We start from the raw sequence: 60,948 nt of genomic DNA, 5'->3' as shown, positions 1-60,948 counted from the left end.
CAAACACTAAAAAAACAGTAAAAAATTTCCTGAGCACATGTACTATAGTTTCCGATGCACAGTTTATGTTAGGTGTCGGCGTTACTTGCCATATTCATTCTTATAAGGAGGGAATTTTAATTGGTAAGATGCCATAAAAGAGAATTTTAATTAAAATATCAAGGATAAAAATAATAAAATATATGTTACTGACTCAAAAAATAACTCAAATAAAATTTTAAGACATTGAGTTTAGTTTTCTTATTGATGAATTTCTCCTATTTTCATTCGTTACTTCCTCTGATAAACACTATTGCTTTAACAAAATTTAAAGATTAGGGGTAAATTTGATGGGCTTGCACTCTACATTTTATTTATTGGTTTATCATAATATTAAAAAAATCTATAATCTATTACATGCTATAAAGTGTTAATCCTTTGTAAATAAATAATGTTATAAAAATGAAGGTAAAGACAAAATTGGACGGTGTAGACCCGCAAATGGATGCATGAGCAATGGCGGTTTGTTTTTACCTGCAAACTCGTGTACCAAGATAAATCACACCGTTTGCTGGTAAAAATAAATAAATAAAACAAAAAAGGTAAGTTATAAGACAGAATTTTTTTATATAATTTATATATATATATAAGAAAAAGAACAGAGGTAGGTCCGTGGGACGCACGGTTTTACATGTAGTGTTAATAAACATATGGTGGAATAGAAAATTTAGAAAATAAGAAAATAGAAAATGTCTCTCCTTACAAAAATACTATCACCCATGAAAAGGAAAATAAGAAAAAACATATAAAAACAAAACTGATAGCAACCGGCTGATACAAAAGTTGCCCATTTTGGTTGTTGGCAATAGAATTAGAAGAGGAGAATGGGGTCTGAATCAAAGAGCGACAAGAGGATCCCAAACAAACAAATCCCCAATGTCTTGGAAATTATCGCACTCTCTTTGCCAACTCGTAGACCCAAAACCAAAACCCAAATCTAAATTCTCTTTTTCACTAACAAAACATCCACTTAAATCAAATTCATCGTCCAAGAATATACCACTGCTCTGTGCAACGTTGTTAGCGCACTCGTCAAACATACCCAAAGTGCTCTCAAAACCGAATGCCACATCATCAGGAATACCAAACACTGTCTCATCTTTAGACTTACTATCCTCCGAAAAGCACGAGTGTTCGCACTCGCTCGCGGGACCAACCGCGTCGTTTGCTGTTACCGATTCAACTTCCTCCGACGCCCAACAGCACCGAAGAACCGAAGTGGGGGAGCGCAACTCCTCCTCGCCGGAGCAGTAACCGCTTTTTATGCCCTCCTCCGCCGGAGGCGTTACGAAATTAGTGAGCGCGTCGGCGCCACGCAGCTGAATGGCCGCGTTGTCGTACACAATGGCGGCTTCCTCGGCAGTGTCGTAGGTGCCCAGCCACAGCCGAACGCGGCGCGACGGGTCCCTAATCTCCGCCGCCCACTTCCCCCACGGCCGCTGCCTCACTCCGCGGAACTTCCTCGCCTCCGTCCGCCGCCGGAGCGCCTGAGCGTTGGCAGACTTCACCTTTCTTTTCCTGGAAACAACTTTAACGCCGGCGGCGCCGTGGATGGTAATCTCGTTGACGAAGCTTTTGACTCGGCGGCGTGTGGAGGACACGGAAGGCTGGTCCTCGTCCTCGCTGGAGGAGTCCGTGGCGTCGGCGTCGGTGACGCGTATTCGCACGAGTTTGGGATGGTGATGGCTCTTCAAAAGGGCGTCTTCTTCGACGAGGAGTTTGGTGCGGTTGAGGTGTTCTGTTTGCTTGATGGTAGATGAAGCCATAACAGCATTGAAGGGTCACGGTAGAGAGGGGCTATTGAAGTGAAAGGAAAAAGAGAAAGAAAGAAAGAGAGAAGAAGAAGAAGAAGAGAGAGAATGTGAGTGAGATTCCTTGGAGAATGGAGAGAGTGGACACGGGAAGGGGTGGGAGAATATAAATAAAGAAGGGGGAAGGAAAGAGATAACACGTCAGAGAGAAGCTTAAAAGGGAGAGAAATCAGAAACGTAGTGTCAATATGGGTTAAATAGTGTTTCTAAAGTTATTAAAGAACGAGAAGGTTCAACGAAAGTTACGTTTAAAAGGAGAGAATAACAGCGTGCATCACTGCTCGCACCAGCGTGGAACAAAAGAGATGTAAGAAGAAATGTTGTAGCTTAGAACCCAGCACCCACCACATGCACCCTCTGGGACGAAGAAAAAGTGTACATTTTTCCACTAAAGATGTTTAATTTTAACACTGTATATGTATGACAGGAAAAGGAAAAGTGAAAAATATAACTGCTGCAAACACAATAAGATTAATTGTGCTCTCTAGCAAACCATTGCTTATGTTAATGGGAAAGGGTAAAAGAGGTGAAATGGAAGAAATCTAAGAAAAGTACTGGTTTTTTGTTACCAGAAACCTAAAATTTACAGTAGGTTCCAACAGACCTATCTGTTACACTTGTACAGGGTTTAAATGGCATTTATTTTAATTGTATGAATCAATGCAATTTATGTTAATGTTTTTTGGCTTTAACCTTTGGTGAGGTGATGGTAGATATACATAGGAAATGTGGCAGAAATAAGGCAAATAATAAAAGAACACGTGGGAGGACAGAAGGCACACCGATCACGTGAGGTGAGACACTTTGGCTCAGGTCAGCCATTCTTTGACTGAAAAGAAGTCTCCTTCACCTCTGTAACGGTTAATTCAATTTGATTTTAAGGGCTTTTGTGTGTTTAGGTTCTGTTTGGTGATGTAAGTGAAGTTGGGTGGTGGATTAGCAGAAGCAATTCATAGCTATTTTTGACGTGAAATTAAAGAGGTAGGTGGATGACAGACATGGGAAAAATGGGGGGAATTAGTTGCTTACTACTGTGTGCATGCCTTGAGCCACAAAACAAAAAGAACCTTCTTTCAAATTAACCGCACCCATATGCACACAAACACACTACACTGTCATATTCATAAAAGTCAAATGGGCCCTGTCACCAATTCACCACCTTTCTTTTCACTCTTATTGCTATTATTAAATTATTACATCACATAACCATTTTTCTATCTTCTTTAAATTTTTCATAAAGGAAGGTATTTTCCTGCTTTATTACATATCTACAATTCTATTTTTAAATTAGTTAAAGCAGTTTAAAAAAACACGGAACAAATACCTAATTTTCTGTGAGAATTTATTTATAAACTGTGATACAATACAACTTCTTATATTCCTGTTACAGTACATATAATATAATGATTTGCGTTAATTTAAAAATATTAATGGATATGATATTTTATAATTTTGATACTTTATTTCTCAATAAAGTGAAGAAGTTAGGTGAAGTATGTGTGTGTATATATAGTATTGAACCGTTAGGTATTAAGGTGCACTTTACGGAAGAAAGCAACCACGAACAGTTTGACTGCAGTCAACACATGAAGAAGAAAAAAGAGGATGCAAATGATGTGGGAATGATTGAAAATTACACAACAGAATGCTATGAACAAAGATTACAAAACAACAAGTTAATAATAAATTACAGGTCCTCTTAATTAATCACTAATACACTATTACCAACCAGTTTCATTACTAGTCTCTGTCAAAGCAGTTTTCAATTTGTGATTCTCATTTCCCAATGTAATTCAAATGCATAAATAATATATAACCAAACTGCATTATTCAACAAGTAATAACCAAGTCAAAAACAATTTCATAATATCTATGCATTAGTAGTGTAATTTTTTGTTCACATGTCCCAAAGTCCATTAATCAATGGTGCTGTGCATAGTAAATATGAATTAATATTAACAAGTGGCGCTGAATGCCGAGTGAGTATAAACAAAATGTTCTATCCAATATTTTTGAATTTCTCGAAATATGTGAAAGATAATGTATATTCGGACTGGAAGGTTAAAAAAAAGTATGAGTATGCTATATTTATATAATTTTGTTTTTTTAAAAAAGTTGAGTTAATTATATTTATATGTAAATAAAAAAAAACTGTTTTATAATCTCCATTATATTTTTTTTTTCAAATTAATTTAATATTTGAACATTGGTTACACTTTATTATAGTGTCAAGCAAATATTTTTATCAAATAATGATTATTAAATTAATATACAAACTAAGATTATATAACTAAATAAAATATTAGGAAATAGAATGAAAATATTAACATAACAAAATAAGCAGAAAATAACAATAGTCAGACACAGGACATGATTAATATCAGGACAAAAGTGCTTAGTTTGTTTTTAAAGTTTAATTTAAGGATTAGCCTGTTAATTAAGAGACTATCAACTAATATCTGAATAGTAAGAGGATTGAAGTTCTATAAAGATGGAATCAGACTTCTTACATATGTGATAATAAAGGTGCATTAATACACACTTGCATTTTCTTTGTTAATATTATTTTTTACAGACAAGAAAAAGTCATTTGGAAACATTTATCTGTACAAAAAAAAAGAATTCTTGTATATTTAAAAAGTGTAATTTACTTTAGTTTTTTTACAACTTTTTTAAAATATTGATAAAAAATTCTTTATAGTTATTTATTAAATACAAACTCTTCTAAGTATCACTTTTCGTACTTCTAAGTGTAGTTGTCGGAAGAATGGAGGAATTGCTTTGAAGGTGAAATTTCGTGGAAGTTAAGGGATGGTAAAGATATAAGGTTTTGGGAAGACAAGTAGTTGGACAATGAGATCTTAAGAGTAAAATTTTCGAGGCTATTTTCCATTGTCAATGAAAGATCTGCTAGCCTTTCACAAGTAGGTTTTTGGAATAATGACACATGGTGTTGGAAAGTAGCATGGAGACGTAATCTTTTGAGTGGGAAATCGGTGAGAAAAATCAACTCACATCGTTGTTAGATAACAAAACCTTATTAAAAGGGTTCAGGATCAGTGGATATGGAAGGCGGCTGAAAAACTATGTTATACGGTTAACTCGACTTATAATTGTTTAAGAACAAGGGACGAAGGAGCTAATAGTACATTGTATGAGGCTCTTTGGAGCATCAAGGCATTACCTTCAGCATTAACAACTGTCTAGAGAGTTTTGAATGACAAGCTTCCGACGCGTGCTAATTTGGAGAGAAGAGGGTTAATCCTGGAAACCAATAGGTGTGCTATGTGTGGGGAAGATGAGGAAAGTGGAAGTCATGTATTCTTCGAATGTAGAGTAGCCTGGAGAGTATCGTGCCTTTGTAGTGAATGGGTGGGGGAACAAACAGTGGTTCATAGGGAAGGCAAATCCCATTTCCTATAGTTTAATATGAATTGAGCTACAGAAAAGATAAACAGATCTTGGAGGTGTGTCTGGATTGCAGTGGTCGGAGAAATTTGGAAACAAAGAAACCAAATCATTTTTAAGGATGGTCGAGCAGACAGCTCTGAAATCTTCACTTTAGCTCAACTAAAGGCGTGGACGTGGCTTACCAGTAAAGAGAATCTAGTTGAATTTACATACGCACACTGGTGCATAAATCCTACAGAATGTCTGAAATCTATCCGGAAGAGATGATGAAGAAGGAGGAGTTTGTTTTAATAGGAAAAAGTCTCGTAAATTACAGTTGTAAACTATTTTTAATTTTGTTGTCGTGATGTTTCTGAGATTAGTGTTACTAATGCTCTTAGAGAGCTAGTTGTTAGTTGTTTGCAGGTCCAATTGAAGTCACGGAAAAGGCGATTCAAAGCTTGGTTATGGTTGAAAGATTTGATGAATGTTTTTCATGTTGGGTTCCCTGATTGAATTCTTTATCATGTTATATGTTTGAAATTAAAAGGATATTATTAGGGTGGGGTTAGGTGCTAGATGGGATCCTTTGTTTTTTCGTTATCTTCATATGTATCTGGATTACCTGTTCTGTGCATTAGCTATTGGTTAGAATTGTATATCTATGTCTATTGGTTGAAAAAGTATTATGGTAGGATGCAGGGACAATGATTCTCTTTGTGGTGGAGTCATATATACGTTACAAGAAGGGCGCTAAGGAAGGGACAAGGAAGATGATGGTATATAAGTGATTTATTAAGCAGAAAAGGGTTCTGAGTTATTTATTGCAGCAGCAAGCAGGACAAAGGTTTGTTGAGTGGTCTGCTAGGCAAAAATCTGACCTGTAAGCCCATGTACAAATGTTGGTCAACATTTTGCAGTTTTGGTAGATGCATGTTTTGTGTGGTTTGTTGACCAACTCTTGGAGCTTAAAAGATGAGGATGTGTGGAGATTTTTGTAGCTTTTGGAAGTAGACAGGCAGCAGAGGTCGTGCCTCACTTTATAAAATGTAGTGCACAAGGTTGTAGGTAGGGAGCTAGCTAGACTTCAAGTTTTTAGATTGTTAAAATTCTAGTGGCTAGATAGCCATCAAATTTTTGGTTTGCTGGTTTTTATAAAACTAGTTCTGTGACACTCTTAAAAGTGTTTCATTTTATTCTATTGATTATAAATAAAATAAAATAATAAATGGTCATGTACAATGTCCTATATAATTGTTAAACCTTCTATATTTCTTTTTATGTAATTTAGTGATATAACATAAAAAAAAATTATTATCAAAGATATGAATAGAAGATTTTTAAGAAATAAATTAATATAATTTTTAGTTGTTTTACTCTAGGTATATGTTTAGTCTTTATTTATTTTTTTAATTATAATTAATAAATCTTTATTTTACATTATCTTTTTTAATTAAACTTATTTAAAATAAATATACTATTTATATATATATTCTCTGACTCTCTGTTACAGAAAATAATTTTTTTTTATTTTTTTTATTTATATTTGTTCGATTTTGTTCATCTATATTCTTTTTTCTACAATATTTATCTACCATTGATTTGATATGGAGGTTTATACATTTTCAATAAGAACACATTAGGATCCAAAAATTCCCCATACATATTTATATTTGTGTAGCAGAAAAATTTACTAGAGCATAATAGTATAAGCTCTCCTTTAATTTGAACTCTACCATAAGCTGCACAATTTGTCACCTGGTACACCAACCTTTCAAGCACATCAATTTGTAACATAGGTCTCCTAATTACAACTACCTCTTGAAATTAATTAAAAATAAAAACATTTTATAATATATATAATTAAATATAAATCTCATCTTATTGAATCAAATTTAAAGTTAATTTAATAAAAAATACACATATTTTCTTTCTATAATAAAATTCAAATGTTACTTTCCGAGTTATTCTATACTTAGTTACGTAATTCAACATGGATTTGTTGATTTAAAGTCTTCCAAAAAGATCTGAACCAATGCTGTTTTCTTTTCCTTCATCACTGTAAGCTTTAATTTAGTGTGCCTATCATTTTAAGAACAATGTATAATGTAAAGTTAATCTGATGGTAAAAAGCTCATTTTGGGACTGGTTAATTTTTAGCTTGAATTGCACATTTACTATGAAGTAGTATATGCATATTTCCAATAATGGATAATCTCATTTATTAGAGTCTGCATCAAACATTCAATAAGCAACCATAGGTTGTAGAATCATTTTAAGCCTCAGAGTGTAGCTGACAGTTACAAATGGCCTTAAAGTATTACTATCATTTCCTCTTTTATCTACTCCAAAAATCTCACATTCAAAGAGATGGCATCAACATCTCTTATGGGGTAATTTATAAAAGTTGTTGGAATCGTTTAAATACCTTTCCAATGACTGTTCAGTAAGTTAGGAAAAAAAATTTAAAATGGACCCTTGATGTTAGATATACTTTTGACCAGAGTAATAAATGGAAAATCCAAAATGTGATCTAGCTGACTGGATCTGCTTATCCAAACTTAGCTGCACCTGTAATTAATACCATTTTTACCTTCCACCCTTTCTATTCTTCTCATCACACTTCCACAGTACAAACTTTCTAAACTTTTTATGCAACCTTCCAAAATTGTGTATTCAATTTCAGTGCATGTTTGATTGAACATTCACATACTTGTTTTAGAATCATTTCTATGTTGCAATGTTAATGATGATTTCAAAGTTTATAGTCACAAATTTTAGTTAGATAAAAAGTGTGCTTTGCTTGAAAGAATTAGGCAACTGATTCATGGTAACTTTTAAGGTGATTGGAATTTGAAGTAAAATTTTGTTTTTAACCTAACTTTATTAAAAAAATGTTAAATAAATTAACAAAAAATGAAAGTTTCAACCAATGTAAACAATTTTAGTTAGTGTCATAGATTTGTTGAAATATGTGCGAAACTTTACTACTAGAGGAATGAACTTTGTGGGTAGTTATAGTTGAATGAACATGTATGGCCACCCATCATGAAATGGGCCATTTACTGCAATTCAAATTCTGTATTCTGTGTTTTTCTCTTCTTAGATTTTCCTATTCAATAGTGTTCATTGTCACTGTGAGGCACTGCTTGAAGGGAAGGGGGGTAAAATAGAGACATAACTATTTTTTCTCTTTTTTGAGCTACATTTTTTTTTTCTTGGGGTGTCAAACTGTAAGAAAGTCAAGTAACACAGCTTCGGTAGTGTTTTTTCTTTTACTGTTTTTATTTTAATTTCTAAAATTATTTATTTTTTCTTATTTTGATTCCTTTTTAAATACTGTTTTAATTGATTATTTTTTTTATTTTCTTACATATTTATGTATAAAAATTTTAACACAAAAAATATTGAAAATTAAATATCACTTTCATAAATAAAACTAAAATGCCCTAAAACATTTATTTTCACCAAAATATTAATATTTTTCCTTTTGAAAAAAGCGACCACCAACATAACATAATATGACCAACATTGGTGGGTTTTATAAGGCTTTTGCTATTTATACTCTCCCTAATTGCTAAATTCAACTATCTTTTCTTTGTTTTGTATTTTTAAAGTACTTCATTAACCTTAATTTTCTTTCCTTCTTCAATAATCTTGGTTTTCACCATCTTTTTCCATTAATTATTACTATCCAATTAATAATCAATCTATCCCATAACTTCTCTAAAGATATTTTGTTAAATGACAACAATAACTAACTATATAATCATTTTTGGCACAAAATATAGAATTTAATAAAAACTATATTGTAAGAACATCTAAATTTAATGAAATTGTAATGGGATAAAATTTAAGGCAACTTTACATATATTTAATAGAAAATTAAGAGAAAGGATTGGAAGGGTAATGAAAATAGAGTCTAAAGACAATATTGAATTATAGACTAATGGATTTTTTTTTACCTCATAGAAAAAAGTAAATTATTTAGGATTTAGAGTTTAAAAATTACATAATGTATTATAAAATCTAAACCCTAATACACTTTTAAATTACATAATTTAAAAATTCAGAAATTTGAAAAATGTATTTTGTATTGTACAAGAATTTATAATCTGAAGATTTGCAAATATATATTGGATTACACCATCTCTAAATTATATAATCTGAAAAGTAAAAAATATATTATGAATTACATAATTTAAATAAAATTTTGGATTAGAGAGTTTAGAGTGTATTTTTAAATCTAAAAATATATTTTAGAATGTGTAATTTAGAATATGTTTTGGCATTTCATAATCTAAGGCATATGAACAGTTTAGACATTCTCACATCCTATAAAGGTGCAGGAAGAAATCATGGAAGTACAAAAAAGTGATTTCCTTGACTAAATCAGAACAACCGAAGTCCAAAGTTACGTTGATATGAGAATCCAACTTTCTTTGAAATGTTTTCCATCATCAAGATGTTGAACCCAAAATTCATCATTAAACTTGTGAAGTTTGTATGGCATGACAAAGGTACCCATGATAAATCTTTCTTACAGTTTTGTAATTTTTTCTATCTCAACTGATAAAAAGCCCAATAAGGACAAAGGCAGGTAAAAATCTGCATTATGCAAGAATAAGACACATATTACAAGACTATCTTTACTGTAAGAATTAATGTAAAATTTGTAATATTTAATTTAGGATCTATCATATATTTTTTAACATTTAAAACACTTAAATATGAAAACATTTCAAAATTTAAAATTCGGACAAATCTTGTTATGTACTGTCAACGTCATAGTTTTTTCTGATATTAGGTTTTGTTAGTTCTTTTCTCATATAACTCGTATATATGAACATGTAATTCATCCTTTTTTAATGTAATTATATTTTCCGTGTAACAAAAGTCTTAATTCTTTGTCTTTGATTTTGTTTTTTTTTGGATTTGGCATTCGTTGTAATAAAATAATTTACCTATTAGTTTTGTTCATGTGTTTTTATGATCATTTTGACTTTTAATTTTTCTTACATCATTAGAATTTTTTATATGGGTATTTTGATTATGTGAACTCTTTTTTACCCTGACCAAATGGGTTGGAGTACTATAGACTGAGTCATTTTTACAGATACAAACATAAAATTTTAGAAAAATATTTTTACATTGTGTAATTTAATTTCTTTTTATTTCAAATTGTAAAACACATAATAATTTTTTGGATTAAATAATTTAAAATAAATTTCTGAATTATACAATCCTCACTATTTTGAATTTTATCGTACCTAAAAAGTGTGCAACAAGAAAATATGGGTTCCTAATAAATTGTAAGACATTTTACAACAAACATCTGTTTTGACTTCATATTATGTTATACAATCTTAGAAAACTAGGGCCTGGTCACTGCTTCATATTTTCTTTACCAAACTTCTGTGAACGGAATAATACTATTTTTTCGATATATAACTTTTAATTAATTCAAAAAGAATTTAAGAAAAGTAAGTACTTTAAGTAATGATATTAGATTTACTACTACTTAAGAAAGATTTTTTTTCTAAAATTATTATGAAGCCTCATCAACTCAACCCTTTTTATCAAATTAATGTCTTCGTGTATTATATGGATTTACAAATTTAATTTATATATAGACATTTTTCTATAATAATCACACATAAAAAGAGAAGGATTTTTTAAAAAAAAATTAAAGCCATTACATTTTTTATTTTTTTTATTAATCATCTACTTCTACTCCGATTCTCAGAACGAAAAAGTATCTTATTAATTTATAATATTCATTAAGTATTAATCATAAAAACATTATAACATGGTTAAAGATATTTTGGCAAAAGAAAAATAACACAGTAGAGAGAATTCAGAGAATCTTATAAAAAGGATGAAGTAAATTTCTCAAAAAAATTCCTATATAGAAGAAGAGAGGTAATAGTTGTTAGAGACCTCTTGCAAGGGAAAAACAACAGCTTACAGGTGCAGTTTCTTAGTAAAGACTGTCTCATTTCACACACACAAACGGAATGCTTCACATTATGACCACTTCGTTGCTATACCAGGTCATGGTACTTCCTTCTACCAGGGTCAAATCAAATACTAGCCACCACTAGTTAATATTTTAACCAACTCAGGCAACTTACATATCAGAAAAAAATAATAATGATGATAATAACCACGCTCTTGTTTAGAACTTGGAGATAAAAATGGACAAGATACACCTCAAATCAAACAAAGGGTGACACCTTTCTTTCATTCACTTCCTCTTGGGAAGTAGGAGGGAGTGGAAGGAGAGTTACCACTGTCATGTTGAGACAATTTAAGTTGTTCAGCTTGATTCCCAGATGATGAATAAGGCTCTCCATCAATCTGTCTCACATTTTCTATCATCTTCACAACTTCAGACATCTTAGGCCTTTGATCAGGCATCCTCACCACACATGACATGGCTATCTGTAACATTTCCACCATCTCTTCTTCTATGTTTGGATATCTCATCAGCTCAAGGTCAAACACTTCAGCCGTCCACTCCTCACGCACAACTGAATGAACCCACCTCACAAGGTGGATAATCTCATCACCACCAGTCGTGTGGATAGGGGATTTCCCAGTCAGAAGCTCCAGCAACACCACCCCAAAACTGTAAACATCTGAGGGCTGTGCTGCTTTTCTGGTGTCTGTCACTTCGGGTGCCCGGTAACCGGCTGCTCGTGATATTGGCAAGGCAAGTGAGCTTGATATGGTTGCCAGGCCAAGGTCAGACACTGATCCATACTGTTTGCTGTTGAGAAAGATGTTTGAGGATTTGATGTTGCCGTGTACAAGCTTGCCACCGTTCTCAACATGGATACGAGCAATGCCTCTTGCAGCACCTAAGGCTATTTTCAGCCTTGTATCCCAATCTAAAGGCACCCTCTCCTCTCCTCTCTTGGCTGAAAATTTCAGAAAGAATAATGGATTTTACATGTAAGGACAGTGTATAGTTGTAGTTGGTTGTGTAATGTGTAGAATGTACTAAACTAGCATTTTCAAGACAAGTAATTTATTTGCTTAGTTTGAATCTTGACTTCTTTTGGAAAAAGAGCATGTTCAATATTTGAGTGTTTGAATAACTTTACCTACCATTTGTAAATAATATGAAGTTCAAAATATTAATATTCAGATTAATAACAATAAGGATTTGATTGGTATGATACAAGTTAGAATGAGAGAAATCAAACAGAATAAAATATGATAAATGTATCAGCACGATATGGAAGTATATGCTCAAAGTTTAATGAATAGAAAGAGAATTTAGTTCCTTTAAAGTAAAATGATGTGTAATGTATTAAAAGAAGACGAAAAAAGAAGTAAAGTTGTATTCACTTACGATTTCAAATGAGTTAACTTTACAACATATACTTTAATTTAAAACAATGAAAATTCCTTACTTTCTCACTTTACAATCTTTATTTTAAATTAGTCATATCTATAAGAGGAAGGTAAATGAAACTTTGTCAAAAAATAAGTATAATAAGGTCTTGGACTTTATACATACAGACATGCTTGTCAATGACAATAACTAAGCCATAGAAATGAAGTGTACATGAAGCTATTTGATAATTTGAATAATCAAAAGACTCGTTTCTACCAAAAACTTTAATTTAAACCATGGAAATACTTTACTTTCTCACTTGACAGTCTTCATTTTAAATGAGTCAAATTCATTGGAGGAAGGCCAATGAAATTTTGGGAAATTAAATGTAAGAAGACTTCATATCTAAACACTTGGGCATGCTTGTCATTGACTACAACTAAGCCAGAAATGTGAACATGCATAGAAACAATAGTCAACACATCCAGTTTTAAGACGAATTTTGTTCATCTAAATTTGTGAATTTGACTATACATATCTTTATTTATATTTGATTTAAGTGCATTATTGCAATTAGAACATAAGCCAACTGCAAGACAAATTGGCATGAGCTAAAACAGTAGTACGTACCATGCAAAATGGAAGCTATGCTCCCCTGACTGTGATAATCATATACCATGAGTTTCTCATCTTTAGAATAATAATATGCCTTGAGCTCAACAACATTCTCATGCTTAAGGCTTCCTACAATCTCCATGTGCTGCTCAAAATCCTTCTTTCCAACAGCTACCTCCTTTAACCTCTTCACAACAACCGTGGTTGCATCTTCTAGTATTGCCTTGTAGGCAGTTCCAAAAGTTCCCTTTCCCAGAACCTCAGCAGAAGCCCTCAACAAATCTTCCAAATCAAAGGCATAATTACATCCCTGAAAGAAAACTAGCTTATTATTTGCATCCTGGTTTCTTGAGATTGCTTTCTCAGGAGACATTTCTCCCTTGTGCAACTTCCCACTGAAGGTTTCCTCATCCTCATCACCTCTTCTTGAGCAGCACACAAAAGTCAAAGAAATAAAAGCCACGAGGCCTAAAACACCAGCAGCAACAACCACTCCCAACAGCGCCGCTTCACTGAGCCTTCTACGCCTCCTAGACTTCAAAGACGGCTCAAAAGCGGGTTGAGGTGCCGGAGAAACTGTGGAAAAAGTTCTAAAGGAAATATTATTCCCAGAGAATGCAGAATGAGGAAACCTCAGCAGAGATTTGGGAACAGTTCCCTGCAAATTGTTGTTGGACAGATTCAGCACTTGCAATCTTGACAAATTGAGGTCAGGAATTTCCCCAGAGAGAGAGTTGTTTGCAAGGTTCAAACCGGAAAGCAGAGGCAAGATGTTAAGGGAGACAGGAATGCTGCCATTGAAATGGTTATTGGACAAATTGACGACAGTGAGGTTCTTCCAGGCCGAGAAATCAGGCAAAGGCCCAGACAAGTTGTTGAACTGAAGGTAGAGGAAAGACAAGTTCTTTAGATTGGAAAAATCAGAAGGGAAATGCCCAGATATCACATTGGATCTGAGGCTCAAAGTTTGCAGTGCTGAGAGGCGGCTAATAGTGTCAGCTGGAATAGTGCCATGAAATCCAACCCCTGGCAACCTAATTGCAATTACTCTGGACTTGTCTTCATTGCAAGTCACACCAGTCCAAGAAGCACACATGGGGGAACTCTCATTCCAATTCAGAGGCCTGGAAGGAGGGAACTTGTTCACAAAGTCAAGCAACGCCTCCTTATCTTCAACAGGCTCACCACTTCCTTGCCACAGAACCAAACACAAAAGGGAAATGGAAGAGAAAATGGGTAGAAAGTCCATTTCAAATTTCCCTTCCACTCCTAACAGCAGTAGGAACGAGGAGTTTCTCCTGCTACCTTATTCACACAGCAACACAAGACTATCTCTCCATAGACTGAAATGAATCACCACAAGTTTGTTAGTTTAAACAAAAAAAGGCACTATTTCCCCCTTAAGACAAAGGGGAAACCCGAAAAAGAGAATGAAAATAAATAAAAAAAAGTGTGGAAACTGGAAAAGGAAATCAGATTCCTAGAAGATTGTCTAAGAAAGTAGAAGCGGACACTGAGAAACTTGTGCATAAAAGAATGAGCTTGCAGGTTGTGTTTTTAAGTTAACAAAAGGGGAACATAATTTATTTAATATGTTTAAAAAAAAGAAAAAAAGAAAGAAAGTAATAACATGTGTTCTACTTCTAACAGATATGGTGCATCTTTTGGCTCTTTATTCCGTAGCAACTTTTCAGAGGAGATGGCGAACAGAGAAAATTCAAATTTTATTGGAAGATAAAGGAAGTTGAATTAAAACTCACTTGGCTCTAAGCCATTCTATCTTCTTTGCAGATCTGATCAAAGAATGTCCTCTTTGTCCCGCAAAAGAAACAAAACAAAACAGCCTTTTAAGTGTAACCTTCCGCACCTGCGCTATTACAAACTCAAATAAATAAGATAATTAAATAACGTATAGAACGTGCAAAAGAGTAGAGAAAAAAAAAAGCCTACGATATGTGAATTTTGAAGGAACAATGCTCACAGTGCTCTGAAGTTAGCAAACTAAAAGTGGCACCTTCCAATGCAAAAAATGAAGAAGACGTTAGCAAAATGCGATTTTGTGAGGAGGGTAGGAGAATGTGCGTGGAAGAGAGAAAGGAGATTTTATGGAGCATTCAGCAACGGCTCTATTTGGTGCGGTGAGTGTAACTGTGAGGAAAAGAAATGGAACGTCTGAAACAGTAACAGAGACACGCATGGAGCTTAATGGCGACGCCACTCACGAAGAAGTGGAGAGTGAATGCGGAGAGAGATTGGAGAAAATAAGGATTAACGTTGGAACAGAACACCGCTGTTCCTTTGTTGATGGGGGGATGGGTTTATAGGGATCACTGACGTGGGCGAATTACAGATAGACACGTGGGTCCCTTCTTATTTCCTTAATTTTTTTTTGGCTTCCAAAGATAAACAAACAAACACTCTGTCTCTCATTTTGGATTTATTTTTAGACTTTAATTAATTAGAAAATTAAACTTTGGTGTTGGTATCTAATCTCTAATCAGAATGTGGAGAAAATTATGCAAAATGGCATTATGGATAGTTTTTCTTAGAAGAAGAAAAACATTTTTAATTGTACAATCGGTTTGATATTTCTAAAAATTATTAATTTTTGGATAATTTTTTTACATCAGTTTCTTTTAGATCACCCGTATTAAATACTATAATATTAGATATTCTTCTAACTGACTTAAGTTGAGTCAAAATAATCAAATTTAAATAAAATAAGTATATATTTAAAAAAACAGTTAATAATTCATTTGACTTCTTTTATTTTAATCTACAATGATTTATTGTTTAAAATATAACTAAACCTTAATATTAAGTTTATATTTTTACAAAAAATGTGAACTATATATAACTATTATAAAACATGTTAAAACATCATTTTAATTTTTAAATTTTGAAAACTTCTATTGCTATTCTGTGATTGCAAAATGCCTTGGTCAAATCATTAAAACTGAGAGTACAACTTTATCCCTTTAGTAGTTTTAATTATATATATACCTTTTTTTAAAACTACCAGTAAATGTTATTTACATTGATTTTGTAGAACTTTTGACATTGAACTTTAATACAAATTGTTACATAATCAATACATTAACTTTTCTAATAATTATTTTTAAATGTTTTGTTTTTTTTATATAACTACTACATGTTTTACAAATTATATATAAAATGGTTTCTAATTAATTAATAATATACAAATATGTACATTTACCATACATGAAAAATAAACTCAATTACTATAACTATTAACCATTGGAGGGTACACTATTAATCATTACCACGGCTATTAACATATCGAGTATATAATCATGCAAAAGGATGAAGAAGGTGAAGTAGGAAATATTCATTATTTGCAGTGTTACTTTGAAGAACAGATTTACATGTGTGATAACTTTATATTATAAAAATGTAGGTTATGATTCGTAAATCTAGTGTATAATCATAGAATTAGTCCATAAAAGACCTTAAACTAGATGTAGTGATGAATTTACATTTTTTTAGGGGAAGGTGGGAGCAATGAGTAGCAGGTTTAAGTGGCTGGTGAGTGGTGAAATGATCATTAGTCCTTTCACAATAACGACAAACAGTCGATGTTGTCAATGGTCCAACGCGAAAAACGACTTTTACAACTGCCCCAAAAATCCACTAATCATTTTGTACAATTGCATAAACAATTTTGTTTGTGTTTACTGCTTTTTTTTTAATCTATTTATTAATTGGTGAAAAAACTTACGAGCATATCTTATCCATATCTATTACTTCTACTGTATTAATCTTTTTATATTATCAATCTTTAAACATTCTCGTATTCTACCATAATGTACTGTCTCGTCATCAATAATGCATCTTATGCAAATTCTTTGCAAACTTTTATCAGAATGGCGATCTCGTTTTAAAGGAGTATTGTAATATAATTGGCTGTTAATTTCGTCAATTATAGTTAATCACGTGTTCTAAAAGATGACCCACTGGGCCATTCTTAGTCTTAATTTGCAACTCTGCAAGAGACTATTCATAACACAATGATGGATTATGGTTGAATTTATAAAAAAGAAAAACATAGTTTAAGGGGAAAATTGTAACTGCTGTGACAAATCAGATAACTAATGTGTGTGTTTTTTATATAATGTAAATGTTCTGCATGGAACACAGCAAGATTTATAATAAATTTATTAGTCAACTTTGAACTAATCTTGCTTTTGATTCTCAAGTGAACTCACTTGATCACGGATAATGGGTAAAAATAAAGCAAACAGTTGATAGTAAGATTGTTCATTTTTATAATAAATATTTTAATAGTTATATGATTTAGAATTAGTCGACAGTAATAAATTTCATACACTGAACCAAAGGCTTGAAAATTAAAATGTAATATTTTATGGAACCGAGTACATAAATATTTTTAATTTATATATTTTTAAAAATAATAAAATACTTAGAATTATAAAATTTATAGTTAGAATAAATAAATAAAATATAAGTACTACATTAAGAAGAATAAATATTAAAATAAAATATTTAAAAGTAAAAATTATTCAAATTTGTGATGGAAAGTAATTGAAAAAGTCAAGTAATTATTTTGAAAAGTTTGAGATTTTAGAAAAAGAAACTTTGTCACAACTTTTTAAAAATAACCTATAGTTTACATAAAAAAATATTATTAAGTTAGATATAGTTTATAAGTATAAACTAAAACTAAAATATTTGAAATTGTATAAGGATAGAAAGTATATTATTAGCTAAAATGTTCAAGATTTATTATGAAAAGAAAATTAAACGTAAAATTAAAAAAAAATGTGAAAAACATTTTACCATAAAAGTATATAATATTTTTTAAAATAATTAAAAATATTAAATTAAATAATGGTAAAGGGACACGAGAAATAAAAAAAAAATAGAATGCAAATTCTTTAAATTCGAGATTAGGAAATTGGGAGTTGATTTCTTTTAGTTGTTTTTTTCAAGAAATATCAAGTTTCTTAAAAAGTAACATTTCTTAAAATTTTAATATACTTTTTAAAGTTTTTTAACAATCATAATCAATTTACTCTTCTTTTCTCAAGTGTTGGGAAAATAAAAAATATTAGATAATTAAAGTTTATTACATTTACAAGAAAAATAAAATTTCAATTTTTTTTAAATGATTATCATTAAACATTTTCAATGAATTAATTATTAAGATTTATTGAGTATAGTTCCATTAATTTAATGGAGAGATTCCCAACCCGAAGTATAATTTGAATAATTTGAAAGTTCACCTTAAATTTAAAAGAGAAACTTAAACCGTGTTATCTTGAGTTGAAACTGGCATCACAATAATTTATAAAAGAAGATTAAAACAAATTTGCAAAAAAGGGTTATGTAAATTTTGAAAATTGACAGGTATACCAATTCCAGTAAAAAGCAGCATTATGCAGAATGGAATGAATAGAACTATTAGCTTTCCACGCTCTGAAGGCGTTGCTCGTGAATGATCCAGTACGGCAATTGTGTTGTGAATGGTGGTTTAAGAAAATAAAACAAGAAACAAGATAAGGAGAAAGATCACTCCAAATTATGGTTGTCTTTTTCCTCCAACAGCCAACGTTAAAGTCTAAACTACCTCTGTCCTCTTCGATGGCTATAGCAACAAAGCCTTAATACACAGGTCATTATCCACAAAAACGGTTGGTCGGTAAGGAATGTGGATCAATTCAATTCCTCATTTTGTGTTATGCAAAAACATCAACATGTATTAAAGTTTGTTTTCTCAGACGGTGCATCTCTTCTATATAAACTAGTTAATTTACACCATAAAAAATTATTCAATGCACAAAGATTAAAATCTTAAGGGTAACAATTTTTTGGTTAAAAGGGTTCTCTAGGGTTATTAAGGGTAACAATTTTTTTTAGTTAAAAGGGTTTTCTAAGGTTATGATTCAAGCCAATTGAAAAATTATGTATAATCTTATTTTAAAAAGTTTTTATTCTTATCAAAAAGGAATTTTGAAAATTTGGAAAAGACAACGGGTAAATAAAGGAGAACATGTATTATAGAAGAGAGTTGAAAATAAGACTAGTTAAAAAAAACAAAGAAAAAAATGATATATATACTAGAGAAATCATAAAACAAATGATAGACACTCGGTTAAGAATCTACTTTCTTAATTACTTTAAATGTATTAGGTTTAAGATAGTCAATAATCTTTTTTATATAGTTTCTTTCCAATAAAATTTGGGAAAGAGAATATTTTTAATTATTGAAAAAGTTGGCTAATAGTGCAGAGTGACCCAACTTCTCTAATCGGCTTTAATAATTAGGGTGGTTTTTGGCGTTGAATTGGGTTTGCAGTGGCTGAGACTGTACCGTTTGTAAGTTAGTTTGGTTAAAGGAGGGCCAGAAGTTATCCTGTGGTGTGGTGTGGTGTGGGGAAGAGACACACACCAATGACTTGTGCATAGGCAAGTGTTTGATTACTAAGTTCAGTGTTTTCACAGTGTGATGCATCAATTGGATGGTGGTCTATTCAGGGATGATGGGAAATTGTCCTACTTTATGGGCACTGGGATTTTGGTAGGACATCCACATTTTACCTTTCATCTTATACTATTTTCCCCCAAAAAAAACTATACCTACCTACCCTTGGTAAAAAATTGTCACACAACTCTTATCAAGATTCCATGCACCTTTTACCTTTGTTACATCTCCCATCTCCTATATCTTTATAAACCTTTTCTCTTTCTTTTTATTATAGATATTGGAAAATTTCTTTATCAATCAATTAACTGCTTATGAAAACTATCGTCTTTAACAGGTGAGAATTTTTGTCATTAATTCATTGAACCATCCAAAACAGAATGAAAAAGAAAAAAAAATTGCCTTTTCAAACTGATTGCCAAGATTGAAAAAAAAACTGAGATATAAAACTATGAAAGACCCACCAGAGAAACAAAAAGAACTGATGTTTATAGCAACAAAATGAAAACGAAGAACAATACGAAAATAATAATAGAAATAATTAATTTGAGTCAAACATGGATTTTCAAACAATAATCAACATTGAGTCGATTGAAATTACAAAGAGTAGTGAAAATATATAAAAACTTGCATAGAACAGTTATGATATTTATGTATGCTTAAATAATGTTATGTTATATTTTTAATATTAAAAATCTGTATATAAATATTACCCTCACTACTTAAAATTTCTGGATGACACTAGATATTTGTTAAGTCAAATCATGTTAAATATTTATTTTTTTTATGATAAACTAAAAAAATTGTAAGTATTCTTAACCTTATGATACTATTGTTTTGCTTTGAGAATGACAATTTTTGTTTTACAAGTCACACTTTAGAAAAAATAAAGTTTATTAAAAATTGAAATATGCTCTTTTCAAAATAAAATAATATTAGTAACAAACTTGATTTTATATGGACTCAACATAACTCCTGGATCAAAAAAAAAAATCCTAGCTGATTTAAGAGTCTGAGATGAGTTCAATTCGACCCGACTTATGTGGATGCAACTAGACTTAATTTGAAGTGGGCTCGACACGACTCATATTGACATGGGTCTGACTTGACTTGACCCGACTCAACTCGACTTGATGTGTGACCAATGTGGACCCAACATGACATGGTCCAATGTGGGGCCAACTTGACTTAGTCGAATGTGAACCCTAATCAACTCGGTTTGAGGTGCGCTCAACTTGACTCGGCTTAAGGTGCGCCCTGCTCAATTGAGTCTGACATTGGCTCAATTAGACTTAACCTAATGTGAGTCTAAATCGACTTGACCCAATATGAGCTTACTCAACTCGAGACATGGGCTCGATTCAACTTAGCATAACGTGAACCTTGTTAACCTTGACATGACTTGGACCCAGCTTAACCTAGTCCAACTTGACCGACCTACTTGACTTAGGCCCGACCTAGCCTTGTTCATCTTAACCTCGGACTAACTCAGGTGGACTTGGTCTTTACTCGAGTTAACTTAGCATAGACACGACCCAACTTGACTAGCATGGGTCAAACCTATGTTGGTTAGACATGAAGTCATCCTAGTCTGATCTGACTTGTCCGAAATTGGACTCAACTTCATCTGAACTCAATAACCTAAATTGTCATAACCTCTACTCGCTTCAACTCAGCATGACTTAGGTTAGGCTTAACTTGACTTGATTAGCATGGGTCAAACCTATGTTGGTTCAACATTAAATCATCTTAGTCTGATATGACTTGTCCGAAATTAGACTTGGTTTGTCCTAAGCTCTACTCGGTTCGACTAAACACAATTTAAGTTAGACTTAACTCAACTTAACATAGTTCTAATCCGTCTCAACTTGAATTGGATTTGACCTACATGTCAACCAACTTAAAATTATGCGAATTTGACTTAATTTGACATAAATTCAACTTATCTTTATTCATACGGAGTTTAAATTTGGATTAAGAAAATAATTTTAATGCATATAAAGATTTTTTTAAATACTTTTTTCATTTTCATTTTAAATAATTTTTTACTTTAAAAATTGGGCCATAGGTTGACTCTGACTCATGTGGCTTTTGATTATATTTTGACCCTGTATACCTTTTGTTACGTGAACCCTTTGACCCTATACACTTTTTTTTTATCTCGACCCATGTGGGTGAGGGCCAAACTTTGTGGGGCTGAACTAAGTTAACATGTGAATATCAATTTTCAATACAAACCTTCAAAGTATCATACATTTCCAGTATCATAATTTACATATGATTAAAAGTAGTATAAAATGTATCATAATTTACATATGATTAAAAGTTGTATAAAAACAAGAGTATTAGAAGATCAAATTTTAGCAACATAAAAGAAGGCATATAATAAGAATATAAAATGATGAAATTTTGGTAAAAGTTATAGAAGCATTCCGAAAAATATGTTTTAAGATTTTTATAGACAATTAAAGGCTGTATATACCATTATCAAGGGCACTAGACAGAACATATCCCTGCAAACAGATTAGCAGAATTATTTGATACTTTATTTTTATTGGCAAGTGAATTTTGTGCCCACTTTACTTAATAATTAACCTGTATCATATTTGCGAAATCAACATGAACCTATGAAATAAAGTGCTGAAGGATGTGATTTCTCGTCAGCTAAATCCATAAGATAACCATACTGTGTTCTTTTAGTTTTATACAAGTACTTGTCTCTCTCATTACTAATTACATTTAAAACCTTTTGTCTTTATCTCTCTTCTTCTCCCTCGAAAATGGGGTGGGGACTTTTTATTTTGAGATTCGTGGTAACAAATTAGCCACATGTGGTGTGTATTTATGAGAAAAGTAGTTGAAGTTTCATATATAGTGAACCAACATTTTAGACATATAGATGAGGAGTGGGTTTGAGAGTTTGCATAGACAGGTTCACCATCTGCCAAAAAGAATGCTGATGGTGTGTTTTAGTTAGTAGACAACTTGAGCACATGCATGCCTTAGATACTTTTTGTCAAAATAAAGCTTGAAGAATTGGGATAACAAAAAACATTTAAACTACTCCACCTAAGATTGATTCCACTTTACTTGCATCTTGATACCAAATTCATTTGATATCAAGTGGAAGGGACCACAGAGAGGTCCAAGCGGCCAGTCCATTCTTCACCTGGCTTCAACGTGATTGGTTTCTCAATTGCTGCACCATCCACGCAAAGCATCTGCTTGTACTCTTCGTCCCCCAAATCCACTATCGCCTTGGATTTTCTCTCCCACGGATTCCAAACAACTATGCAACACCAAAGTTGGTGTGAATATGGTTAGTTTTAGCTGTTACATTGCGTACGAAAACTACACTAACCTACCAACATCATTCAGCATTTCATTTGCAAGTGCAAGGGACCATACCAACATCTGGGAGTCCTTCCTTTCTTATGACAATTGTTTGCTTCTTCTCGTGGTCTAGAACAGCTACCCCATTGCTACACGAATCAAGATACACTCTATCCACCTAATACATCAAAATATCTCATCACACTTCTTTCTTTATCCAACACTAAACATACTTAGATCAATTCTCAATACTTTATTTATGTCAATAAAAAAGAGTAGCCGACATTGATTACAAAAAAAAGGGAATCCTAGAGAAATATCAAAAAAGAAACATGTACTCGGTTGTCTCACCTCTGATTCAAATGTCAAAGCATCTCCTTGTTCTGTGAAGCGTTTTTGGTTGTGCAAGTTGTCCAGGTAATCAAGAGTTTCTAATCCTTCCACCCTCACTTCACTGCCAATAGTAGTAAGTAAGAGATTTTTAGATTAACGTGCTTACTCAAATATTGCAAATAGTAGAAAATTACCATAAGAAATTGATGTGAAATTCACTTTATCTTTTATTCAACATTCTAATCTTTTATGTCAAAGGTATGTTGTGAAGATCGCATTTAGTTACGGACCTGATATCAGAGACAGAGTAATAAGTATGGTACGCAAAGGAGAAACTGAAGGGCTTGCTATTGACGTTCCTGACGCGAGAAATCATAGTTAAATATCCATTTCCTGCCAAAGAGACCCTTAACCGAAGTTCGAAGCTGGACAAAATACTCCAGATCAGTATCTCAAATATTCTGATGGGATGCCAAAAAAACATGACAAAACTACCTATGTTTGCAATTGAGGTCCCCCACATGTGGTTGGGGTCACTTACGGCAACAATATAGTTACTTTTTTATTTTTTTTGCGATGTAAATTCTTGGTCTGATTAGAGTTCTGGACTAGAAAAGTGTCATACTTTAGGCGTGTCATTATATTTCCTCACAATTTATATCCATGTTTTTCTTGTTTCTAAATTGAAAAGATAAAAGTGTGGGTTCTGGAGTAAGTAAACACATATAATATGCATTTAATTCCGGACCTATGTGGCCATATTTTCAGATCATCTTCGGTTGGTTTGAGCAGCAAGTCAATATAGGCTTTTTCACCGGAATCAGTGGGGAACGGTGGAGGTTCTTGATCAATTACCCACATTTCGTTCCTGGCAAACCCATGATGCTCTAATGATCCACGATTTCTAAACTGGAAAAATAAAATTACAAGAAGTCAAGAAAACCCCTTGTTTATCTAACTATGTGTATGTAGTTTTTCTGTTAGGGCTATGAATATGTATGCAAAATTTAGTTTTATATAGTATTATCCGAAATTCAAATTATACCTGAGGGAAACAGATCGCAATTCCTCCTCGTAATGGTTTGAGAGGACTTATGATTGCCTGAGAAAGAAACACCACATATACAGAGAAAGTTACATCCTCAAGTAAAATCTAATTAAATAACAGATGTTTCCAAAACAAAAAATAAAAAACCTCATTATGTTTACCTTACTACTAGTGAACAAAAGCTCCTCGCCACGTTCCCATTTCCATGAAAGAACCTGCCCTCCGTGCAAACTAACCTGTAATCACCCACACTAACATCAATTTATGAAAATAGTTATTTCAGAGTCAAAAGGGAAATAAATTATTATATGTTCTGGGATGGAATGATCTGGGTAATTTCTATCTGACACATAACTACATTTTAAAGTTCGTATACAAGTTTCAATAACGTGTAAAGTAGAAATTGATCTCAACATATAATCATTTACAGTACAATAATTTCTGCAAAAGGTGGTGAATGTAAGCGATTAGTGAGAGTTAAGAGAATCTGACCCTTGCTGAAGCTCCTCGATGGTTCCGGAGAATCACTAGACCTATTCCATTCCTATCCTTGGTAACTTCAACCGCTCCTAAATCATCATTTCCAGCCCCAGAATGATTCATCTCCACACTTCTGGCTGATAATATGAACTGAAGAAGCAAGAAACGGTATCAGTATCACTATTATCTATCCCTTTAAGGCTAGGAGTTCAAAGCTGTTTCCCGTGATGATAGCAAAGAAAAAAGATTAGCAGGTTCAGCTGCCACGGAGCTGGTAAAAAACCACGGGTTTCCCATCACACCTTCCACGTGAAAAACCCACAAAAATTGATACCAAAATCGCAACTTTTCAACTAACAACTACCTTCAACCTTAATCTTATCTAATAACTCACAGTAAGGGTCAATTCTCGAACCACGGTCAAACACAGACGCGTGGAGCAAAAATTGTTGTGATTGCTATCTGAATTTGTACTATGTACTATCTCTTACCATTGGAAGCAGCTACCATAGTAAAACAGGCGTTAATGAAATCCAATTCTGCCAGTTACCAATCCGAAAATAACATAATTCAAACAGAAGTTTCAGTCACAGTCCTCGAATTAAATATGTGATCACGAGTATAATAAGTATCAAATTTAACTAACAATTTAGAAACCAAAAAATCATTTACCTAAAACTCAAGCAAGCAGAGTTGAAGTAGAAGGGTCCGAGTTTCAACCCCTGCTGTGAACAACTGTAATATGACTATGGACACGTGACTGCAGTAACAGACTTAACGACCCAGTTATTTAACAGTGTCCCAAGTTTTGTTTTTTAAGGAGCTCGTAGTAGGCATAATTTAAGCTTAAATAATGGTCTCCTTCTGGTTCTTACAAATATTATATATAGAGAGATGGTAGAACATTCAAGTAAGTACTAGAGGCCTAAGCCTATGAGAATGTTACTGCAATTGCTGGTGATGGGAGAGTTGTGGAATTATGGAAGTAACCATCAATCATTCAGACACTGAAGATAGTGACTCGAAAGTCCTACCTTAAATAGATTTCAGTGGACCTAACATGCAATTGACATTATGGTCATTTTTTTCAGTTTGTAAAATTATCTTATGCTAGAAAAGAGAGGAAGAACGATGCTTGTAGTTCTCATTCACAATGTGGGTTCAAGGAGAAAAAGAAGATTGGGTTGGGATGGGGGCGAGGGCCTTATCCTTCGGCATTGGTACACTTTCTGGTTCGACATGCATGAAAGTGATATGACAAAAATAAATATAGTAGAAAAATCAACTCGTGGACATGATTGCCACTACAAAACCATATTCCTGACACTTGCCCTACTGCTAATTGCATGTGGTCCAATAATCGACCCGTCCACCTCATACTTTATTGACTAGTTTATAATTTTATATACAGATATGAAAATTAAATCTTTATTGAAAGTGACAAAAATATATCATGTAGATTCAGACTTTATAATAGAATCTTTTGGACCCCAACTGCATCCTCATTTTACAGTATATAATAATTTGTCTCGAGGATCTTTTATCACGTAAAAATCCAATTTTTACAAGTGCAAAAATGAAATAGTACAAGCTCATATTCTGTCAAGAACCCAAAATGAATTCTTCCATCAAAGATGAGCTGAAAACTTGATGGGTACATGTTCAAAATTGTAAGGAACGGATTTACTTACTATTATGTGATTAGCTCTCATAAATAAGTCACTTCTCATGTTGAATTAATTTAGAAAGTATTATCCTTATTTTTGAAATAGAGTTTGACTTCTTTTTTTTAACTAGTGGAATCACTTTTAAATATCAGTAAACGCTATACAGAACACATATGTATAGAGTTGGTGAGGTTTCACCTAACCTAGCAACAAAATGTTACTGATGTCTCAAGTGAATCTTGAGCCAGGTGAGGACCACTTACTACCTTTTTGCTCGCAGGGAAACAAAGTATAATAGAGAGGTGAAGACTGCAATGCTTATAGAAGCATTACAGGAGCCAGTTTCTGTTGCTATAAGGTGAAGACTGCAATGCTTATAGAAGCATTACATCTCCAAGTTTCACTGAATTTTTTTTTTTATCAAAAAATAAATTAAAAAAGGAACACTGTCCCAACCTTTATACAAAAATCTACAATCTAATCATCTGGATTACAAACCATAACCATAACAATCTTCCCACAAATCAGATAAGAAGCTACATTTAGTAGTCTGTGTTGACTGCAAAAAAACAGAGCTATATACCTGCATAATTATGCAGTAAGCTTTAAAACACAACTAAACATACTATCAGACATAAAACCAAGTTTCACTGCATGGATTCACTGTATACGTATTATGATAGATTGAATTTATCACACCAGCCTTCAAAATAAAAGTTCTCAGTACTCTCCCTAAACCATCTAATTTGTTGATCCTAGGTTTTAGGATGCAAGTAAGCATCTAGAAAATTTTGCAGAAATGTACTCAAGTATAAAAAACATAGGTCCAACTAAGTATATATATGGTGTGGTGGACAGCTGCAATACTAAACTATGCGAATCTGAACTTGTAGTGGAGGTATTATTTAAATTAAAAAACAAAATGCACATACATAACAGATGTTTCCCCCGGTATTATATAATAAAATTGTATTATAAAATTTACTAACATAAAAAAAATTAAAATAAAAAACAAATTAAAACATAATAAACTAAAAAACGGAAAGACTCTTATCTAAATCATTAAGAAATAATAAATACTTAAATTCTAAATGAAATCAAACTTTAAGAATTTAAAATATTTGATTATATATAATTAAATCTTTTTATCACAACATAACTCCAACACTAATATACAATAAATAATATATTTAATTATCTTAATTTTTTATACAATACAAAAAATCACATGAAATAAAAAAAATAGCAATATATGATATATAAAATCTCCTTTTGATAATTTTTACTAAAATAAAATCAAATTCTGATATTTATTCTAAAGTATTTGTATGAATAAGTTCACGCAATAGATATCTTGTAAAACAAACTTTAAGATTTAACAACTTAAATGAAAAAAAAAATATGATTGAGAAAAAAAACTCATTAAGTATGGTTAGTTTTTTTAAAAAAAAATTAGTTATCAATAAGCGAATGAGTACTCCAAATTCATAACATCTAAAAAGTCAAATATTTTAGAGTAAATAGAATATATACTAAATTGCATAGAATATACATTCGATTATATAAATTGATTGATGTGAGATTATTTTAGTCCTTATTTTACAATTTATTCCACTCAAAACTATAATCTTTATTACACTATCATAAAATCATATATATAAGTTTGCTTATTTTACTATAATATCTTAAAAGACATAATAATAATAATAATAATTTATGCCTATACATAAAATGATTTTTTTTTAACAGTTGTCAATTTTTTTTATATTTATTTAATTTTATTACTGTATTATGGACATTGTATTATTTTTTATTTTTTTAAAACATATTAAAATAGTTATCATAAATAGTTTTAAATGTAGAATTTTTTTTAATTTAATTTTTTAAAATATATCTTTATTTCTTCGATTTTCACTTATGGTCGCTGCTTTTCAATTTGAATTTTTGGGATTTTATCATCATTTTTCTCTCTTCATTTCTTCTTACTTTATCTCTTTTATTTCTCAAATCTCTTGAAATCTAATAACATGACTTTCATGCTCTCTCGGTCTCTCATGTTATTTGTGTCTCTTATATATACAAATACACATAAATCTATATTTTATTTAAATAAATAAAAATATATAATAATAGTAAAAATAAAAATGCAGAGGGTTTTGTTCTCGTTAGTAATAATAATAATAATATAAAACATATGTTTGTATTTTAGCGAAACACAATTTTTTTTTTAAAGATTATAAGTATTTTGTAGGCATTCTCAATAATATCAATCATTGTTTGAGTTCAGCTCGTTTTTTCATAGAAATTTCAAATATTAGACTAACATGTTAAAAGAGACCGCCCAATAAAAAAAAACAAAATTTCAAAATATAACAATAAAAATAAATAATTTATGTTAACAAATTAGTTTGAAATTATAAAAATAAATCATAGTAAATTCATAAAACTTGTGATTCACGAATTAAGTTTGTGACTTTTAGACTGAATAACATGAATATTTTTATACTATAGTATTGATACAGAGTATTTATTTATTTATTTCGTTAGAAAACTTAATTAACCACTTTAGTGGGTCCTCTCCTTCCATAGCACTTTCTCTATCTATAAAAATAAATCTGAAATCCTACTGAAAAGAAAAACCCTGAATAAAGTGTTAAGTGGACCAAACAACTGCTAGTGAATTATATTGATAGTTTCACTCATGTAATTTAATTTAATCAAATTAAGATGGGTAAAAAGAATTGATCCATTGGATTTATAATATTCCTTATTTCTAAACTAATTATTATAAAAATTAATAAATTTATATTAAAAAGATCCCCCATAAACTAAAATATGTATTTTAAAATGTTAACATGAGAGGACATACATAAGGAAGGGGGTGAGGTGGTGTGGGTTAGGGGCAGAGAGAGAATTCGTATCAAGTTCATTGATCTTGGAAGTTTCCGGTGTATCGTCTCTGAATATCGTCTCTGAAAATGAACGACGCAGATGTCTCTAGACAAATCCAGCAGATGGTGCGGTTCATCCGCCAGGAAGCAGAGGAAAAAGCCAACGAGATCGCTGTCTCCGCCGAAGAGGTATCTCTTCACTGTACAGTTTTCTCCTCTTTCGATTTCCAACTCATGCTCTCAAAACGAATCCTGCAGGAATTCAATATCGAGAAGCTGCAGTTGGTTGAAGCTGAAAAAAAGAAGATCAGGCAAGAGTATGAACGCAAAGAGCGCCAAGTGGAAATTCGCAAGAAGATGTATCTTCTACATACTCTTCTATCCTCTTTTTATGTTAATTTTGTTCTGTGAGTTTGAAATTCATTAGGATTGTTCATCAGTTGGCATTGCTTGAAATTAAATTCTGGAGACTAAGTCCTACTCGTATAGATCTCGATCCTTGCTTGTGATAATACTGCAATGTCTATTACTGTGATTACTGGTACCTTAGCTTTCTAGAACCAGATTCAGTGCAATCAGTGCTGTTATTTTTTTCTTGTAATCACTCATTCTGTGCATTTATAATTGAACTACTGCGATCGAGTGTTTTAAGTACTGCTACATGATCTGTCAGATCTTTATGGAACAGTTCCGAATTGTGGAATTCGCGAATGCATGCTATTTAGATCACTTATGAAATGGCGTACTGGATCGTCCTACTATTCAATAAAACCAATAATTAATGTTAGTTCCCTTTTTAATTTTTTCATTTGGAAAGAATGGCCATAGGTTTAGTTTAGTCTATTTTATTTATTTACTTTGTTTGGGTTTGAATACTTGATGTTCAATTTCCTTCCAGCTATTGACATCTGCTGCAAATTTTACTTGAACTCAAGGATACTGTCAAAGTTTGATGAATGACATTGAGGGTTTAGTTCAGAGAGACGTATTTTGAAACACAGAGCTGGGTGTTTTTCTTCAAAGTGGCAAAAAAAATGCAACTTGAAATAGTTTATCACAATTGATTGTTTGTTGCAGTGAGTACTCGATGCAGCTGAATGCTTCTCGAATTAAAGTTCTTCAAGCTCAAGATGACGTGATCAGTTCCATGAAAGAAGCTGCATCCAAGGAACTTTTGAGTGTGAGTCATCATCATGATTGGACTTTGACTCATCATGATCATGTGTACAGAAACCTTCTTAAAGATCTCATTGTTCAGGTCAGTTAAATTTTTAATATGGTACACCTACTTATGGTTTGATAATTTTATTTTGCTGTTTTGCCAAGTATTGATATCAGATTGTTGTTTCCATTTTTTTGGTAAGAGCCTTGCACATAGGAAATTGTTGTTAATGTTATTTATTATTGTGTTGTGCCCTCTTTTGTATTATTTGTGATGATGACACAACATTGTATCTATAACTAATATCTTCATTGCTAATTTCTATTACCTAGAGACGTCATTGTATTAACATCATTGATTGTTTTGTGATAGGAACTTAGGCATTACAAGATGCTCGGTGGAATATTTAAGTGGTTGGTTCTCTTCTCTTAATAGCTAATTTTTTAGGGTGGGTTCCCCAATTACTTGGATACTTATCAATTAGTATTAGAACTGGTTGTTGGTGTCTTAGAAAGGGCTATCTATGAAGAGTTCTGCTTAACAAGGAAGTTGAGTGAGTGAAGTGTCATAGAAAGAAAGCTACCGAGACGTCTTCTCTTAGGAGTGGGGCTATGATAAGAACTAGGGTATTATGGAATGCCAAAGTCCCATATTAAGTAGTATGGGATGTTTAGTGGAGTATTTAAGTGATTGGTTCTCTCCCGTTAATAGCTAGGTTTTTAGGATGGGTTCCCAAGTGCTGGGTACATTTTATTCATTACTATTTCTTGATTCCTGACATGTAACCAACCTTGATCTCTGTGTTGTGCTCAATGGCATGGGTTCAATTCCTGTCCTAACCTGTTACCCTTCTTTGGTCAACTTGACCTTTTAAACCTTTGCAATGATATATTCTGCTGTTTATAGATCACCTTCTTGCATGAGTATATGGACTTTGAAATATAATTAATGTTTGGGTGCATTTTGAATCATAACTATTTCCTGATTCCTGACATGGAAACCAACCTTGGTCTCTGTGGTGTGTTCAATGACATTGGTTCAATTCCTGCCCCACATAACCTTTTTAAACCTTTGTAACGATATATTCTGCTAGACTGCTGTTCATAGATCACATTCTAAGTTTAAGTATGTATACTTGAAATATAATGTAAGGGCTGTGTCTTGCAGTGTTTGCTAAGACTGAAAGAACCTTCTGTCTTGTTGAGATGTCGGAAAGATGACCTGCCCTTGGTAGAGCACGTGCTGGATTCTGCTGCACAGGAGTATGCTGACAAAGCAAATGTTGATCCCCCAGAGGTCATTGTTGACAACCAAGTCTATCTTCCTCCTGGACCCAGTCATCACAATGCTCATGATATGTACTGGTAAAGTTGTGTTACAATTAAATCTTAACTATCTGTTCGGCCTGGCCAATCAAGGATTTACTTTCTTACCCTATGTTTTACTTTTTCCTCTTGGTTAATTATAATTTAACATTATCTTATGAGAAAAGTATCAATTTCAATTTTTTTGTGCGTACTAATTCTTAACAACAACAATTGGGGATGCTTCCTAAAATCGTATTATCTGTTAGCTGCTTAGATATTTAAATTTCAGTTGTAGCACACCTGATTATATATAATTTATTTATATTCAGTTCTGGTGGGGTGGTGCTAGCTTCTTCTGATGGAAAGATTGTGTGTGAAAATACTCTTGATGCACGACTTGATGTAGTGTTTCGTAAAAAGCTTCCTGAGGTAAATTAATTTTTTGTGCATAGTAATTCTTATTCTGTGATTAGTATCCTCGTTGTTAGATATTTTCTGCTGAATTGCTTATGCAGTTGACTTCCATATAATTTCCAAGAAGAAAAGTGGGTTATGTTTTAGATATTTGACATTGAAATAAAAGAAAACATCAGGCAAATCATTTCTAATATTTTTTAATATTATTTAATACTTCTAGTGAGACATTAATTTCTTTTTACTGATATTTCTTTCAATATTTTCAATTCTGAAATTAGTCAAGGGTATCAATATCTACTACAAAATTTGGTAAACCTCTTCAAGACCTGTATGGACTCACTTGACCTTTTCAAATATTCACTTATCTTTGAGTGAATATGAAACGAAAGACTCACATGAGCTTAAGGAAGATAATAACAATTTAATATTAAGATATAGGAAGTTAGAAGGACAAAGGAAACCAAAAGTAAGGCGGAAAGCCAACAGAGAATGGAGATGATTAGAATATTGGATACTTAGAAAATTTCATCTTAGAAAAGTAATATATATTTATTGGGTAAGATATCAGATTAAAATACATATATACACACACTCACAATATTAGATATAACCTTAAACATAAAATTAAGAATTGACAGTAGTTATTAAGGGGAAGTCATTAAGATTTGTTATTGAGCTAGGAAAAAGACAAAGTTCTTTAAACAAATGTCTGTGAACTTGGAGCTATTGCTCTCACTCACATAACTTGTATGTAGCATTGTGTTTCACATCCCAATTTACGTATCTTCTTGGGTAGTTCTATTCACTTCATTCCACAATATTTTACTAGTATACAGTTTCTATTGGTAGCATTGAAGTTATAGCCAACTAAAATCGACTATTTTGATTTAGTACCAAATTCAGTAAGTCCTTTCTTTCCCTGTCTATTTCCGTGCCTTTGTAATTTCTAGACTGGTCCAGGAGATCCTTTTCACTAATTGTTCCTCACATTTCCTTTCTCCTCCCAAACAAATATATACCGTAAACCCATTAATCCAATCCATTATTGCCCAACTTTCTCTCTGGTATGTTTACTTTGGATATTCTTTGGGAATTGGTTAGTCATTAGATAAGTTGATGTTAACACAGCTAACATTCTTCTTTATTTTCTTTCTTCTTGGGAAAGGGGTAAGGGGTGTAATTATTTTGAGACGATGAACAGGTAAATCATGTCAAACGATTAGATTCTTATGAAGTTTCTTTCTCCCTGTTGCAGATCCGAAAGCAGCTGTTTGGACAAGTTGTTGCTTGAGGTTTTCGATTGTATTGTTTCGTTACCCCAGATTGTATATATCCCGAAGCATTCGCTTGTCTTGGACCTGAATAGCTTTCGGGCCATTGAATTATAATTATTGTCTTTTGAATAACACCATTTATCCTTATTTCAGTTTCTCCCATATAGGTTATGATGGGGCATGTGGTGTTCTCAAATTTCGTTAGTGATGATTGTTATCACTGCTTTGAGCTTACTGGTAATTATGTAGCATATACACACATACGTGTGTGTGTGTATATATATATATATTGAACACTAGGACATTACTGTCAACATTGTGACAGAAACATAACTGGTGCAAGTTAAAAAAAAAGAGTGGAGATAGTGAAATTTCCAGTTCATGTGATGGGAGATGGGAATTGGACAGCATTCAAAGAGTAATTTCATTCCTAGGATCTGGTCTGAATGATAGTATAACATTTCTGAGGTTTTTTTACCATGATGGGGTTATTTTTTTTTGTTTTTACCAAAATGGAGTCCGTTTAAAAAAAATTACAAATTTAGGCAAGTTGTGCCAATTCGGCACGACTTCATATGCAGAAGTCGTCCCAATTAGGCACGACTTCTGCCCTGTCATACTGAAGTCGTGCCAACTTGGCACGATTTCTGCCCTGTCATATTGAAGTTGTGTCAAGTTGGCACGACTTCTGCCCTATCATACTGAAGTCGTGTCAATTTGACACGACTTCTGCCACGTCATAATTTTTTATTTTTTATTTTTTATTTTTAATTTTATTGTTTATATATTGGGTAGTAAGTTATGTAATGTTAAAAATTAATTTGAGACATAATTTTCTAAGAGTGTTAGTTTTAAGAAACAAAAAATTGGATAATTATGTATGGATCATGTTTAAATTGAATGAATAAATACATAGATAAAGAAAATGAATGTTCTAAGAGTGTTATGAATGAATAAATACATAAATAAAGAAAATGAGGAAATTAATAATCAAACTTAAATTGAATTTTATTATTAAGCTTGTTTGTGCGGACAATTATGACGTGGTAGAAGTCGTGCCAAGTTGGCACGACTTCTGTATGACGGGGCAGAAGTCGTGCTAAGTTGGCACGACTTCAGTATGACGGGGCAGAAGTCGTGTCAAGTTGGCACGACTTCAGTTGGGACAGAAGTCGTGTCAAGTTGGCGACTTTAGTATGACATGGCAGAAGTCGTGTCTAATTGGGACGACTTCTGTATATGAAGTCGTACCGAATTGGTACGACTTGACTAAATTTGTAAATTTTTTTAAACGGACCCCATTTTGGTAAAAACCAAGACAAATAACCCATCATGGTCAAAAAACCCATTTCTGATATAGACCATGAAAAATAAATTTACATAACTTGATAATTACAGTCAAATACTTTATTCAATTAGTTACAAAATATAAACTTTAATTGAATATATTTTTCATAAATAAATACAAGTTATACATTAATTTTATGAAAACATAAGAAATAAAGATATAAACATGAGGAGTAAAATAAATTTATAAGTGTATAAATTTATGTATAGCTAAAAAATTGATTTTGTTCAGTTAATTTTCAAAATAAAATCTGAAAAATCCAATAAAAGAACTTGATATTTTTTGTTTTGTTTTTGTTTGTTTGGCTTTCTATTTGTTCAGTTTTCAAAGTTTTGGATTGATCTATTTGTATTTGTGTACATCGGATTGAAAATTAATTTATTAACGTCCCTATTTGACATAAAATAAATTAAAAATGCATAAATGAATATTCTTATTTCTTTTATTATCTACACCTATTTTACATGAAGAGTTTGTATAAAAAGTTTAATCACTTTTAGTTTATAAAAAAAATGGTATACATTGATTTATATAAAGAGTTTAAATGTTTAGTTGTTACAAATGTTTCATATAATTTTATAGAGTTTAATAATTTTTTATTTGTACTAAATTTTATAAATTGGTTTATACAAAAGGTTTAAACCGTCTTAACTGTACTAAATGATGTCCACTATTCTATATAAATATATTATTCATCCTGGATTTGTATTAAATAGCATACATTGATATATTCAAAGAATTAATGCTACACTTTAAAATGCATGAGCAATCAACTATTCATAAGCGATTAAATTTATCTTCAAATGTTTCAAATGCGTAGTAAAAAATTCTATTTAAATATTTTAAAATTTAGTTTTTCAATGAGATCTTTACTATTAAAGAAAAATATGAAAATAAGTCTTTCTTCTTACAAATATTGAGTACTTATTGTGTTTGATGGAAGTAAATCATTACATGTTCAAGTTTCTTTTTCTTATAGTTGTTCAAGATTTTTACTAAAATTTTGACATTTGTGAGTCTCGAGATTGACTTGCTTCTTACCGAAAAGTGTTAAACCACTTCTTAATAATGTTAATTTCCAAAACTTATTGATTAGATGGTTGAGTCACATCTCAAGTACCAATATGTTAAACTTTTTTAAAGTTTGGGTTTCTATAAGTTATTTCATCATCGTAAAAGTTGACAACTTATAAAAATTGTCCATCTTCATAAATAAAGTTTTAATTTATATATATATATATATATATAAACTCTTGCCTTCAAATACATTAAAATTTAAATATTTGAGTTGATTAACTTTTAAACTTATTCATTTAAGTTTTAAATCGAATTAAAATAGTTGTTAACGATAAACCCAAATAAATTAGATAATAACACATGATAATTCACCAAAACTATAGTGTAGAAAAGGACTTCAATTATCATTATAAAAAGAGATGATCCAATTAAATCATCTACCAATTAAATAAAAATTTATATAAATTTTTCAAATTTAAAAGGTTTTTTTACCTATTGTGTCCGAAATACTCGTATAACTATTATAAATTACTTATTATTTTCCGAAATATTCGTATAACTATTATAAATTACTTATTATTAACTAAATTAATTGTCAAACTTATTAAAATTACAATTTCATAGTTGAGTTACTAATATACATTATTTTTATACAAAACTAGCGGGATCCAAGCGCTCATGCACTTACATTCGTATTTTTTAGTTTTTATTTTTATTATTATTATTATATATATATATATATATATAAATTCATGTGTATTTGTATGTATGAGAGATATGTTATCGGGTTTCAAAAGATTTGAGGAAGGAGAGAGATAAAATAAGAGAGAAAAAATTAAAAAATTATTATACATTCAAACTTGCTTCTGATACTTGTTTTAAATAAGAGAATCAATCTCTTTACTATTTTTTTTAGTTAGGTGTGAGAACAAATAAAATAAAATTTTAAAATTAAATAACTGCTTATTTAATAAAGAAAAATATCAGTTTAAAACAGTAAAGTAACAAACCTGTCATCTCTCCTGTCTTAGGTGACAACAAGATAAAATTAACGTAACAATCTCTTTACTTTTCCTTTAGTTAGAAAACAAATAAAATAAAAATTAAAAATTAAAAAACTGCTTTATTAACTTCTAAAATGATAAAATATCCAAATAATCAAAATAAATTAATAAAATAGAAAAACAATTTAGAACAGTTAAAATGGAGAATCTTTTATATTAAAAAATAACTATATTATAATTATTCACATTTTATGTTTGAAGTTAACTAAAAAAATCATACAATGACATTTTTATTCTAAGAAGTATTTTCAACTTATACCTGCTTTTATATTTAATTTTAGGATATTTTATTTATTTATTTTCTCGCTAACTTAAATATTAAAGTATCATTTGCATTTGCAGATGCAATTCTATTTAATTCCTGCTCATTCCATAATAAAATCCATAGTTCAAATGTGAATAAGAATTACATGCATTTATTTCAACATCTTAATGGACAATAGTAATGAATTATTTAATTAATAAAATGAATATATGACAATTTATTTAAGATATGTTTAGACAATTTTGTATAAGAAAACATTATTTTACAATCTTTTTAAAATCTTATAAAAATTTAAGATAAAAGAAGTGCCTTATATATTTAAAGTCCTTAAACCTTTTTATTTTAGATTTGTAAATATGAATTCTAACACGTCAACATAATATTAGTTTAAGAAAAAGGTAGCCACCAAAAGAGGGTGGACCATAAGATATGAAATATATCTAGGTTGACTGATTTGGCGAAACATAAAAACGGTGTCGTTTGATAGGGGAGGAAATTCACATTGTGCACGTCTTGGAGGCAACGTCGTCTATGGCACCTCCTTGTTGGTGGTTAAGTCAGTGTCCTTTCACTCCCTCGACGAGTCCGCCAAACTCACCAACCCAAACAAAACCCCCCAAAAATCCCTAATTCCTCCTCTGGCTAAACTAAACACTATTTATTAATTAGATAGTAATAATAATAAAATTAATAACTATCAACAGCAACACTAGATTTATAACTACAAAGACACATTCTCAGGCGTAGTTGTTGCATCCTCCAAAACTCCTTCGCACTTTACACACTCTCAACAATCTTCTCTTTTTCGAATGGAGTCAGCAGCTTTGTCGCGCATAGGTCTGGCTGGCTTGGCCGTGATGGGCCAGAACCTAGCCTTAAACATTGCGGAGAAGGGATTTCCCATTTCCGTCTATAACCGTACGGCCTCCAAGGTCGATGAGACCGTAGATCGGGCCCGCAATGAGGGCTTCCTACCGCTCACGGGGCAATACAATCCTCGTGAATTCGTCTTGTCCATCCAGCGTCCCAGATCTGTTATCATCCTCGTCAAGGCCGGCGCCCCCGTCGATCAAACCATTGCCGCGCTCTCCGACCACCTCGAGCCCGGCGACTGCATCATTGACGGCGGTAACGAGTGGTACGAGAACACTGAGCGCCGCATCAGCCAAGTGGCAGATAAAGGTCTCCTCTACCTTGGCATGGGCGTGTCTGGCGGGGAAGATGGAGCGCGTTACGGCCCATCTCTGATGCCCGGCGGTTCCAAAACAGCCTACAACAATGTACACGACATCCTCCACAAAATCGCAGCGCAGGTCGATGACGGGCCTTGCGTCACGTACATCGGGGAGGGAGGTTCTGGGAACTTCGTGAAGATGGTCCACAACGGAATCGAATACGGAGATATGCAACTCATCTCGGAGGCTTACGACGTGTTGAAGCACGTCGGTGGCCTGTCGAATCCCGAGCTTGCGGACATCTTCGCAGAGTGGAACAGTGGGGAGCTTGAGAGTTTCTTGATTGAAATCACTGCGGATATTTTTAAAGTGAAGGATGAGGATGGTGAAGGGTTTTTGGTGGATAAGGTTTTGGACAAGACAGGAATGAAGGGAACGGGGAAATGGACGGTGAAGCAGGCGGCGGATCTGTCAATAGCAGCCCCGACGATTGCGGGGTCGTTGGATTGCAGGTACTTGAGCGGGTTAAAGGAGGAGAGGGAGAATGCTGCGACGGTGTTGAAGAAGGCGGGGTTGAGTGATGGAATTGATGTGAGTGGGGTGGATAAGAAGAGGTTGATTGATGATGTTAGGCAGGCTTTGTATGCTTCAAAGATTTGTAGTTATGCTCAAGGGATGAATTTGTTGAAGGCCAAGAGTAATGAGAAAGGGTGGAACTTGAATCTGGCAGAATTAGCTAGGATCTGGAAGGGAGGATGTATCATAAGGGCAGTGTTTTTGGACAGGATCAATAAGGCTTATCGGAGGAACCCTGATTTGGCTAATTTAATAGTCGACCCGGACTTTGCAATTGAAATGGTGCAGAGGGAGTCTGCCTGGAGACGGGTTGTGAATTTGGCGGTTTCAGCTGGGATTTCTACTACAGGAATGGGTGGTAGTCTTAGTTACTTTGATAACTACCGGAGGGGCAGGCTGCCGGCGAACCTTGTTCAGGCTCAGAGGGACTTGTTTGGGGCCCATACATATGAGAGGGTTGATCGCCCTGGATCTTTCCATACAGAGTGGACAAAGCTTGCACGCCAAAGTGGGACTGGAGTTGGTTCTCTCAATTGATGATGAGTTTTGGTTGTTTGGCTGTTGGTCCTACAGTGCAGCCTTTGAGTTGTAATTGTTTGTTTCTTTGAGGATCTTTGGTAGGCAGAGCAACTATTGTTTTCTTGCTAGAACTGATTTGTTTCTTAATAAAACGAAGGCATGTCATATGGCTTTTGCTTCAGTAGACTGCAAGTTGTTGATGTTCTTGTCAAGTGTATATTTGTTTGAAATTATAGCTATAATTGCATTTTTCGATTTGATTCCTCTAAAGTGAGGAAGGTTAAAGTAAGTAATCTAATCAAATGCTCATGATTTTTGTATATATGTGCATATGATGCTCCTTGCTTGATTATCCGAAGTAACCCTGTAGAAGAAAAGATTGATCCCTGCATTTTATATTTTATGATGAAACATTCCAGAGTAAAGCAAGAAGTCTTTTACAATGTTGAAGTATTAAGAAATGTAATAGCTGATATTTCTATGCATTCATAATTTCTTGTGCAAGTGATATCTATTTTTTCTGTAACCAGGGTATCTAGACATCAATTACACTCCTTAAGTCTCTCTCACATGATTGGTCCATTTTGGAAATATTGGATCCAAACTTTGGTTAAGGTACCTAATCACCAAACCATTTATGCATGTGATGTTGATGGTTGATTCAAATTGCCAGTTTATTCTGTAGAAAGAGATGATCATGGTATAGCGCCTGATTCTTGTAATTTGTTTGAACAAATTCATGAATTTCTTGGCAAAATATGATGAGAATTGTGTTGAAGGTCTATGTATCAAGCCAAATGTGGTCGGAACATCAAATAAAGCTTTAATGTATCATGGTTTCCTGTTCCTTTCATTTTAGGTGATTTTGGTGTATCTGCAAATTATTTTCTTTCTTTCTGGCTTTGTACCTTTACATGCTTGTGCACCTGTAAGGTTTTATGCTTCTTGTCATGCCTTGGTGACCAATTTTTAGTTTTACCTTTTGTTAAATGAAAGCGTGTTTTTATATTGTTTTTCTTGGGGCAACCTTGTTGAGGTAGGACTCGGTAATGCTTTTGTGATTTTTTTTGGAGTTTAGCAACTTTCTTTTTTGCGTCGCAACTTTTTTTCTTTTGCTGAATGAAGTGTCATAGAAAGAAATCTACCGAGACGTCTTCTCTTAGGAGTGGTGCTGTGATAAGAACTCGGGTATTATTGAATGCCAAAGACGTCATGTTTGGGTGCATTTTGAATCATAACTATTTCCTGATTCCTGACATGGGAACCAACCTTGGTCTGTGTGGTGTGTTCAATGGCATTGGTTCAATACCTGCCCCACATAACCTTTTTAAACCTTTGTAATGATATATTATGCTAGACTACTGTTTATAGATCACTTTCTAAGTTTAAGTATGTTAGCTGCTGCTTAGATATTTAAATTTCAGTTGTAGCACACCTGATTATATTTTTTTTAAAATTCAGTTCTGGTGGGGTGGTGCTAGCTTCTTGTGATGGAAAGATTGTGTGTGAAAAATACTCTTGATGCACGACTTGATGTAGTGCTTCGTAAAAAGCTCCCTGAGGTAAATTAATTTTTTGTGCATAGTAATTCTTATGCTGTGATTTGTATCCTCATTGTTAGATATTTGCTGCTGAATTGCTTATGCAGTTGACTTCCATATGCTTTGTTTAGATATTTAACATTGAAATAAAAGAAAACATCAGGCAAATCATTTGCTCTGATGGGCTTTAGTCATCATTTATGTTTGAGGCCTGCTTTAATTTAACCTAACAATTCTCAGATTATTCTTCAAAATTTCTAAGCTGCATAGTTGTTGCAGATCCGAAAGCAGCTGTTTGTACAAGTTGTTGCTTGAGGTTTTCGATTATAAAAATGTTATACATTGATTTATAAAGAGTTTAAATGTTTTCAGTTATAAATGTTCCATATCATTTGATATATAGTTTAGTAATTTTTTATTTGTACTAAATTTTATAAATTGTTTATACAAAAGGTTTAAACCGTCTTAATTGTACTAAATGGTTTCCACTATTCTATATAAATATATTATTCATCCTGGATTTTTATTAAATAGCATATATTGATATATTCAAAGAATTAATTTATATGTTGTACTAAAAAGTTTATGCTAATTTATATTAAGAGTTTGAGAGCTCTTAGTTTGCACCAAATGTACTAAATTTACAAAAAGAGTTTAATTTAATCACTTTCAAATTCAAATTGTACTAAGAGTTATGATCTAAATTATTTTTAAAATTGTATAAAGAGTTATGATCTGAATTACTTTTATGAGTATAACATAGAATGTTCGAATTCAACAAAGCATAGATTGCAAATGTGCACTAAGTTATATCTACTAGTGTAATATAAAATACTACAAAAAATAAATGATTAGTTATGCGCTAGTTTTATAAGAATGATAAAAATGTTACGTCTTAGTATAAATGCATCAAACTATATATAAAAGCATAAATAATGCTACACTTTAAAATGCTTGAGCAATCAACCATTCATAAGCGATTAAATCTATCTTAAAATGTTTCAAATGTGTAGTAAAAAATTCTATTTAAATATTGTAGAATTTAGTTTTTCAATGAGATCTTTACTATTAAAGAAAAATAGGAAAATAAGTCTTTCTTGTTACAAATATAGAGTATTTATGGTGTTTGACGAAGTAAATCACTACATGTTCAAGTTTCTTTTTCTTCTAAGTTGTTCAAGATTTTTACTAAAATTTTGATATTTGTGAGTCGCAAAATTAACTTGGTTGTCACACCGAAAAGTGTTAAACCACTTCTTAAATATATTACTTTCCAAAACTTATTGATTACACAGTTGAGTAATAAGTCATATCTCAAGTATCAATATGTTAAACTTTTTTAAAATTTGAATTTTCATAAGTTATTTCGTCATCGTAAAAGTAGACAACTTATAAAAATTGTCCATCTTCTTAAACAAAGTTTTAATTAGATTTCAATATATATATATATATATATATATTTGAGTTCATTATCTTTTTAACTTATTCATTTAAGTTTTAAATCAAATTAAAATAGTTGTTAACTATATAAAAGATAAACCCAAACAAATAAATTACATAATAACATGATAATTCACCAAAATTACAGTTTAGAAAAGGACTTCAATTATCATCATAAAAAGAGATGATCCAACTAAATCATCTACCAATTTAATAAAAACTTATATAAATTTTTCAAATTTAAAAGGTTTTTTTTTGCCTATTGTGTCCGAAATAAACATATAACTATTATAAATTACTTATTATTAACTAAATTAATTGTCAAACCTATTAAAAGTTACAATTTCATAGTTGAGTTACTAATATACATTACTTTTAAATAATATTAAAAGATAACTATATTATAATTATTCATATATTTTATGTTTGAAGTTAACTAGAAAAATCATTTAATGACATTTTTATTCTAAGAAGTATTTTCAACTCATACCTGATTTTTTATTTAATTTTAGGATATTTTTATTTATTTTCACACTAACTTAAATTTGCAGATGTATTTCTATTTAATTCCTACTCATTCCTTAATAAAATCCATAGTTCAAAAGTTTCATTTCATCAAGTATTTGACTAGAGACGTTCAAATGTGAATAAGAATTACATGGATACTTTAAGATATGTTTAGACAATTTTTTATAAGAAATGATTTCGTACAATGTTTTAAATTTTGTATAAGTAAACTTTAATTTATAATTTTTTTAAATCTTCTAAAAATTTAGAATAAGAGAAGTGCCTGATATACTTAAAGTCCTTAAACTTTTTATTTTAGATTTGTAAATAATTTCAGTAGTTCCGTAAATATGAATTCTCACACGTCATCATAATAATATCAGTTTAAGAAAAAGGTGTCACTAAAAAGAGGTTTGACCATAAGATATGAAATTAAGTGATGCTTGTTTTCAACGTTGTCTAACCAAATCCAATTCTCTTGTGACACAAAAATCCGATTCGTGCGGACTTTTCCTCCAACTAAGCAAGAGATCTTGACGGAATTGTCACATCAAATTAAACACAATTTTATAAAGAAATAGCTTCAGCAATGATAATTTTACACCTCTTACTTCGAATTACACCTCTTCAAACTATAAAAATATTTTTTTACATGCATTTTTTAAAGTTGTAATTTGAAAATATATGTGGACTGATTTGGCGAAAAAAAAACGCGGTAGTTTAAACACTGTGAGGCAACGTAGTCTACGGCACCTCGTCGTTGCTGGTTAAACATCATTTCTCTTTTATTAATAAGTATTAAAATATATAATGAGAATTATATAATTTTTTTATGGGATTGATTTAAATATAAATATATATTATAAAAAATAAATTTATAATTAAATGATATAAAAATATTAAAATAATAATATTAAAGGTTGTTACTTGATTATATAAAAAAAAGTAGCGTTACCCTAAATTTATAACTACAAAGACACGTTCTCATGCATAGTTTTGCATACTCCAAAACTCTCTCCAACTTTACAAGCTTCTAATCACACCCTCAACACTCCTTGCTTTCTAATGGAGTCAGCAGCTCTCTCGCGCATAGGTCTGGCAGGCCTGACCGTGATGGGTCAGAACTTAGCCTTAAACATTGCGAATAAGGGATTCTCCATTTCTGTCTAGAACCGTACTCTCTCCAAAGTCGACGAGACCATTGATCGGGCCCGCAATCCTAGTGAATTCATCCTGTCCCTTCAGCGTCCCAGATCTGTCATCATCCTCGTCAAGGCCGGCACCCCCGTTGACCAAACTATCGCCGCGCTCTCCAACCTCGAGCCCGGCGACTGCATCATTGACGGCGGTAATGAATGGTACGAGAATACCGAACGTCGCATCAGTCAAGCCGCCGAAAAAGGTCTCCTCTACCTTGGTATGGGCATCTCTGGCGGGGAAAACGGTGCGCGATACGGCCCCTCCCTCATGCCCGGCGGTTCCAAAACCGCCTACGACAATGTACACGACATCCTTCACAAAATCGCCGCGCAGGTCGATGATGGTCCACAATGGATTCGAATACAGAGATATGCAACTCATCTTGGATGCTTACAACGTGTTGAAGCATGTCGGTGGTCTCTCGAATGCTTGCGGATATCTTCGCTGGATGGAAGCTTGAGAGTTTCTTGATTGAAATCACTGCGGATATTTTTAAAGTGAAGAATGAGGATGGAGAAGGGAATTTGGTGGATAAGATTTTGAACAAGACAGGTATGAAGGAGACGGGAAAATGGACGGGAAAATGGACGGTGCAGCAGGCGGCGGATCTGTCAATAGCAGCCCCGACGATTGCGGGGTCGTTGGATTGCAGGTACTTGAGCGGGTTAAAGGAGGAGAGGGAGAATGCTGCGACGGTGTCGAAGAAGGCGGGGTTGAGTGATGGAATTGATGTGGTGGGGTGGATAAGAAGAGGTTGATTGATGATGTTAGGCAGAGGCTTTGTATGCTTCAAAGATTTGTAGTTATGCTTATGGGATGAATTTGTTGAGGGCCAAGAAACTTGAATTTAGGAGAATTAGCTAGGATTTGGAAGGGAGGATGCATCACAAGTCCAGTGTTCTTGGACAGGATCAAGAAAGCTTATCAGATAAACCCTAATTTGACTAGTTTGATAGACGATCCGGAGTTTACAAGGGAAATGAAACAGAGGCAGGCTGCGTGGAGACGGGTTTTGGGTTTGGCGGTTTCAGCTGGGATTAGTACTCCGGGAATGGCTGCTAGTCTTGCTTACTTTGATACTGTTAGGTCCTACAGTGCAGCAGTTTGAGTTGTAATTGTTTGTTTCTTTGAGGATCTTTGGTAGGTAGAGCAACATTTGTTTTCATGCTAGAACTGCTTTGGCTCTTATAAAACGAAGGCATGTCATTTGGCTTCCACTAGCTTTTGATTCAATAGATTACAAGTTGTTGATGTTCTTGTCAAGTGTATATTTGATTGAAATTAGAGTTATAATTGCATTTTGATGACTTTTTGCCGTGCAACAGTAGAGTACAAATTGTTGATCCTTGTCAAGTGTATATTTGTTTGAAATTTGAGTTTTAATTGCATTTTTGGATTTGATGTCTAGTGACCTTTTAGGATAAATGAATCGTGTTGTTAGAAATAATAATTTGTTCCTAAGTACGGATATCGAACTCACAAGGAATACTTGAATGATCAAGTACAATATTCACTAAATAGAAAACCGGCAAAAAATTGTTGCTTCAATTGGAAATATAAGATTGGGTTTCATCTTTGTCCCTATTTTGTATTTTGATAGTCTTGATAATATTGTGCCCTTAGATTGATATTATACTTGTATAAAAATCAACTTATTATTAAGATTAGACGTTGATAACAATTAACATTTCAAATCTATTTCTAGCATTTAACTATGTTAAGCATTATCGCTTAGGTCAGAACCTTAAAAGTATATCTAAAATTCTAGATCAAGGTAAACCAAGCATTATAAACTAAAATATCAATCAAAATCTGAATATTGAATTTAGATATCACCTATCTCAGTCCCAAAGGGTAGAACTAGCTACACATGATGACTATTAACAGGGAGAGCAAGAAAAGAAGATACAGGATGTTTGTCCTTGACAATTGTCTCCTCTAATGTTTCTCATCCTCCTATTCTCCCAACTAGGTTACAAGTCACTATTTTCCTCTCAATCTTGCACATTAAGGTTGTGCCTCAAGTCCCCTATTTAACCTAATTTGTTTGGACTTAAGTAATTTTTCGTTTGGTAAGTGTTGATGTATTCTAACTTTTTCTTTTTAGTTTTGTATATTTTCCTTATGCCCAATTATCTTCATTATTCTATAGAATCCTGAAATAAACACAATTTTAGGAATAAATCGTTGTTATTTAAATTAAAATCATAAAATATATAAAAATGTATAAATTCATAAATTATGGGTTATTTTATATTTATTTTAAAAATTAATACTTATAAGTGCTTATATTTTAATATAAAATATTATTCAAATTTAGCACTTATCAATTTCTTTAAAGTGAGGAGGTTAAAGTAAGTAACAAGTCAAATATTCATGATTTATTTTATGTATGTGCATGTGATGCTGCTTACTGATTATCCGAAGTAACACTATAGAAGAAAAGATTGATCCCTGCATTTAATATTTTATGTGAAACATAATAAAGAGTTTCTTAACAAAATATGATGAGAATTGTGTTGAGTCCTGTAAAGCAAGAAGTATTTTACAATGTTGAAGTATTAAGAAATTTAATAGTTTATATTTCTATGCATTCATAATTTCTTGTGCAAGTGATATCTATTTTTTCTGTAACCAGGGTATATAGACATCTATTACACTCCTTCAGTCTCTCCCTCACATGATTATTCCATTTTGGAAATATTGGATCCAAACCTTGGTTAAGGTACCTAATCACCAAACCATTTATGCATGTGATATTGATGGTTGATTGAAATTGCCACTTTAGTCTGTAGAAATAGATGATCACGGTATAGGCGCCTGACTCTTGTGATTTGTTTGAAGAAATTCATGAATTTCTTGGCAAAATATGATGAGAATTGTGTTGAAGGTCTATGTATCAAGCCAAATGTGGTCGGAACATCAAATAAAACTTTAATGTATCATGGTTTCCTGTTCCTTTCGTTTTAGGTGATTTTGGTGTATCTGCAAATTGATTTTCTTTCTTTCTCGCTTTGTACCTTTACATGCTTCTGCACCTGTAAGGTTTTATGCTTCTTGTCATGCCTTAATGACCAAATTTTTAGTTTTACCTTTTGTTAAATGAAAGCGTGCTTTTATATTCTTTTTCTTTGGACAACCTTGTGGAGGTAGGACTCGGTAATGCTTTTGTGATGTTTTTTTGGAGTTTACGCAACTTTCTTTTTTGCTTCGCAACTTTCTTTTTTGTTGTTTCAGTTTATTAAATTTAGTGCCACACTTTACAGTTGTACGAGACTAATTAACAAATGCAAATTGCTTCATGCCATTGAGAAACCCCGGCCAGAAAATATTTAATGGTACAAGAGAGTTAAAAGACTAATTCAATTCTTCATTTATCTGTAAAACTATTCCTTCATTTGTAGTCAGAATCATGCTTTGTTCATTTCAACGATCTGAGTGTTTTAAGTACTGCAACGTGATAAAAAAAGAAAAAGGTGATCTGTCAGATCTTTATGGAACAGTTTCGAATTGCGGAATTCGCGAATGCATGCAATTTAGAGTACTTATGAAATAGCGTACTGGATCCTTGTGGTCTTGTCCTACTATTCAATAAAACCAATAATTAATGTTAGTTCCATTTGTAATTTTTGCATTTGGAAAGAATGGCTATAGGTTCAGTTTAGTCTATTTTATTTATTTACTTTGTTTGGGTTTGAATAGTTGGTGTTCAATTTCCTTCAAGCTATTCACATCTGCTGCAAATTACTTGAACTCAAGGATGTTGTCAAAGTTTGATGAATGAGATTGAGGGTTTAGTTCAGAGAGACGTATTTTGAAACACAGAGCTGGGTGTTCTTCAAAGTGGCAAAAACAATGCATTTTGAAATAGTTTATCACAATTAATTGTTTGTTGCAGTGAGTACTCGATGCAGCTGAATGCCTCGAATTAAAGTTCTTTAAGTTCAAGATGACGTGATCAGTTCCATGAAAGAAGCTGCATCCAAGGAACTTTTTGAGTGTGAGTCATCATCATGATCATGTGTACAGAAACCTTCTTAAAGATCTCATTGTTCAGGTCAGTTAAATTTTTAATATGATACACCCACCATGCACTAATGTGCATGTGACATTTTATTCTTCTGTTTTAATTGTTGATTTAATATTTTTAGGTAACTGTTCATAAAATCATTTAAGAGTTAAAATATTTAAGAGTTAGTTACTGTAAGTATTATAAATGTAATTGTTAGCAAAAAAATCAACGAGCTATCTTCTTGAGGGATATGTAGAGTGCATCAATGGAAGGAGGTTCCAATTTTTCAGCAATGACACCACCTGTCTTTCACGAAGACAATTATCAAATGTGGGTTGTTCGTATGGAGACCTACCTACATGCATTGGATTTATGGGAAGTTGTTGAAGAGGACTATGAAATTCAGTCCCTTTCAGAAAACCCTAATGTGGCACAAGTAAAATCACAAAAGGAAAAGAAGATGTAAAGATCAAAGGCAAAGCATGTCTATTTGCAGCTGTATCTCCTATGGTATTCACAAGGATAATGTCCTTGAAGTTAGCAAAAGAAATTTGGGATTACCTCAAGGCAAGGCAGAATATGAAGGTGATGAGAGGATTCGTGGAATGCAAGTGCAGAATTTAATCAGGGAGTTTGAACTGCAGAGAATGAAAGAGTCAGAATCCGTACCTTGACAGACTTCTAAGCATTGCCAACAAAGTGAGGTTGAGGTTGCTTGGATCTGTGTTAAAAGATTCAAGAATTGTGGAAAAACTGCTAGTAACGGTTCCAGAGAAGTTTGAAGTCACCATAACAACCCTAGAGAACATAAAAGACCTATAAAAAATTTCTCTTGCAGAGCTCTTAAATGCTTTACAAGCTACAAGCACAAGAACAAAGAAGAGCCATGAGACAAGATGAAGCAATAGAAGGAGCCTTAACAACCAAACATGAAGGTGGCTGGAGAAACAAAGATAGCAACATCAAGCAGAACCAGCAAAAAAATGGAGAAGTTGTTGCACACAATAACAACAAAAGGAGAAATTACCCTCATTGATAACTTCTTTGTGATCAGCAGGTTCACATACTACAATGTTACATCTATGATATATGTCAGAGAGTAATCGATTGCCTTTAATTGGTGGATCATCTTCCATTTTAGATTTTTGCATCTTGAAAAGCCCTTGATCAGACGGCTCCTCCTGAAATAGACCTAATGAGAAACTTTTGCCTCTCATTTGTACCTTGAACAAATCTTGTCATGTAGCATCGTTGATCAAACAGTGGTTATCTTCAAAAAACACCTTGAAGCCTTTTTGCAGCAACTGGCCAACACTCAATAAATTTTTGTCTATGTTAGGTACATATAAAACATCAGTAATAGTTTTAGTATCTGAATGTGTTGCTACAACAATGGTTCCTATTCCTTTTACTGAAATGTGACTCCCATGGCCTATCTTGACCTTTGAAATTTTTGAAGACTTCAACTCCTTGAAAAGTTGTTTGTCATAAATCTTGTTATTTGTGCATCCACTATCAATTAGGCTAGATGCACTTGAAATATTGCTGGAGAAATCAGTTGCAACGAAAAGTACATCCTCCTCCTCATTTGCAATTTGAGCATCTACATCTTGTTGCTCACTTTGATTTCTACAAATGACTGTTTCATGCCCAAGTTGATTCCATTTAGCATCAGGCCTTATCCAACACTTAAACGGTGGATGACCTAACTTGTTGCAATGCTTGCAAGGAGGGTAATTTCTCTTTTTGTTGTTATTGTGTGCAGCAACTTCTCCATTTTCTTGCTGGTTCTGCTTGATCTGGCTACCTTTGTTTCTCCAACCACCTTCATGATTGGCGGTTAAGCTCCTTCTATTGCTCCATCTTCTCTCATGGCTCTTCTTTGTTCTTGTGCTTGTAAAGCATTTAAGAGCTCTGCAAGAGAAATTTTTGATAGGTTCTTTGTGTTCTCAGGGTTGTTATGGTGACTTCAAACTTCTTTGGAACCGTTACAAGCAGTTTTTCCACACAATTCTTGAATCTTTTAACACAAATCCAAGCAACCTCACTTTGTTGGCAATGCTTAGAAATCTGTCAGAGTACTCTTTTTACGGATTTTGACTCCTTCATTCTCTCCAGTTCAAACTCCCTGATTAGATTTAGCACTTGCATCCCACGAATCCTCTCATCACCTTCATATTTGGCCTTGAGGAAATCCCAAATTTCTTTTGCTGACTTCAAGGACATTATACTTGTGAATACCATAGGAGATACAACTGCAAATAGACATGCTTTTGCCTTTGATATTTTCATATTCTTTTCCTTATGTGATTTTATTTGTGCCATAGTAGGGTTTTCTGGAAGGGACTGAATTTCTTCTTCTACAGCTTCCCATACGAACAACCCACATTTGATAATTGTCTCCATCAAAGACAAGTGGGTGTCATTGCTGAAAAATTGAAACCTCCTTCCATTGATGCACTCTACTAACATCACAGATCTTCAAGAAGATAGTTGTGATACCAATTGTTGGTTTTTTTGAATAAATCAAAGGAAGATATTTTATTATCATTGCTAACTATTACATTTGCAGTAACTGACTCTTAAATGATTTTATGAGCAGTTAAATCAACAATTAAAACAGAATAATAAAATATCACTTATCCAGTACAAAATTGGTAAACCTCTTCAAGACCTGTATGGACTCACTTGACCTTTTCAAATATTCACTTATCTTTGAGTAAATATGAAACGAAAGACTGACATGAGTTTAAGGAAGATAATAACAATTTAATGCTGAGATATAGGACGTTAGAAGGACAAAGGAGACCAAAAGTAAGACGGAAAGCCAACAGAGAATGAAGATAATTAGAATATTGGATACTTAGAAAATTTCGTGGAAGTCATTAAGATTTGCCATTGAGCTAGGAAAAAGACAAAGTTCTTTAAACAAAAGTTTGTGAACTTGGAGCTATTGCTCTCACTCAAATAACTTGTATGTAGCATTGTGTTTCACACCCCAATTTACGTATCTTCTTGGGTAGTTCTATTAAACTTCATTCCACAATATTTTACTAGTATACAGTTTCTATTGATTTAGTACCAAATTCGGTAAGTTCTTTTTGTCCCTGTCTATTTCTGTGCCTTTGTAATTTCTAGACTGGTCCAGGAGATCCTTTTCACTAATTGTTCCTCACATTTCTTTTCAAAAACATTTAAACTCTTTATATAAATCAATGTATACCATTTTTTTAGGCTATTTGTCCTGCATCTTTATATATTCTTCTTTCACCTTCATAAATTTTCATATTTCTAAAAATACCTCTATGTAATATTCTGGATTACATAATCCGAAAGTCTTTTTAAAAATTCGTAATTAGTTTCTGGATTACATAATCCGAAAGCTTTTTTTCAGGCGCATGATTAGTTTCTGAATTATGTAATCCGAAAATATTTTTTAGCTTCCGGATTACATAATCTAAAACTCTTTTTTCCAAGGCATGCCCGAATTCTGAAAGCTATTTTCATATCGTGTATGGAGGTGGCAGAAGAACTTATGGAGGTGCAGGAAGAAACGGTCCATTTTTTATAAACTATTAAACTTTTTATATAAACTCCTCATGTAAATAGGTGTATATAAGAAAAATTAAGAATATTCATTTATGCATTTTTTATTTTTTTAATGTCTATAAGAGTATAGAGAGAAGGAGAGATTTAGAGAGAAGAAAGATAGAGAATGAGTAATCTTTATTATATGATTCAGTACTTGATGTACAGGGAAGGCTGGGTATTAATAGTACCCAGTGCAGTAGTAATACAAAGTAAATGTAAGCAGTTAAGACTGTTATATACAGTTGATACTGTTATACCTAATAACAGTTACTACTGTTATACCTAATATCCCCCCTTTAAATTGATGGTTTAGGATACACCATTAATTTATGCGAGAAGGCTGAAAACGGGCCAACACTTAAAGGTTTCGTAAAGACATCAGCGATCTGTAGTGTAGCAGGGACATGTAGAAGTTGTAACTGCTTTTGTTGGATAGCATCACGAACAAAATGAAGGTCAAGTTCAAAGTGCTTGGTCTTGGAGTGCATAATGGGATTGGATGCAAGGAGAACAGCGCCCAGATTATCAGATCGAATGGTGGGAAGAGTAGGAGGAAGACGAAGTTCAGTGAGCAGATTCTGTATCCACTTGAGTTCAGCAAGCGTGGCAGCAATGCTGCGATATTCAGCTTCAGTGGAGCTGCGAGAAACAACCTTTTGTTTCTTTGAAAGCCAAGCAACAGGATTCGATCCAAGATAAACAACAAGGCCTGAGGTGGATTTCCTGTCATCAGGGTCAGAACCCCAATCAGCATCAGCAAAGGCATTTAGTGTGAGTTGGGATGGGCGCCGAAGATGAAGCCCATGAGTGGTACTGCCAGCAAGGTAGCGGAGAATACGTTTAACAACATTCCAGTGGTGATGTTGAGGGTTGTTCATGAACTGGCACGCTCTGTTGACGCTATAGGCGAGTTCTGGATGAGTGATGAGTATATATTGAAGCGAGCCTACCACTGAGCGATAGAGGGAAGGATCGTCTACAGCAGTGGTAGCGTCTTTTGTTAGACGAGTTGTGGAGAGCATGGGTGTTGGTTGAGACTTGGAGGAGAGCATGTGGGTTTTATGGAGGAGATCTTGAATATATTTGGTTTGAGAGAGATGTAAGCCTCCATCCAATGTCCAAGTGGCTTCAACACCGAGAAAATAGTGGAGAGTGCCAAGATCTTTTAGAGCAAAATGTTGACTGAGGGAGTAAATCAGACGCTGAATGGCAGTGTTAGAATTCCCTGTAATTAGAATATCATCAACATAAATTAGGACAAAAAGAGTAACGTTATTGTGGAAGTGAAGAAAGAGGGAGGTGTCACTTTTAGTGGGATGAAAACCAAGAGAGATTAAAGTGGTACTTAGCTTGTGAAACCAGGATCTAGGTGCTTGTTTCAACCCATAGAGAGCTTTGTTAAGTTTGCAAACAGTGTTGGAGTCACCAGTTTCAAAGCCAGGAGGTTGAACCATGTATACAGATTCCTCAAGATCACCATACAAAAAGGCGTTATTAATATCAATTTGATTAACATACCAGTTTAATTGAAGAGCTAGAGTAAGGATAATACGTATGGTGACAGGTTTTATCACAGGACTGAATGTTTCAAAATAGTCAAAACCTTGTTGTCGATGAAAACCTTTGGCGATGAGGCGAGCTTTATTTCGCTGGAAAGAGCCATCAACATTGTATTTTATTTTGAAAATCCATTTGCAACCAATGGGTTGAACCCCAAGAGGAAGAGTGGTGAGAATCCAGGTGTTGTTCGTGGTTAGAGCAGCAAGCTCTTCCTGCATGGCAGAAAGCCATTGGGGAAGATGTAAGGCTTCTTTGGTGGATTTGGGAAGAGGCAAAACAGGTGCAGCAGTAAAAGCACTTGGACCAAGTAGAGCAGTTTTTGCGCGTGTAAGCATGGGGTGAGTGTTTTGAGGAGCAGGATTGAGGGGAGTGAAAGTAGTGGAAGACAAGTCAGAGTGAGATGACATAGAAGCAGTGGAATCAGGATGTTCATGGGAAGAATCTGAGGTGGTTGGTTGTGAGTCAGGAGGTGCTGGTTGAGATACAGAAACAGGCGGTTGCTGAAAAACAGTTAAAGAGGGGGAAGAATCGGAGTGGGGGCTATTAATGGGTGAAGAAACAGAAGAGAAAGGGTTAGATGAAACAGCATAGGGAAAAACAGATTCATTAAAAGTAACATGACGAGTAATATACATACGCCCAGTTGGAGAGAGGCACATGTAACCTTTTTGATTGGAGGCATAGCCAAGAAACACACACAAAGATGAACGAAAACTCATTTTATGTTTATTATATGGGCGAAGAAGAGGATAACACGCACATCCAAAGGTTTTGTAAAAAGAATAATCAGGGTGTGAGTTAAACAACAGATAATATGGACTTTGATTGTTTAAAACAGATGTGGGTAAAACATTAATAATGGAAACAGCAGTAGTGAAAGCATAGCCCCAAAAATGCATGGGTAATTTTGAACAAGCAAGTAAAGTCAATCCTATATCAACAATATGCCTATGCTTACGTTCAACAGAACCATTTTGTTCATGAGTGTGAGGGCAGGTTAGACGATGAGATATGCCATTAGATAACAAGAAAGATTTAAAACAGAGAAATTCTTTTGCATTGTCAGTTTGAATGCTTAATAGAGGAAAACCAGTTTGTTTTTCAACATATAATTTGAAAGATTTGAAAACAGTAAGGGCTTGAGATTTAGCATGAATTAAGTAGAACCAAACATATCTAGTATAGGCATCCACAAAAGAGATGTAGTAAGTAGCACCATTAGTTGCAGGGGTAGCAGACGACCCCCAAATGTCAATGAAAACAAGCTGTAAAGGTTTAGAGTATATAGTTTGAGAAGCAGTAAAAGGAAGCTGATGGGACTTGCCAACAACACAGGACTCACAGAATGCACGTTTAGCAGTAAAAGGTATATTACAAATCTTCATAATTTGGTGAATCACTCTTGGTTGGGCATGACCAAACCGGGAGTGCCACAAATGATAAGCAGAAGAGCCAGTAGTAATAGCAGTATTGTGAGCAGAATAGAGTGCAGTTTGAACAAGATTTGGAAACATATAAAGACCATCTTTAAGCTTGCCTTGGAGCAGGATTTCGTTGGTTCCCTGTCGTTTAACAAGGCAAACATCAGCATGAAACTCAAAGTAAACGTGATTATCACTTGCAAACCTAGAAACACTTAACAAATTTTTAGAAATATTAGGCACATGCAGAAGATGTTGTAAGGAGAAGGTATTATGGGTATTAAGATCTGTAAAACTGGCAGATCCAATAAAAGTAATAGGAAGCTGGAAACCATTACCTATAGCCACCTTTTCCGAACCTGTGTAAGGAGTGGTTGTGGAGAGATTGTTGCTGTTGGCAGTGAGATGGTGGGAGGCACCACTATCAGGATACCAAAGCGGGTCATGGAGAGTATTGGGAGTTCCGAGGATCGAAGGTTCATCATCACCAAGAGATCTAGAAAAATGGGCAGTATTAGCAGTAACTTGAGATTGGGTAGAAGAATCAAATCTATGCCAGCAGTGAAGAGCAGTGTGGCCATATTTTCCACAAATTTGGCATTGCACCCGGGTTGAAGAAGAATTAGATGGTGTTTTGGGGAAGTTCTTGGATGGTGTAAAACGAGGTTTTGAATAAAACCGTTGTTTAGCAGGAGCAGCGGGGCGGAAGGAGGAGGGATAATTTGTAGAACTGGAGTTGTAATGAGAGAAAGAATGTGGGACAGAAGCAATATTGGCCTGCAAAATGTGATCAACCGATTGTTTATTCCTTTCAATACGATTTTCTTGGGCAAGAAGCAGCGCTTCAATGTCTGCTACTGTGTATGGGTCAAGGCGAGATGTGACAGAGGTGATAAAAGGGTCGTATTCGTCAGATAGCCCATCAAGAACAGCTTCAATGTGATCTTCTGGAGAAATTGGACAACCCACAGCAGCCAATTGGTCCACGGTTTTCTTGATATCAAGAAGGTAGGCAGAGATGGAGCGATCCTTCTTGGGTGTACGCAGTTGCTGTTTGTGCTTCTTTATTTGAGCACGAGTTTGAGATGCATAATGGGTCTGGAGTTTTTCCCAGACTTGGTTTGAAGTTTCCAGTCCAACCATCTGAGTTAGGATACCTGCAGTCATGGATGCCAATAACCAGGCCAAGATTGCCTGATCTTGACGATCATACTGGATGTATTTTGTATTAACAATTGGGGAAGAGTCTTCTTCGGCAGAGATGAAGCGCGGAGGAGTGCAAGAACCATCCAGAAAATAAAGAAGGTCAAGGCTGCGAAGGGTAGCATTAACCTGCTGCCGCCAGACAAGGAAATTGTCTGGATCCAGTTTCAGAGGGATTGGGGTATGAAAGATATGAGGGAGAAGAACCTTGGGCTTGGAGGAAAAATTTTCAGAATTGGGTTCAGTGGTAGATGATGAGGCCATTTTTGGCTCTGGATACCATATAAGAGTATAGAGAGAAGGAGAGATTTAGAGAGAAGAAAGATAGAGAATGAGTAATCTTTATTATATGATTCAGTACTTGATGTACAGGGAAGGCTGGGTATTAATAGTACCCAGTGCAGTAGTAATACAAAGTAAATGTAAGCAGTTAAGACTGTTATATACAGTTGATACTGTTATACCTAATAACAGTTACTTTCAATCCGATATACACAAATACAAATAAATCAATTCAAAACTTTGAAAACTGAACAAATAGAAAGCCAAACAAACCAAATAAAAAAAAATATATCAAGTTCTTTTATTGTGATTTTTCAGATTTGATTTTGAAAACTAACCGAACAAAATCAAATTTTTAGCTATACATAAATTTATTTTACTCATGTTTATATCTTTATTTCTTATATCTTCATAAAATTAATGTATAACCTGTACTTATTTATGAAAATTATATTCAATTAAGTTTTTTTTTTGTAACTATTTGAATAAAGTATTTGACGTATCTATCAAGTTATGTAAATTTATTTTTCATGGTCTATAACAGAAGTGTTATACTATTATATTTCAACGGCACGAAAGCTTTTTCAGGTCCAAGACAAGCTCATGCTTGGGGATATAAACAATCTGGGGTAACGAAACAATACAATCGAAAACCTCAAGCAACAACTTGTGGAAACAGCTGCTTTCGGATCTGCAACAGGGAGAAAGAAACTTCATAAGAATCTAATCGTTTGACATGATTTACCTGTTCATCATCTCAAAATAATTACATCCCTTTCCCAAGAAGAAAGAAAATAAAGAAGAATGCTAGATGTGATAACATCAACTTATCTAATGACAAACCAATTCCTAAAAAATATCCAAAGTAACCATACCAGAGAGAAAGTTCGCCAATAACGGATTGGATTAATGGGTTGATGTCATAGGTTATGTTAAATGAATCAAATTATCTATTGAAAAAATGGTACAATTACTTGATTATAATTTTTTATAAACAATTATGCAGCTTGGAAATTTTGAAGAATAACCTGAGAATTGTTAGGTTAAATTAAAGCAGGCCTCGAACATAAATGATAACTAAAGTCCATCAGAGCAAATGATTTGCCTGATGTTTTCTTTTATTTCAATGTTAAATATCTAAAACATAACCCACTTTTCTTCTTGGAAATCATATGGAAGTCAACTGCATAAGCAATTCAGCAGCAAATATCTAACAACGAGGATACAAATCACAGCATAAGAATTACTATGCACAAAAATTAATTTACCTCAGGGAGCTTTTTACGAAACACTACATCAAGTCGTGCATCAATAGTATTTTCACACACAATCTTTCCATCACAAGAAGCTAGCACCACCCCACCAGAACTGAATTTAAAAAAAAATATAATCAGGTGTGCTACAACTGAAATTTAAATATCTAAGCAGCTAACAGCTAATACGATTTTAGGAAGCATCCCCAATTGTAGTTGGTGACAATTACTACGGACAGAAAATTTGAAATTGATACTTTTCTCATAAGATAATGTTAAATTATAATTAACCAAGAGGAAAAAGTAAAACATAGGGTAAGAAAGTAAATCCTTGATTGGCCAGGACGAACAATTAGTTAAGATTTAATTGTAATACAACTTTACCAGTACATATCATGAGCATTGTGATGAGTGGGTCCAGGAGAAAGATAGACTTGGTTGTCAACAATTATCTCTGTGGGATCAACATTTTCTTTGTCACTTCATTCAACTTCCTTGTTAAGCAGAACCCTTCATAGATAGCCTTTTCTAAGACACCAACAACCACTTCTGATACTAATTGATAAGTATCCAAGTAATTGGGGAACCCACCCTAAAAAACCGCTTAAATATTCCACCGAGCATCTTGTAATCCCTAAGTTGCTATCACAAAACAATCAATGATGTTAACACAATGGCGTCTCAGGTAATATAAATTAGCAATGAAGATATTAGTTACAGATACAATGTTGTGCCATCATCACAAATAATACAAAAGAGGGGCACAACACAATAATAAATAACATTAACAACAATTGCCTATGTGCAAGGCTCTTACCAAAAAAAATGGAAACAACAGTCTGATATCAATACTTGGCAAAACAGCAAAATAAAATTATCAAACCATTTTAACTGACCTGAACAATGAGATGTTTAAGAAGGTTTCTGTACACATGATCATAATGATGACTCACACTCTGTGTTTCAAAATACGTCTCTGAACTAAACCCTCAATCTCATTCATCAAACCTTGACAATATCTTTGAGTTCAAGTAATTTGCAGCAGATGTGAATAGCTTGAAGGAAATTGAACATCAACAATTCAAACCCAAACAAAGTAAATAAATAACACAGACTAAACTAAACCTATAGCCATTCTTTCCAAATGCAAAAATTAAAAATGGAACTAACATTAATTATTGGTTTTATTGAATAGTAGTACAACTCAAACAAGTCCCTCTGAGCCTGAACAAGGTTGCCGGCAGCCTGGCCCTCCGGTAGGTATCAAAGTTCCCCGAGTACTAATCCCAGCTGAAACCACCAACCCCACAACCGTCTACGCAACCTGACTCTGCACCATTTCTCTTGAAACTCTGGATCCACTCTCAAACTAGCCAAATTAGGGTTCCTGTGATAAGCCTTCTGATCCCGTGCAAGAACACTTTCCTTATATGATGTATCCTCACTTCCAAATCCTAGGCAATTCTCCAAAATTCACGTTCCACTCTTTCTCACCCTCATCAAATTCATCCCCTGAGCATAGCTACAAATCTTTGAAGCATACAAAGCCCGCCTAACATCATCAATCAACCTCTTCTTATCCACCCCACTGACACTAGTTCTCTCCAATTCATCACTCAACCCCGCCTCCTTCAACACCGTCGCAGTATTCTCCCTCTCCTCCTTTAACCCACTCAAGTACCTGCAATCCAACGACGCCACAATCGTCGGGGCAGCTATCGGCAGTCCCGCCGCCTGCTGCACCGTCCATTTCCCCGTCCCCTTCATTCCTGTCTTGTCCAAAATCTCTTCATAAAGACAATGTTCTTGAACAGGATCAAGAAGGCTTATGAGAGGAATCTAATTTGACTAGTCTAATTCTGGATGCTGAGTTTGCAAAGAGAATGATACAGAGACAGGCTGCGTGGAGACAGGTTGTGGGGTTGGCCGTTTCAACTGGGATTAGTATGGGACTTATACATATGAGAGGGTTGCCCTGGGGCTTTCCATACCGAGTGAACAAAGCTTGCATAAAAAGTGGGACTGGAGTTGATGCTCTCAATTGATGCGTTTGAACTGTAATTGTTTGATTCTTTGAGGATAGGCAGAGTAAAATGAAGGCATGTCATTTGGCTTCCATTGGCTTTTGCTTCAGTAGAGTACAGGTTGTTGGCTTTTGCTTCAGTAGAGTAGAGGTTGTTGGCTTTTGCTTCAGTAGAGTACAAGTTGTTGGCTTTTGCTTCAGTAGAGTACAATTTGTTATGTTCTTGTCGAGTGTATATTTGTTTGAAATTAGAGTTATAATTGCATTTTTGGATTTGATTCCTCTAAGTGAGGAAGGTTAAAGTAAGTAATCTGGTCAAATGTTCATGATTTATTTTATGTATGTGCATGTGATGCTGGTTACTTGATTATCCGAAGTAACACTATAGAAGAAAAGATTGATCCCTGCATTTTATATTTTATGTGAAACATAATAAAGAGTTTCTTAACAAAATATGAAGAGAATTGTGTTGACTCCTGTAAAGCAAGAAGTATTTTACAATGTTGAATTATTAAGAAATTTAATAGTTTATATTATTTTTTCTGTAACCAGGTATCTAGACTCCTTCAGTCTCTCCCTCACATGATTGGTCCATTTTGGAAATATTGGATCCAAACCTTGGTTAAGGTACCTAATCACCAAACCATTTATGCATGTGATGTTGATGGTTGATTGAAATCGCCACTTTAGTCTGTAGAAAGAGATGATCATGGTATAGCGCCTGATTCTTGTGATTTGTTTGAACAAATTCATGAATTTCTTCGCAAAATATGATGAGAATTGTGTTGAAGGTCTATGTATGTATCAAGCCAAATGTGGTCGAAACATCAAATAAAGCTTTAATAATCATGTTTTCCTGTTCCTTTCATTTTAGGTGTATCTGCAAATGGATTTTCTCTCTTTCTCGCTTTGTACCTTCACATGCTTGTGCACCTGTAAGGTTTTATGCTTCTTGTCGTGCCTTGATGACCAAATTTTTATTTTTACCTTTTGTTAAATCAAAGCGTGCTTTATATTGTTTTTCTTTGGGCAACCTTGTGGAGGTAGGACTCGGTAATGCTTTTGTGATGTTTTTTTGGAGTTTACGCAACTTTTTTTTTTGCTTCAGTTTAATAAATTTAGTACCACACTTTACAGTTGTATGAGACTAATTAACAAATGCAAATTGCTTCATGCCATTGAGAAACCCCGGCCAGAAAATATTTAATGGTACAAGAGAGTTAAAAGACTAATTCAATTCTTGATTTATCTGTAAAACTATTCCTTCATTTGTAGTCAGAATCATGCTTTGTTCATTTCACAGAACGAACGAACCATGTTTGTTAAACATTCACTGACAAAAGAGTATTAGCTAAGTGACAAGGGTAAGTAATTGG

At 33.3% G+C, this 60,948-nt stretch overlaps 6 protein-coding genes, 1 long non-coding RNA gene and 2 pseudogenes across 16 annotated transcripts in view; 4 read left to right on the top strand and 5 right to left on the bottom strand.

Annotated features, from left to right (window-relative positions):
• Window positions 1–671: 671 nt before the first annotated feature.
• Window positions 672–2,053, bottom strand: LOC137812701 (ethylene-responsive transcription factor CRF1-like). Its single transcript, XM_068614871.1, has one exon. It carries the CDS (start codon window positions 1,803–1,805, stop codon window positions 876–878), a length of 930 nt encoding a protein of 309 aa, XP_068470972.1. The 5' UTR covers window positions 1,806–2,053; the 3' UTR covers window positions 672–875.
• A 9,054-nt stretch (window positions 2,054–11,107) lies between these two features.
• On the bottom strand, window positions 11,108–15,497 carry LOC137812700 (probable inactive receptor kinase At4g23740). 5 transcript variants are annotated; one of them, XM_068614865.1, is made up of 4 exons: window positions 15,182–15,497; window positions 14,961–15,067; window positions 13,216–14,543; window positions 11,108–12,163 (listed from the first exon to the last, which is right to left on the bottom strand). In XM_068614865.1, exons 3-4 carry the CDS (start codon window positions 14,447–14,449, stop codon window positions 11,484–11,486), a joined length of 1,914 nt encoding a protein of 637 aa, XP_068470966.1. In that variant the 5' UTR covers window positions 14,450–14,543; window positions 14,961–15,067; window positions 15,182–15,497; the 3' UTR covers window positions 11,108–11,483. The 5 variants fall into 5 exon arrangements, with proteins under 5 accessions (XP_068470966.1, XP_068470967.1, XP_068470968.1 ...); XM_068614866.1 differs by having other exon boundaries at window positions 14,961–15,072; window positions 15,182–15,494; XM_068614867.1 differs by having other exon boundaries at window positions 15,151–15,492.
• Window positions 15,498–22,504: 7,007 nt separating this feature from the next.
• LOC137812698 (putative glucose-6-phosphate 1-epimerase) lies at window positions 22,505–26,140 on the bottom strand. Of its 3 annotated transcripts, none has more exons than XM_068614863.1 (9): window positions 25,530–26,140; window positions 24,870–25,007; window positions 24,539–24,613; window positions 24,375–24,431; window positions 24,078–24,238; window positions 23,620–23,754; window positions 23,348–23,450; window positions 23,072–23,174; window positions 22,505–22,952 (listed from the first exon to the last, which is right to left on the bottom strand). In XM_068614863.1, exons 2-9 carry the CDS (start codon window positions 24,978–24,980, stop codon window positions 22,783–22,785), a joined length of 915 nt encoding a protein of 304 aa, XP_068470964.1. In that variant the 5' UTR covers window positions 24,981–25,007; window positions 25,530–26,140; the 3' UTR covers window positions 22,505–22,782. The 3 variants fall into 3 exon arrangements, with proteins under 3 accessions (XP_068470964.1, XP_068470965.1, XP_068470963.1); XM_068614864.1 differs by lacking the exon at window positions 25,530–26,140 and adding an exon at window positions 25,349–25,462 and having other exon boundaries at window positions 23,029–23,174; XM_068614862.1 differs by lacking the exon at window positions 25,530–26,140 and adding an exon at window positions 25,349–25,448.
• Window positions 26,141–29,359: 3,219 nt separating this feature from the next.
• On the top strand, window positions 29,360–41,110 carry LOC137812708 (V-type proton ATPase subunit E-like). 3 transcript variants are annotated; one of them, XM_068614875.1, is made up of 6 exons: window positions 29,360–29,604; window positions 29,674–29,774; window positions 30,493–30,673; window positions 31,745–31,941; window positions 32,214–32,313; window positions 33,557–34,042. In XM_068614875.1, exons 1-6 carry the CDS (start codon window positions 29,503–29,505, stop codon window positions 33,590–33,592), a joined length of 717 nt encoding a protein of 238 aa, XP_068470976.1. In that variant the 5' UTR covers window positions 29,360–29,502; the 3' UTR covers window positions 33,593–34,042. The 3 variants fall into 3 exon arrangements, with proteins under 3 accessions (XP_068470976.1, XP_068470977.1, XP_068470975.1); XM_068614876.1 differs by lacking the exons at window positions 32,214–32,313; window positions 33,557–34,042 and adding an exon at window positions 41,001–41,110 and having other exon boundaries at window positions 29,367–29,604; XM_068614874.1 differs by having other exon boundaries at window positions 29,392–29,774.
• LOC137812706 (6-phosphogluconate dehydrogenase, decarboxylating 3, chloroplastic-like) lies at window positions 37,788–39,720 on the top strand. The gene has a single exon (XM_068614873.1). The coding sequence runs from the start codon at window positions 38,079–38,081 to the stop codon at window positions 39,555–39,557; it is 1,479 nt and encodes a 492-aa protein (XP_068470974.1). The 5' UTR covers window positions 37,788–38,078; the 3' UTR covers window positions 39,558–39,720.
• A 2,931-nt stretch (window positions 41,111–44,041) lies between the features above and the next one.
• LOC137812702 (6-phosphogluconate dehydrogenase, decarboxylating 3, chloroplastic-like) lies at window positions 44,042–45,441 on the top strand (annotated as a pseudogene).
• Window positions 45,442–58,674: 13,233 nt separating this feature from the next.
• LOC137812704 (6-phosphogluconate dehydrogenase, decarboxylating 1, chloroplastic-like) lies at window positions 58,675–59,316 on the bottom strand (annotated as a pseudogene).
• A 54-nt stretch (window positions 59,317–59,370) lies between these two features.
• Window positions 59,371–60,948, top strand: part of LOC137812705 (uncharacterized) — a 2,982-nt gene continuing 1,404 nt past the window's right edge. The window contains exons 1-4 of one of the 2 annotated variants that reach the window (XR_011081275.1): window positions 59,371–59,693; window positions 60,125–60,199; window positions 60,710–60,781; window positions 60,876–60,948. The exon at window positions 60,876–60,948 is cut by the window's right edge and continues 1,404 nt beyond it. This is a non-coding gene — a long non-coding RNA (uncharacterized lncRNA). The remainder of the gene's footprint in view (window positions 59,694–60,124; window positions 60,200–60,709; window positions 60,782–60,875) is intronic. The other variant, XR_011081276.1, reaches the window with a different exon arrangement.
• The window catches only part of LOC137812703 (uncharacterized), a 1,375-nt gene continuing 1,219 nt past the window's right edge, over window positions 60,793–60,948 (bottom strand). The window contains exon 2 of the mRNA XM_068614872.1: window positions 60,793–60,948. This exon is cut by the window's right edge and continues 924 nt beyond it. The gene's annotated coding sequence lies outside the window, so the exon portion shown is untranslated.

This window comes from Phaseolus vulgaris, chromosome 2 (genome assembly GCF_000499845.2).
Source record: "Phaseolus vulgaris cultivar G19833 chromosome 2, P. vulgaris v2.0, whole genome shotgun sequence".
In the NCBI taxonomy this organism is placed as follows: Eukaryota; Viridiplantae; Streptophyta; class Magnoliopsida; order Fabales; family Fabaceae; genus Phaseolus; species Phaseolus vulgaris.
Note: the sequence above shows the minus strand (reverse complement) of the source record. Positions and strands in the feature narration are given on the sequence as shown.

Excerpts from the sequence above, each read along its gene's own strand:
- LOC137812701 (XM_068614871.1), bottom strand. The coding sequence starts at position 1,805 with ATGGCTTCATCTACCATCAAGCAAACAGAACACCTCAACCGCACCAAA.
- LOC137812700 (XM_068614865.1), bottom strand. The coding sequence starts at position 14,449 with ATGGACTTTCTACCCATTTTCTCTTCCATTTCCCTTTTGTGTTTGGTT. Across the intron at positions 12,164-13,215 it reads CATAGCTTCCATTTTGCATG|CCAAGAGAGGAGAGGAGAGG; the intron begins GTACGTACTACT and ends TGAAATTTTCAG.
- LOC137812698 (XM_068614862.1), bottom strand. Across the intron at positions 23,175-23,347 it reads CTTTGACATTTGAATCAGAG|GTGGATAGAGTGTATCTTGA; the intron begins GTGAGACAACCG and ends TTGATGTATTAG. Across the intron at positions 22,953-23,071 it reads GGAAGGACTCCCAGATGTTG|TTGTTTGGAATCCGTGGGAG; the intron begins GTATGGTCCCTT and ends GGTGTTGCATAG.
- LOC137812708 (XM_068614874.1), top strand. The coding sequence starts at position 29,503 with ATGAACGACGCAGATGTCTCTAGACAAATCCAGCAGATGGTGCGGTTC. Across the intron at positions 31,942-32,213 it reads AATGCTCATGATATGTACTG|TTCTGGTGGGGTGGTGCTAG; the intron begins GTAAAGTTGTGT and ends ATTTATATTCAG. Across the intron at positions 32,314-33,556 it reads TTCGTAAAAAGCTTCCTGAG|ATCCGAAAGCAGCTGTTTGG; the intron begins GTAAATTAATTT and ends TCCCTGTTGCAG.
- LOC137812706 (XM_068614873.1), top strand. The coding sequence starts at position 38,079 with ATGGAGTCAGCAGCTTTGTCGCGCATAGGTCTGGCTGGCTTGGCCGTG.